The following is a 72089-nucleotide window of genomic DNA, read 5'->3' as shown; positions in this document are numbered from 1 at the left end:
CAACTCCTTACGGTTTGTTGCAAAACAGGCTGTGTTATTGCCCATTTTGACTTGATCAATACAATCTGCATAAAACACTTATAAGCCCATATGTTTCGGAATATTTTGCCTGAAATGCACATAAAATGTTATTAAAATACTGTTTAATTATAGTCATATTCATGCCCAACAATAGGCTTCTAAAGTATTTCTGGGGTGAAGCTGTCAACACAGCATGCTATATACTCAATAGGGCTTTAGTTAGACATATACTTAAGAAAACCCTCTATGAACTTTGGAAAGGATGAAAACCCAACATTGGATATTTTCGTGCCTTTGGTTGTAAATGTTTTATACTCAATACGAAAGACAACCTTGCCAAATTTGATTCTAAAGCTGATGAAGCGATCTTTCTAGGGTACTCAACTAACAGTAAAGCATATAGGGTGTTCAATAAACGAACTCAAGTCGTAGAAGAGTCTGTCCATATCGAGTTCGATGAAACTGACCCTACAGGTAAGTCAAGTCAGTCTGCCGAAGATGACCCATGCTCAGCTTCCGCTGACCAAAATAGAGCCGCTAAGTCATTACCACACGGGCTGACCAAAGGTAAAAACGAACCTGAGATTATCTTTGCTGGCCAATCTAAAACTGCAGAGATTGTTGAAACACATGTTCCTGAAAACTCAACATTACCCAAAGAGATCAAAATCCCAAGAGGACACTCGGAGAAGTCCATTCTTGATGCTGCTGAGAACAACCTGATGACAAGAAATCAACTCAGGAGATATCTTAGCAACGTTGCGTTCGTCTCAGTCCATGAACCAAAGAACTTCACCGAAGCTGAACACGACGAATTCTGGATCAACGCTATACAAGAAGACCTTGATCAATTCAAGAAAAATGAGGTATGGGATTTAGTACCGAAACCTGGGAATCAAAAGACCATAGGAACTAAGTGGGTCTTTCGAAATAAGCTAGATGAACAAGGCAATGTAGTCAGGAACAAAGTCAGACTCGTAGCTTAGGGCTACAGTCAGCAAGAAGGCATTGACTATAGTGAGACCTTTCCACCCGTAGCTAGGTTAGAGGCTATAAGAATATTGTGTGCATATGCTAGCTTCATGAACTTTAAACTATTCCAAATGGATGTCAAGAGTGCATTTCTTAATGGAGTTATAAACGAAGAGGTATACGTTAGTCAGCCTCCAGGGTTTGAAGATCCAAAATTTCCAAACCAAGTTTATAAACTCAAAAAGGCCCTGTACGGCCTGAAACAAGCACCACGTGCTTGGTACGAAAGGTTGACCAGTTTCCTACTGACCAGGAACTACGTTAGAGGTAAAGCTGACACAACCTTATTCATTAAGAAAAAGGGTAAAGATACCCTGTTGGCACAAATATACATAGATGATATTATCTTTGGTGCTACTAATGAATCTATGTGCAAGGAATTTAGTAAACAGATGCAAACTGAGTTCGAGATGTCTATGATGGGCGAACTCAACTTCTTCCTTGGACTTCAAATTAAGCAAGGGAAGAACGGCATCTTCATTAGTCAGTCTAAGTATGCCAAAGAAATACTGAAGAAATTCGATATGGAAGAATGTAAGCCCATATCTACCCCAATGGGTACTAATACTGTCCTTTGCGCTGACAAGAAAGGTAAGTCAGTAGACAGCAAGTTATATCGAGGTATGATTGGCTCTCTACTTTATCTAACTGCTAGTAGACCTGACATTCAATACTCAGTATGTTATTGCGCAAGATACCAAGCTGACCCCAGAGAATCTCACTATATTGCCGTGAAAAGATTTTTTAGATATTTGCAGAGCTCAGTTAATGCAGGTTTATTGTATCCAAACTCAAATGACTTCACACTCATTGGATACACTGACGCTGACTATGGATGAGATAAGCTAGAGCGTAAAAGTACTTCAGGAGGATGTCACTTCCTTAGAAGTTGTCTAGTATCTTGGTTCAGCAAGAAGCAATCGTCAGTGGCCCTGTCAATAACTGAAGCTGAGTACATTGCTGCTGGAAGCTGTGTGGCACAAGTCCTATGGATTAAGCAATAGCTGGAGGATTATGGTGTACAAACAGAAACAATCAAAGTCAAATGCGACAACAAGAGTGCCATTGACTTATCCAAAAATCTAATCCAACATAGCAGGATAAAGCATGTCAGCATAAGGCATCACTTCATCAGAGATCATGTACTCAAAGGTGAGATCAAGCTGACCTACGTTCCAACAGATGAACAGCTTGCAGATATCTTTACTAAGCCCTTGGCTCGTGAGCAATTTAACATACTAAGGGAAGCTATCGGTATGTCTAATCCTCTTCAATAAATGTCTGTGCTTAAATGAATGTTGAGTGATTATTGCATGCTGAGTGACTAGTGCTTAATGCGTAACTATTGCATGTTGAGCTACTATGAATAATATAAAATCACTTCATGTTGAGCAGACATATATGTTGAGTGATTACTATGAGCTGAGTTACTAAGCATGATAAAAAAATTCCTTCTACATAAAACTGAGCACTCAGAACCCCAAACGTTTAGTATTCTAAGAAACTGAGTAAACCCACTTGCACAATTAATGCTAGCACGCGCATTAAGTAGCCACCTAGGATGACGTAAGAGCAATAATTAGAAAACACATGCGCCGAATGTGTCATAAATGCCAGGGACAACGGTCGATTGATCAACTCGAGGTGAAACCGCCATTCCGACCTATCAAATTAATCCAAAATGACTATAAATAGTGGACGATTTCCCACTAAACTCTCTTTACACTTGAAATCTTTGCCATTTGATTTCTCTCTCTCTAATCCTAAATCCTCTAAACTCTCTCAAAGAATCATCAAGAACATCATGTCTGACGATTCCTAGAACAACTTCGGCCGCGATTACGATGATAATAACTCCGATCTAAACCCTCCGTCTCCTGCTGAGCAGGTCTATGAAGAGACTTCCACTGAGTCTCAAGGATAAGGTCAGCATGACCAGTCCAAGGTCAGCACTCCGAGCAAAAATCCCCAAGATGACCAAGCAACTTCGTCAAAGAAAAAGAGAAAGAAAAAGCAACCTAAGGAGAAGGTATTCATCCCTGTATACAAAAGCGTAAAGAACTGTGAAGTAGTCCATTGCCGATGGTTCTCCCCAGGTTTTGTAACGGCTGAGAAACCTTTTTGTGAATGGATCTCCAAAAATGGTGGACCGAGCTCTTCTCTCTCCCCGGTACCACATATCCACAGTTAGTGAGGGAATTCTATACGAACCTCAGAGTTGCCGAAGATGATGTTGACCACTTAGTGACCAAGGTCAAAGACAAGGACATCACGATCACTCCGTCCTATCTCGCAACTCTGTTAAAGCTGACGGCCAAAGGTTCAGAACTCAGGACCACGAACGACTACTCGTGAATTGATTATCCTGTTGAGTTCTGTAAACCAAAGAACCACAAAGGCGAAATTGCCAGTACTTGCATGGGTCAGCCTCAGAAAATGGCTCATTATATACTGACCAACTTTCTATTCCCTAAGATCAACGCCTCCTCCTCAGCTTCCAACTTTGAGCAGTGCTTCATTTGGCACATGCTGAACTATAAACCGCTCAACATGCTCGTCTTTCTCATCGGCGCGTTCCAATGGAGTACCGGGAAACTCAGGATGCGCTCCCTCATCACAAAAATTCTTCAGGACCACCAGGTGGGCCTAGTCAAAGAAATTGAGATTTGGGGCACGAAAATCACAGCGGCACTGCTATTCGGCTTAGCCTACAACCAACCCATCAAGCCCAAGAAGGGAAAAGGGGCTATTGAAGAAAATCCCGTTGAGGAAAATGAAGAAGGGGATAATATGGTTGAAGAAGCACAGGATGTGCCGACCAAGAAAGGGAAGAAGGTAATGGTTGAAATGGAACTCACTGACCGCACTAGACAGGATAAAAAGCGGAAAGCTGACCAATCCGCAAAAGATATCAACACAGCTCCGAGGAAGCTGAGAATAATCTCTAGTGCGCAGAAAGCTGTTGAACAAGCTCACGGGGAACCTAAGTCAGTGGAGAAACAGAAAAGGCAAGTTGAGCCTGAGGAAGAAAGTGAGGAAACCCCTGAAATGCCTCTGAAAAGGAAGAAAACCTCTGGGTTGACGTCGATCGAAGCTAACCCACTTGACTTCGTAATCACCCCTGAATCACACTTTGTGCGGAGTCAAGAGATTGACCTAGAGAAGATTCTTACTGATCATGAGGAAGAACAAGGGCATACTGAGGATCAGCCTCATGCTGACAAGATGAATCAAGCTGAGCAGAGTAAACCAGTTGATGCTGAGCAAGCTGAAAATCCCACTAAATCACCAGTGAAGGACAAGGTTGTGGAAGGCCTTGATGCTGAGCTCGACTCTTCCTCTGAGTCCATTGAAGTAATTACTGCTGACCCTTCTCCACCAAACAAAAACTCTAAGGACAGCACGGAAAAGCGATTCAAACGCAAAGCTTTGAAACCCAAGACTCTAGATCTATTGGATGATTCTCCGTTGAGGGACCCAATTACTGACCTCACCAAACTTCAGTTTCAGTTCTTCACCAACATTGTCGAACCAACTCCGGAACAACTGAAGGAAAAGCAAGCCTCTGTTTCTCGAGCTGAGGAACAAGCCAACCCAACAGTTCCTAAGGGTCCAATTTCTGCCGATACTTCTGCTCTACCTTCCACTGAGCAAGTGCTCGAAGTCCCTACTGCTCAACCCAACGAGCTAGCAAAGGAAAACCCTGCTCAAGACAGCTCTGAATTGCCTCAACCTTCCAAATCTACTCAACTTCAGACTGACACTGAGCAGGTCAATATCTCTGCCGATCCACCTTTTCCTACTCCATCAAAGCAGAATGACAACCAGTCAGCTCCTACTGCTGACCTGGATAAAAGTGCAGCTGCTGACCAAGCTGGCACCTCTACTTCTCAGCACCAAACACCTCCTCCATCCGGTGCTGACAAGACTCCGGCCTCTGAGCAACACGTTGATGAATCCTATGCTTACATACATGCTTCTGAGTCTGGTAGGAAAATTATTGACTCAGCTCAAGCTCTCCTTCAGGATATTCATCAAACTCAGGCCGATGCTATTGGGTCTGTTCCGGTTGAGCCAACACAAATCTCCTTTGTCACTCAGCTTCTGACCGAAATCAAGGGTCTCAAGGACTTGATGAGTGTCATGACATCTTTTGTATCTCAACAACCCAAGCAAGAGTCTATAGTGAAGCTGGCTGAACTCCAGCTGATGATGGTGAACCATATGAACTCCATCCAGGGTCAACTCAATACCTTATCAGCTGTGAACTCAACTTATGCAACCTCTGCTGAGCTCAACCAACACTTCTCCCAGCTGACCTCTGAACTGATCGGAGCTCGTGACCTTATCTCCTCCTCTTCTCAATGCTCAATTGAACAAATTGGGGAAGCTATTCGCCTACTCAACTTACACAAAGAAGAGATGGACACTGACCAGGTCAAGACTAATGAGATTCTGCAGTGCACTCAGTCCACACTTGCACAAGTCTGGCATACCAATACTCAGCGTCAGCTATATGACACTGCGCTGCTCAAAATGTATCATCAATTTTGTGCCAGGCTGACAGAATCGATCACTTGGATCAGAAAATCTCAAGAGTATTTACTCAGTACTCAGCGCTAATATCAAAATTCTCGCCTCAAGTATGGCCGCCGGCATGGAAGTTTTTAAAGGACTTCGAGACAGTACGAGTGAAATGCAACAGTATTCCTCGCGACTAACTCGTGCTGTTCTTCAAGGAACTTTCAATGCTCATTCTCCTCCCTCTCGTGATGCTGGCAAAACGGGGGAAAAAGAACAAAGGCAAGCTGCTGGAACTCAGCAGAAAATGGGTGAGCCATCTCAGCAGAAGCCTGGTTCAACTTCTGCTGACCCGAGTAATCCAAGTCAGCAACAAAGAACCGCCAAAGGGAAGGGAAAATCCAACAAAGTTCATGTCAACATAAAGAGATAGATTAGAAATAGTCTTAGACTTGTAACTTTATATGTGGCATGTTCTACTTTGTTATGCTGGCTATATATATAAGCATCTTTTATCCAAACTGACTTTACATATGCGATGCTTACCTATTGTGCTTATATGCTGATCTGTCATACTTAACTGCTCATTGAACAACAAATTAAATCTTGTGAACATAAGGAAAATACAAGTAAAAAATACTCAGCACACATAACTCTGATACACATATGATAACTCTGATACCTATATGCAACTCTGAGTAACAACTATATGTTCCAAGCATTGAACTCTTCTAAAAGCTGACCTAGGCTCATCTGAATTAGATCTTGGAAGGTCTAGAATTGAACTGAGTCAGTAAAGGCATGTCTTAACTTCACTCGATTAAATCTTAGAAGGTTTAGAGTTAATTTAAGTCAATAGATGCAACCCTTACGGGGGAGTAACTTCAGAAGAATGAAAGGTAAATCAATCATGGGGAACTTCAATGCTGAGTTCCATAATTAAATATTTTTGCCAACATCAAAATGGGGGAGTTTGTTGAAATACCTTTCCACATGATTTTGATTTGACAAAATTATTTAAGTTAATTCCATGATTAAGATAATTAAATTTAAGTGCTTTGATTTAATTGTACTAATGTGTTTGTTCAATGTTGAGTATATTTATAAATGAGAACAGAAATAAAAAGTTAGACAGAACGAAGTCAGCATGAGACACAGCACAAGCTGAGTATAAGTGTAACTCAGCATTATAGAAGAAAAGTCTTCCTCAGAACAAATGCTTAAAGACGAAGCTGACCGAAGACGCTGAGTAGAATGTTACTCAGTCTCCAATAAAGATAAAGAGCAAAGGCAACATCAATAAAGTCAAGCTGAGTGTTTGTCAGGTCAGCTCAAATGATCCGTTTACTAAAAGACAAGATCCGACAAAGACCTGCGCCAAATCAGAAGCCTTGGAATTATGCCCAGAGACCTTTTCGAGATGCATGGATCAACTGACATTTGGCTAAAAGACGAAACTGGCGCTAGAAGACGAACCTGGAGGAAGAAGACAAGCCTGACGCCTGCTATTTTCAGATGACAAGATTGGCCTGCAAATCTGTATGCTGACCAATGAATGATGCAAGAAGATCGTTTGAATTCAACGGATACATCCGGATTCAAATGATTGAAGCATCAGATTTCACTATAAAAGGACAAGTTCATCACTTGGATCTCTTGCCGAAGTACAAAAAGAAAAGCATACATACAAGCACATAAAAACAAGAAAAGCAAATACTTACACCCAAATCCTATCTCTGTGTAAAAGTCTAGATCGAATTTGTATTCATCTAAAGTGTTCTTCATCTAGTAACAACAAATTTGTATCAATTGTAAAGATTGAGAGAGTGGTGTTGAGTACTCGGTTTTAGTACTCAGTGGTAGAGAAAATCTGAGTGGTTGGTTATAGCGCTCAGTAGGGTTGAGTAGACGAATAGAGGACGGTTGTAGACACTGAGTCGGAGGACCTGTGACGAAAACCTGAAAACAAGACGGTTGAAGTGATTGATTCCGGAAGTTTTGAAAAACAAAAAAATATATAAAGAATAATAAGCGAAGGAAAATTAGCGGCACGGTGCGGGTGCTTAGCGGCATCCGGCACGCGGACGACAATGGTCGAACGCCCGCTCGGCGGCGCGGGACGTGCGCTCGGCGTCCGTCGGACGCACCGCAAGTGGCACGCTCTCGACGTCCGAGCAATGCCCGGGTCCGGTGGCACGGGGCGCGCTCTCGTGGGCCGCTGAGCGCACGTGCCCGGTAGCGCGAAGCGCGCGTTCGGCGGCCGCGACGTGTGAGCGTCCGGCGGCGCGAGACGCGCGTTCGGTGGCCGCGGGATGCGCACGCCCGATGGCTCGAGGCACGCCCCGAGGGTCGTCGGGCGGGCGCCCAACCTAGCGTTGGGCGCTCACCCAACGCCGTTGGGCGATCGCCCAACGATTGTTGGGCGGCCGCCCAACAAGGTTGGGCGGTAGCCCAACACTAGGTTGGGCGGCCGCCCAACCCCAATGGGCGACGCCCAATTTCTTTTGGGCGTCGCCCATTGGTCCGGGGACCCGTTTGCCTATAAAAGGCACGGATCCCCATAAATACGAGGAGAAAAAAAAAGGAAGGGGAGGAGGAATCCTTAGAGAGCTTCTCACACTAGATATTTTTCTAGAGAGAGGAAGTTGATTTTTTTAGGAAAAAAACATTTTTTTTCCTAAAAATTGAAAATCTCTAAATTTCCTAAGTTCAATTTTTACTAAATTTTTTATAAAAACGGGAGCTCGTGGTTCGTGGAATCAATCGGCTTCAACTGTCAGATACCGAATTCAAGATATTATCCGAGGACTAGACTCTTTATTTTATTTAATTTATTCTCTTCTTCTATTTTTATGCTATAGTTTTTATTCATTTAGTCATTTATTTATTTTGTCACATTTTATTTAATTAGCGTATTTATTTAATTTACGTTTCGTGTTAAATAAAATTCGGTTTTGTTTTAAAATAAAAAACCTCGTTTTGATGTCCCAATACGAACTGTGATCCGATAAAAGGTAGTTCGGGTATCGAAAACGTTGTAATTACAAGTTTTTTAATTTAAAAGGAATTTCTAAATAATGTTTTGAAATAAAAAACGTCGTTTAGGAATTTCCGTTTTCGACTATGATCCATCTTTGGTAGTTCGGAAACCCAAAACGATTGAATTAGATTTAATTTAAAGCTTTTGAATAAATCTGGAAACATTTAGGAGTGCTGCTGTAATTTATCTATTCAGTCACTAAATGCTGTTTACCGACGGATTTTCCGTCGGTAAATCTGCTAAAATGTAAAAAATGCCATTTCAGTCCATTTTTCTTAACTTTTAAACTTTTAATCCTTGGTATATATAATGTATAGTTATGTAATATATGTTTTTTTAAATTATTTTAGAACTTTAGCATATATAACTATTTTAGAGTATTTGTATACTATTTTTATTCTATTTTACAATATAAGTATAAGTATATATATGTATTCCCTTTTTGTTATTTTGGGTTGTGTTTTAAAGGTTAGTTATTTGGTATTTTGAAAAATAATTAATATATATTAGTATATGGTATTCTTGGCATTTAAAACTATATTAGTTATGTATATGTATAGTTTTGGAATATTTGGGTTATTTTAGTGATTATTGAATGAAATTATTTTTGGATAAGCATTATTTTCTTAGTTATAGGATTTACTTGCTATTTTCACATTTTCAAAGTATAGATATATTGTACCTATTATTTTTATATACATATAGTTCCTTTTGTATTAACTTTTTATCTTCATATCTTCCTTTTTGATTTAAATGTATATATATATGTCTAAATTATTTTCTTTGTTCTTTTGCCCCATTCATGGGTCCATGTCCCAAATGAGTATTGTTTGAGTGTAAATATTAGTTTGAAGGGGTTTATTATTGTAATTATAACAATTAGAGAGTCCATTAAATAAGTGGGGAAAATAAATCACAAAAAGAGAGTTTTCAATCGAATTATTTAAACTAATGAGTTTTTTTTTAGTTTCCTAAAGTGAATAAATCGAGTCATTTTTGTTAGCATTTTAAATCATTTCTCAAAATATCACGTTTTAAAACCTTAGTCCGTTCCAACGACGGATTAAGCGAACATTGTAATTAAAATCGTTTTCTTTGTGAATAATAGAACTTTTTGAATCATTTTCTTAAAGGATTTGTACAAAATAAAATTGACTTGTATGTTTAACCACGTTTTCTCATTAAAAGGTTTTTATCTCAAACGTTTTCAAATACTCGAGTCGTTCCAACGGCGATTCGGGTAAATTTCATCAAACGGGGTTTTAAAACGCACCTAAATCGGTCCAACGGCGATTAAGGTGCGAACCATGTAAATGAACTCGTTTTGGGGGAAATAAGTTAATGTAGAACGAACACACAACATCACATTTAATACGGGTGTAAATAAATCACTTCTTTCTTCCCCCTCTCTGTGTATGTATAAACATAAATGGGTGATTCTTTATTGATGTGGCTTTTCAATAATATATGCTCAAAACGGTTTCTAAAAAGAGAAAGAAAAGGGTTTCAAATGAATTTTAAACTTAAAGAAGTATACGATTAGTCCGTTATCGCCTAACATGCTGAGTAGGAGGCCGGTGGTTCATAACCGGGCGATGTCGGGGTGCTTAGTAGCCTTTCTCCGGAAAGGAGCTAGCCTTCTCGGCTCGTACCTAAGTTTCCCGAACCGACACCGGTCTCCCACAAGGAATCGGTGTTCATTTTCCCATTCGTGGGTGGCGACTCTTTCATATCTCCAAGCTCCGATCCTGCCGAGCAGCTTGATTCCACGATTGGTTGCTTTCGGCGCCAATCACCGCTTACGTCGCCATGAGGTTGTCCACCCCCCGGTCCGCCCGGGAGATTAGGCCGCGGCACCTCGTCTAACAAGTGGCGACTCTGCTGGGGAAGCGAGAAATTTGATTCCGGAAGGCGTGTATTAAGCCCTTAACGGGGACGGATCGTTTTACTTCTTTCCGTATGCATTCATGTGCATTATTGCAAACCCTTTGGGTAATTTCCGCGAAACCTCTAGCGAGAGTCCATTCGTCGCTCGAAAGAGGCTAGCGTAAGTTCCCCCTTACAGTAAGGCGCCAGAGGGTCCCCATCCATTCGTTAGGGGCGAATCTGTGCGGTCCTGTGAGGTCCCGCGGTCAGCCGTGTCAGCATATAGTAGCCTTAGAAGTTTCCATAGGATTACCCGTTACTATTTTTGATGTGATAAATGAATCAGTTCGTGTTTTCAAACCGCCATGATACGTATCTAATCCTAAAGTATGTAAAGAAATTGGGACGATGTGTTAATATATACTTATGAATCGACATACTAATTACCCTAAAAAACATCGAAACGATTGAACTAAAGACGACTTAGTCATCTCATATGAATGAACATGTGCGACCCGCCTTGTCCCTTTCGGTGTCCCGACAAAGGCACGTGTTCAGGAAATGCGTTGTGACGTAAGCACGTATTAGTATGAATCGGTTCGGTGTTAAGGATAGTTACATTTCGATACAAAAGACTATATTAACAGTAGCCGTTATTCACATTCTTTAAATAAATTGGGATAAAACGAGATCAAGGCGAAACGAAAACGAAGAACATTTCTGTCCTGAACGACCCTGTCATAACGCAAAAAGTTTCGCACAAGTAGCCCGTCCCTTCCGAATGAAAGACGAGCTTTTACGTTATGCCTCGTGTCGTTCTTAAGAGAAATGGATGTGTCCGTACAGATGACTAAGAAAATAAAGAAGAGAAAAATGGACTAAGCGACCAAAATCATTCCGAATCTACGATATATATCAATACCGAGAGTAGTTAAAGAAAATAAACCAATGCCGTTGAATACGTGCCTCGGACGAGTGTATACCCCGTTTAAAATCTCGAAGCCGAATTAAGCCAAACCATATAATTGCGCCATATGGACGAGACTGCAGGTCTTGACTAACGACTCGATCATTTCGACCGTTACCAAAACTGCAAGAAATATGGCCCGATATACGTGTTTGCTTAAATTCGCGCCTAAAGGAAAGAAAACGGTGATATCCTCGCTTTGAATAAGCATGTGATTCAACGAAACGTTGATTTTCTATAACCACACTAAGATGATATATCCCGTGGATTGGGAAGAACAACGAACTGTTGCTAGCCGAAAGGTTACCGTGCGCTCAAAATAAGACTCGTCGTCTTTTCACGTAGCTAAAATGAGCAAACAGATCCTCGACGCTAAGAACAAACATGTTACGCGATGAGTCCGTTCCCTAAAATAAAATCCCAAAAGTGATTCCATCACTAAATAAACACGTGGTTACGTCTCTCGATAGATCCAAAAGATCCCGTTGTAATCCAAAAATCGAGACACGAACCCGCGCGAATAAAAGGGAACGAATCATTGACAATAACGAACGATTGGACTAGAAGAATAACTCGTACCACGTCTAAAAACTGAGATGCGCTCAAAGGGAGTCAAAACCCGAATTAATGCGTCTCGCGAAAGGACAAAAGACGAGTTATTCTGAAAGGACAATCCGCCTTGGTCGATTTCTTAGTCACTGAACGTGGATGCGTCAAAATGAACTGTATTGTCTGATGGGTGATTTACTTTTCCGCAATAATCGACGGCATCACGCGTCCCCTGGACCGCAATGTGAGCCAAAAACCAAAATCCTAGGAAAGAGACCTGGACCAACGAGTGTGTGGAGGAATAAGGGTGGAAGAGAGATGTTGTGATACATGTAAATAGAACTAACGTTTGTTCTTCTTATCTTATAATCGTAAATAAATAAACGCACACACCACGAATCATGCATATAAAAATCATGCATACATACTAATGGATACCGTTCGCGCAGACGTCATCATTAAGTGATTGTGGTACCGAGATAGCAGTCGGCTAGTTAGGCAGTTTGATCAGTTACATATTGACAGTTCTGAATCGGCAGTTGTGGCTTCGGAATCATCTTCGTCCGAGTATACTCAGTCTTCAGCCGGTATGTCTGCGACCGACGAAAAATTAGCCGAATTGGAAAACTCTGTGAACAACATTAATGAGCAGTTAGCAGTGATAGCGGCCCAGTTAGCTAAGCTGGCCATGAGAGATGATAAAAATGGCAGTAAACACGATGAGAATGAGGTGAACGATGGCCCTCGCTTTGGGAATGAGGAGGATTATCAGGATTATATCCGAAAACAGCTGGAAAAGGAGAAAGAAAAGGAAGAGGAGTGGAAGCAACACATCACACAGGAAGTGCAGGACTTGCGTGGAGGAAGTTCCGGAAATCAGGACTTCTATAACTGTAAAAATTGTTTGTCGGCAACAGCTTTGCCTCTGAAATTTCGTCTCCCCGACATGAAAAAGTTCGATGGAACCGGAGATCCCACCGCTCACATGAGTCAGTATGTTGCGGTGATGAAGCACACGATCCTGACTGAGGATCAAGTCCTGGGGCTGTTTAACACCTACCTAGAGGGGGCTGCCCTCACATGGTTTCATGCGTTACCAATGGTGACAAAGAGGGATTGGAAGGAGTTAGCGAAGTCAGTCATCGCTCAGTATAGCTTTAACACCATGCTGGAGGTCACTTTGAAAGAGCTAGAGAGCACTAAGCAATAGGCTGGGGAATCCTTTTTCGATTTTGTGAAAAGATGGAGGGCTAAAGCCGCAGTGATGAAATAAAAGCCGCTCGAGCAGGATCAGATCCGAATGGTGGTTGGAAACACGTTGCCGTATATCAAGAATGAGTTGCGGTATATGCCGTTTATGGATTTCAATCAGATGTATAGTTGTGCCTTGACTGTCGAAGGTGATGGGGAAGCCGAAGAAAGCTTATACCAAGTGGACAAAGTCTGGATATAGTACCGGAGGGTCTAGCGCGAGTACGGAATCCGCAGCAGTGAAAGTGGTTGATCTTAATGCTATTGAAAAGAGGCGGTTCGCCAAGTTCGATCAGACCTATGCTAAAGTTTTCGAACGTCTGCAGAAAAAGGGATTGTTGAAAGCCCTTACCCCGTATAACAAAGCTCAACCTACTCCGCAGATTCAGGCTAGAGGGTACTGTGAGTTCCACAGCATTTATGGACATACGATTGAGAATTGCGAGAGGTTGAAACACGAAATCCAAGATTTGATTGAAGAGAAGAAGATAGCTGATCCTTCGTCAGCAAACCCTTCCGTTAGGCACAATCCATTGCCTAATCATAGGGTGAGCATGATCGGTGCTGGTTTGACAGAAACTGTAGTGATGGAATCCTTTGAGGAAGATGTAGAGGAGTTGTTGGACTCCGTCGAAAAAAGCAATGTGGGAAAAGGTCTGTATGTGTCCTTCTTGGGTGAGGAACGAGAGGATGAACCGATGGAAGAAGGGTCAGATAGTGGAGCACCGTATGATGAGGATAGTGCTGAAGAGACCGAAGAAGGGTCGTCTCGGACTATTGTGCCAGATTTGAGTTTGTTTAGTGGAGGAAGAGATCCCGAGGTGCACCTGCGTGAATACATGCACAACATGTTTATTGAATCCTTCGGAGTAGATGAGATTGCTCAGTGGTTTCATCATTCGCTGGTAGGCGAGCCTTTGGAATGGTTCCACTCATTACCCGACTCTTGCAAGCATGATTGGGATCAATTATCAGATTTATTCTTAGAAAAGTACCAAAGAGCCGAGGACAGGGCCGCAGAGCGCTTCGCAAAGCAGATTGGACCTATCAAGCGTCCGCTACCGAGGGTTAGCAAGTATAATGGCAATAAGGATCCTATGGAACACCTTCATTTTTACTTGTCGGCTATGGCACCCTTGGGTTTTAAAGAAGAAGAGATCACTAGCTTGTTTTGTAATTCGTTGATGGGTGAACCGTTAATGTGGTACATGTCGCTGCCGATGTATGTTAAGACCGATTGGGCAGCAATGATGAAAAGATTTATCAAGGAGTATACAGTATGGATGCTGGCAGAGCAAACCCCTGACTCCCGGTCTTACCAAACACCTGATGCAGTGTTAGCAATGCCTAGGTATGGTGGATACCAGGATCCTGTTGAGCATGCAAGGTTATTCCGCAATCATATGTATGACGCCAGATTTCCGCAGTGTGAGTTGCATGAACATTTTCCGGAAACCTTGATGGGTGAAGCCTTATTTGTTGGGGTTTAGTGTCCTATAGACAATTGTTGCAGGATACAAACTTATTGTAAATGAATTGTTCTTTATATCATTTGTTTTAATAAGATATATGTTTTATAACTATATAAAGGCAATCCCTTTTAAAGCACTAAATAAAGTCTAATAAAAGGAAATCCGTAAAGTTTGTTTAAAGTGATTATAAAGTGTTCATACAAGCATGAAGTGAGACAAAACTTTATAATAAACTAATAAACTTAAAACCACCCCAAGTCAAGTGATATGTTTAGGATTGATATATCACTGTTGAGACTTGTATGTAACAATGTCTTCTGTCCGAAAGAAAGCTGATCTCACAAGCTTCATATATATAGATATCTGGACAGTTACATAGATCCGATGAAACATCGTTCATCAGGATTGGGGATCCGATTTGAGATAACAGGATGGGTAGATTCATCCTTGTCACATGTTCATCTCATTGGTATTAATAGGTATAAATAATCCTCAGACTCAAAGGAATGTTAATTGGTCATCCTGAATTACTGAATGTGAGACTTTGATCGCGTGGTCCCACGATCCTTAACAGAGATGACTCTGGGGTGTGAACTGCAAAGGTTGGGTTTCACAGGAGGTAATGTCAGGGTAGTTATACATTGGATTGAGCATTTATCACTCCCGATGAATGGGAGATACGTCCAAGGATCGCTTGTGGAAGACTCGACTCTAAATCCTTGCAAGGTGATAGCTTAAGAGTAGAAATACAGATTTCACTTAACCTATCTATTTGAGTTGACTCGGCCTGTACAAGTAAAACGAACGTCTCGCTATATATGACTTGACATCATCCATAGTCATAAGATTCAGTTCAAGGATGTAGTTGATAAAGGATCGAATTATACTGTAACTAATACGGAAGGGTTAACGGCAGAATCAACCTGTCTTCTTAACGGACTCTGGGGGGAATGATTACGGACATGCCGATAACATGCTCTGTTCATCATTCCGTTATGCAAGGATTAAATATAATTCTTGGAGAAATTAATTTAATAGTTGCATACGGCCAGAAGTAGTAAGGACCTAATGGATCACAAATAAGACTTGGAAACAAAAGAGAGATGGATCTGATTAATAGATGGAAGCCCAGTTGAGCCTAGTAAGGCCCATGGATAAGAGGGGGTCGAAATTATATGTATTAAAGGAAGGGAATTAATTTATTCCACTCTTCCTAATTGGATTAGGATTGTGAAATTAAATTAATTAAGAGATAATCAAGTTAGGAGTTATTAATTGGATTAATGTCCTCCTATTATTATCTAACTAGGTTACTTATTATTATCCTAATTATATTAGATATATAGTAAGATAATAATTAGAAATCCTATTCCGAATTGGATTGCTATTAAGTAACCTAATCCTATCTAACTAGGGTTTAGAGACAAGATAATATATATACCCCTTACCTAGTGAATTTCGACACACACACTAGCCCCACCCCTTGTGATTTTCGAAATCTACTAGCTAGAGAGAGAAAGTGAATTCCATCCCCAAGTTCGTGGACAAGAATTCATACGGCTTCCGTCAATCGATTAATCTTTTCCATCTCTTTTCTCTTTGATCTTGTGTTGATTTGTTAGAGGCAATCTATTTTGGTTGCATCTCATAAGGGTTGATTCTAACTTAATCTCACCGTGTTCACAAAAGAAGAAAAACAATCAAAAGGGAGAAATTCGTTTTTCTTCGCCTACATCAGGTCAGTTCACTATTTCAAGGATTCCCGGAGATTGAACCGTTGGATCGTCGCGAGTTTTGGACAGTAGCTTCTAGACACATTCTTCCACGTTTCCACCGAAGGGATCGTCGTTCGGAGGTCTGGAAGGTCTATTTCGAATAGGGGCAGATTGGTAAACAGTTTACATATCCTTTGAAGTTGTGGGCACTTCGTTTGCAACGGTAGATTAATCATCGAAAGGTATATCTTCTTATCCCTCTTTATATGAAATAACGATTAATGGATCCTATGGTTAAAAGGAAGTAGGCTAAAATTTTTATATTTCCGCTGCTATACCTTAGTCCTATTTCCAACATTATTGTGGCATCAGGGTCTATCAGAGGAGGAGATGGGTCATTGGATACCGCTCCGAAGTGCCTTTGTGGCGAGATATGAAATGTACATTCCATGGACGGGATCCCTGGATGATCTGGATAGGATTAGGCAATTCCCCGAGGAACATTTTGTGGATTATGCTAGAAGGTGGAGGCACCGTTATGAGCAGTGTAATGAGACAATGAGCGATAAGGTGCAGCTTATGTGCATACAATGAGGTGCTATTCCGTTGGCCGCAAGGAGGATGAGCCGGGTGTCCCTCCGTGACTATGATGAGTTGATAGGTTGGGCTTTGTACGGATCGGCGGATCCCTTTTTCCTGAATCCGAGTGTTCCTCACGTCATGGATTTAATGGTCGTGGACATTTGGGAGAGTTCCTCGGACGAGGAGGATGCCAATCGAAGGGTTCCTATTAACATTTGGGACGAATCGGATGAGGAGCCGGAAATTGCGGTAATGACGAGATCAGGTCGTGTGGCCGAGGGAAAGGCACCAATAGTAGAGACTGAGATTGGAGAAGGGTCGGCTCCTAAGCCCGATGACCAAGTTCTTGAGCAGTTGAAGAAGACGCAAGCTAAGTCTACGGTCTGGGAAGTTTTATGACATTCTAAGTACCATCGTGAGAACCTGATGAAGGAGTTGCAGAATTTGGTTATTTCCACCGATACTGAGCCGGCAGCGCTAGTAGGGGAAATTATGGCTCGAAAGAAAACTGAGATCACATTTACCGACGAGGATCTCCCAGAAGAGGGGAAGGCTCATATAAGCCATTGTATATCCGAACGGAAATTAACGGGAAGAAGACTAGCTGTGTGATGGTCGATGATGGATCGGCCATTAATGTTTGTCCGTAGAAACTCTTGTCGAAGTTGGGAGTGGAAAGAGGAGACTTGACGGCCTCTGAAACAGTGATTAGAGCATATGACGACAGCCGTAGGCACATTGAAGGAGTCTTCAAGGCCAAGTTGAAAGTGGGGCCGCACGAGGAAGAAACTGAGTTCACGGTGTTGGATATCCTGGTAACTTTTGCTGTGCTGTTGGGACGCCCTTGGTTCCATAAGTTAGGAGGTGTGCCCTCCACGCTCCACCAAATGATTAAGTTCCCCTTCGGGGAGGAGATAGTAACAATTAGAGCTGAGAAATTGAGTTCGGTGGCAGCACTGGGAATTGAGCCTCAACTTTTCTCCGGATTCCAAGTCTCCGGGATTTACGAGTCGAGCATGACCACCGATGTGGTGAAAATGATGAAGGGAGGTTTCATTCCGGGAATGGGTTTAGGAGCATACCATCAGGGGCTGCCAGAGTTTCTGGACTTTAAGAGTCAGAAAACCCGGAGAGGTTTGGGATATGAGCAGGGGAGTCCGTCCAATGCGAGTGCTGAAGGAACAGTAGGCTTGAGGAAGTATTTTGTGAGCGAGGGGCATGGGAAGGCATATTCAGGAACCCCCAAGGCATGGACTAGCACGGAAGGGAAGATTCTGCCAGGGTTCGAAATCTTCAATGATGTTGCCGACTGGGGCAAAGGAAAGGCGAGCTGCTTTGTCGAGGAGATCATGATGCTGGATTTAAATACCGAGGAGCAGGTCATCACCATCGAAGCGACTGCGGGAGCGGTGGACGAGCCCAGTACCTCCAAAATTCATGAGGAGCCCGAGAACCCTGATGATGAAAATTATATTACTGCTTTGTTTGAATCAGATGATGTAATCACCCATGCTATCAATGCAATGAATTCTGATTTTGCTTACTTGCTTGATGTCGATCATGATCATTCCATGCATTCTCATTCATATAACATGCATGCGTTTGAAATCAATACAATAGAAATGTCAACTTTCAATCTTGGTACGGATGAAAATCCTAAACTTATACAAATTGCTCAAGCATTAACTATTGAAGAGAGAAAATAATTTGAGAGAATAATTAAAAAATACGAAATTGTATTCGCTTGGACATACGAAGACATGCCTGGAATTGATCAATCAATCGTAACCCACCGCATTCCAACTTACCCCGAAGCGAAGCCCGTAAAGCAGAAGCTCTGACGTATGAGACTAGAATGGGCAGATAAGATCAGAGAGGAGGTGAAGAAACAGTTAGAAGCAGGATTCATCGAAGTAATCGACTATCCCCCTTGGGTCGCAAATGTGGTGCCCATCGCAAAGAAGGACGGCAAAGTGAGAATGTGCGTTGATTACAGAGATCTTAACAAGGCATGCCCCAAGGATGAGTTCGCATTACCTCATATCGACGTATTGATCGACAGCGCAGCGTCAAGTGTATTGCACACGAATGTGGACGGTTTCATGGGCTATATGCAAGTTCAGATGGCCGAAAAGCACAAAGCGAAAACCTCGTTCACAACTGAGTGGGGGACATACTGTTACAGGGTAATGCCGTTTGGTTTGAAAAACGTCGGGGCAACTTACCAGAGAATGGCCACAGCACTGTTCCATGATATGATACACAAGGAGGTAGAAGTCTACGTGGATGATATGATGGTCAAATCAGAGACAAGAGAAGGGCATTTTGCCGCGCTCGAGAAGTTTTTGGCCCGAATCGCAGAATTCAAGCTAAGGCTAAACCCGAAGAAGTGCTTTTTCGGCGTTTCATCGGGGAAAATCTTAGGCTATGTAATCGGAAATAAGGGAATCGAGGTGGATCATGATAAAGTGAAGGCTATACAGGAGATGCCGGCGCCGAAGAATGAGAAGGAAGTGAGAGGGTTTCTGGGGCAGGTTCAGTATATCAGTCGGTTCATAGCGAGACTCACCGCAATCTGCGAGCCAATCTTTAAGTTATTAAGGAAAGACCAACCCACTATTTGGAATGATAAGTGTCAGCAAGCTTTGGAGAGCGTCCGGAACTATTTGTCTAATCCGCCAATGCTGAGACCGCCTAAACTGGGAAAGCCGCTTCTCCTCTATGTAGCAATTGAGGAGCGATCTATTGGGGCAATGTTGGCTCAAGAGGGAGACACCGGTGTGGAGCACGCGGTATATATTTTGAGTAAGAAGTTCCTGGAGTACGAGCTCAAGTACAACATGATCGAAAAGACATGTGTGGCAGTAGTATGGTTGACAAAGAAACTGCGGCACTATTTCCAATCGTATAAAGTGATCATTATTTCTCGGATGGACCCCGTGAAGTATCTATACCGAACTCCATCCTTGACGGGGAAGTTAGCCAGATGGTTGTTGCTTTTATCCGAGTTTGACATTGAATATGTGACGAAGAAGGTTATCAAAGGGAGGGCCGTGGCAGAATTTCTCGCCAACCAGCCCCTGAATGCAGAGGAAGAAGAGATAAGTTATGATTTCCCCGATGAGCACTTGAACGCAATCGAAGTTATACCGTGGAAAATGTTCTTCGACGGAGCAGTTAATTCGAATGGAGCCGGAGTAGGAGTACTACTTACCTCACCGGAAGGAGAAAGGATCCCGATGGCCAAGAAGTTGTCGTTCCCTCTTACCAATAATATGGCCGAATATGAAGCGTGCATTTATGGTTTAGAGTCTTTAGCAACACTGGGAGCATCATATGTCGAAATTTGGGGTGACTCCAAGTTGATCATCGAACAGGCACAAGGAAACTGGGAAGTGAGGGAAGAAAGGCTACGTCCATATCTAGATCAACTAGAAGGGTTGGCACAAAGATTCAAGGAATGTCGTTTCTATCACATTCCTCGAGCGCAGAACCAGGCGGCGGATGCCTTGGCCACTTTGGTGTCAGTTTGGGACAACCCCCGGAACCTTGCCTTGAAACCGTTGGTATTGAGGAGATCTCACAAACCATACTACGAGGACGTAATGCTGTTAGAGGCAGATGAAAAACCATGGTATTTCGATATCGTGAACTTCATGAAAGATGGGACATATCCGGCAGAGTCAGAACCTAGGGATCAAGCTGTGATTAGAAGGCTAGCTCGTCAGTTCGTCATCCACAATGACTTGCTTTACAAAAGGCACGTTGATGGATTACAACTCAGATGCTTGGATGCGGGAGAAGCCCGCGAGGCAATGGAATCAGTACATTCGGGAATCTGTGGAGCCCATATGGGAGGAGCAGTACTAGCTAAGAAAATTATCACACAAGGCTTCTATTGGCTCACCATGGAAAGAGATTGTAACGAGTATGCAAAGAAATGTCATGATTGTCAAATCCACGGCGATTGCAGTCATCTTCCGGCCATGGAACTACATGTGCTAGCACCTATTTGGCCATTCGCTGCCTGGGGCATTGACATCATCGGCGAAGTAAGGCCTAATGCTTCAAATGGACATAAGTTTATTGCAGTCGCCATCGATTATTTCACCAAATGGGTAGAAGCAGAGTCGTTTAGCAAACTGGGATCCAAGCAGATGAGAAAGTTCATTGAAAAACACTTGATCACCAGGTTCGGAGTGCCTCATCACATGATCACGGATAACGGAGTCCAATTTCAGGGGGAAGTAAGGAACCTTTTCCGAGAATATGGCATTGAACATCACAGGTCTTCTCCGTACCGTCCACAGGCTAATGGGGCAGTAGAAGCAGCTAATAAGAACCTTAAAAGGATTCTCGTAAGGACGGTGGAATCACATCGGAACTGGCGTGAGCACCTCCCACTCGCGTTGTGGGCTTATCGCACGACAATCAGAACCTCGACTGGGGCAACGCCATTCTCCTTGGTATACGAAACAGAAGCAGTCCTGCCGATTGAGATCGAAAAGCGATCGTTGAGAATCGCAGTGGAAGCAGAAATTCCCGAAACAGAATGGGTGAAGAGGCAATATGAGCAGTTGACCTTAGTTGATGAGAAAAGGATGGAAGCCCTTTACCATGTACAGTTATATCAAAGAAGGATGGCTCGGGCTTTCAATAAAAAAGTCAAGACCAACCCTATCAAAGAAGGAGATTTGGTGCTGAAACAGATCCGTGTGACGCACACCGACCCGAGGGGGAAGTTCAGGCCTAACTGGGAAGGACCATTCGTCGTAAAAAAGATACTAAGAAAAGGAGCGGTGAAGTTAACCACAATGGACGGCATGGAATTCTCCGAACCTACCAACCTGGATAGGCTTAAGAAATACTTTTCGTAAAAAAAAAAAAGAAGAAAAAAAAAGAAAAATTCCCGATAGGTTGAAAACCCGCAAAGGGCGACCTATGCAACAATAAGGGAAATCCCAATGGGTGAAAACCAGAAAGGGCACTCATTTAAAAATTCCGGGATAGTAAAAGGGGAGGAGAAAAATCGCCGGGATCCGAAAACCGAAAGGCGGGTCCTGGTAACAATAGTTATGACTTGAGCAATTACAAAAACAATGTATAAGAGACTAAGTATTTCTGTTGTTTGTAAATAAATAGAGGCATGAATATATTTGACGAGAATGATTGGAATCATTATAATCTACTGAATGCATGGTAATATGAATCACGAGTTATACATTTCCTATCCTACTTTTTCACAAAAAGCCTACCTACTATCCACCCCACTCCCTATACATCAGCTATACATCGGAGAAACCCTAATAAAAGCTACAAAGCAACAATGAAAGCTACAAAGCAATAATGAAAGCTACAAAGCAATACATAACGAGCCTAATACGGAGGAAAGTCCTAATAGTTCTCAAAATCTCTCAGGTGTGATGCCCGCTCCGCAGATAGTGCCTCCTCGACAGCACGCTCTCTCTCATCAGAAACTCGCGCTCTCTCATCAGAAACTCGTGCTCTCTCATCAGCAGCTCGTGCTCTCTCCTCTGCAGCAAGGCGTCTGATCGACTCATCACGCGCCCTCTCCTTGACGGCAAGGCGACCCTCAGTCTCCCGTCGCATCATCCCCGACCAGTGGTCGTTCCTCTCTTGATACACATGACCAACTCGGGCATCAGCTTCCCGCACTAGCTCGCTCTGTCTCCGCTCGTGGGCATGCAGATCACTCTACAGAAAAAAAAAAAAAGAACAGATAAAAGGCAGCATAGGCAAAAACATAAATCATACATACATGCATACATTTCACTACACTAAAGTACAGTAATGATACATACCAGGTGATCGGTGCAGCGCAAGCTGAGGCGGTCTCGGAGATAACCGGACAGCCCCACGTAATCCGTACAAGTCTCTCTCGTGGTCAGAGAAGCGTCCGAGGGATCAAACGAGACCCTCGAGGAGAAGATAGGAGGGGCCGCCTCAAATCCCGCGTAAGGTGCCCCGGACTCGTCATAGCAGATCGTAGCATAATCTCTCCCATAGTCTGGTATAGGCACGCCTAGGGAAGACCTCTCCGGTCGGGCAGCGCTGGAGGACTCGCCAACATAGTAGGGCTGCTCGCACACTGGCGTCTGAGCCCGAGTGCCGTCGAAGAAATCAGATAAGTGGGCACTCCTCCAGGATCCCTCCTGCAAACAAAACACACCATAAAACCTCTGAACATCTCATGAATAAAAGGGGTAAAATAAAAAGGGAATGGAATCACTTACCGGGACCTCCTCCTGACCAAAGACTGTCGCGACAGCCTCCCTCGAAAATACATCCGCCACCGGATCCACCTCCATCGCCGCCGCTGGGGCATCCCTCGCGCTCAGCAAAGTAGACAAGTAAGGCTCACGGCCCCCGGCGTGAATCCACACCGCTCTACCAACATACCGACGGGTCAGGTCCCGACGAATGACCGATAGTGGCAGGGTCTGCACCGCGAACATAGAGACGGGGATCTCGCCCGGCGTCCAGTGAGCGTCCCTAACTCCGGTGATGCCTCGATCCCCTAAATACCACGCCCGCACGCAGGGGCCGGTGAGCACACACTGCTGCTCCTGGATCATCGATACATATGTATAACCAGGGCCGAAGTCGAGGTCGTCCCATCGGAACTTAATCTAAAAAAATGCACAAAGAGAAAGTCAGAAAGACTCAAACAAAAAACCAAGCATGATTAGGCAAAATCTACCTGTGTGAGGGTCAGCGAGTCGATCCGATCCAGAAGCCGCGACACTGTCCGACTCCTCTCGGCGCTCAAGTCAAAATCCCTCCACTGAGTCATGAAAGGCGGCCTCAGTACTCTCGGTCGAGATCGAGATCGGCTGGGAAGGATGTGTCTCTCATACGCCCACACCTGCGGTAAAAACGAGGACTAGGAGTGTGAAAAATGCGAAGAAGATAAGACGGATAAGTCAAGAAGACGTCACGTACCAGCAGAGCAAAGGTATAACCACCGAAGTCCTTGCGCTTCCGGCAAGTCAGATCCAAAAACTTGTAAAGAAAGGCTAAGCCTGCCCCCGCCCAATCGTAGGAAGCCGCTGCATCCAAATCGCTGAGCGCCTGAATGAGGCCCGCATGTACCTTCCCGCCCTTCGTGCGGAAAATCGTCTCACTCAGAGCATATACCAAGAAGCTACGAACCGCCAAGTCGGTATCGTCCGTCTCGCAAAAATCTCGTCTACTCAAGAGGCTCGCGGTGGAAACAAACTTCGCCGGAGTAGACTTGGCGCATAGACGAACTCCCGGTCCAATCAAGTGAGAGAAAGAGGACTGCTCAAATGCGTCGTAGGGTCGTGAAAGGTATCCACTCTATCCAGGTTTACGTAAACCTCGTCCATGCCTCTAGTGCCATCTCATTCATCTAAATCCATCCCGAGAATAATCCAAATTGAAGTCTAGTGAGAGAAAGAGGAGAGAGAAGGTGTGGGGTTGAAATGAAACCCCACCACCTTATATAGGAAAAGGGAATGGCATTCCCGTAAATAGTAAAAAAAAGTACGATTTGACATAAAGGTAAAAAGTAAATAATTAATTACTAGGTGCACAGACCTCCGATTTGCAGTCCGTTTTAGCCTGCATTTCTCTCAGACAGCAACCAATACTGTCAAGATATGAACTCCAGACAACAGCCAATTTTTACAGAACAGTGACACCAGTCAAAGTACAGACGACAGTCAACAGAAAAACAATCGTTAGTCTATATCATTCCAGACCAAAACACGTTCCCATTAAACCTCCGAGACACTAGCTCCAGACAATGGTGTTTTAAAAGAATCCAGAATCGTTAGAAAGAACTTTTCTGCTCTTTAGCCATCTTACCTACGGTTCACGACCGAGGTAGCTTTTTAGCCATCTTACCTACGGTTCACGATCGAGGTAGCTTTTTAGCCATCTTACCTACGGTTCACGACCGAGGTAGCTTTTTAGCCATCTTACCTACGGTTCACGACCGAGGTAGCTTTTTAGCCATCTTACCTACGGTTCACGACCGAGGTAGCTTTTTAGCCATCTTACCTACGGTTCACGACCGATGTAGCTTTTTAGCCATCTTACCTACGGTTCACGACCGATGTAGCTTTTTAGCCATCTTACCTACGGTTCACGACCGAGGTAGCTTTTTAGCCATCTTACCTACGGTTCACGACCGAGGTAGCTTTTTAGCCATCTTACCTACGGTTCACGACCGAGGTAGCTTTTTAGCCATCTTACCTACGGTTCACGACCGAGGTAGCTTTTTAGCCATCTTACCTACGGTCCACGACCGAGGTTGCTTTCGAGTCATTCTTACCCATAGTCAACGTACGCTAGATTCCGAGAGAAAAACATCCACCGACGGCTGATTCAGAGGCGAGGATGGAAGGAATCAGAGAATGACACCAGAGCGCGCAGCGCGAAGGTCAGGTATGCTCCCTCCTACTCTTTACGTGTCTTTTACTTTTATATGTTTTACATTGCATGTGTTACGTTAGCAAAAAAAACGTTTTCGAAACACACACATCACTGTCAAAATAGAAAAGTAGGGGCAACTGTAGACACTGAGTCGGAGGACCTGTGACGAAAACCTGAAAACAAGACGGTTGAAGTGATTGATTTCGGAAGTTTTGAAAAACAAAAAAATATATAAAGAATAATAAGCGAAGGAAAATTAGCGGCACGACACAGGTGCTTAGCGGCATCCGGCACGCGGACGACAATGGTCGAACGCCCGCTCGGCGGCACGGGACGTGCGCTCGGCGTCCGTCGGACGCACCGCAAGTGGCACGCTCTCGACGTCCGAGCAATGCCCGGGTCCGGTGGCACGGGGCGCGCTCTCGTGGGTCGCTGAGCGCACGTGCCCGGTAGCGCGAAGCGCGCATTCGGCGGCCGCGACGTGTGAGCGTCCGGCGGCTCGGGACGCGCGTTCGGCGGCCGCGGGGTGCGCACGCCCGATGGCTCGAGGCACGCCCCGAGGGTCGTCGGGCGGGCGCCCAACCTAGCGTTGGGCACTCGCCCAACGCCGTTGGGCGATCACCCAACGATTGTTGGGCGATCGCCCAACAAATGTTGGGCGGCCGCCCAACCCCAATGGGCGACGCCCAATTTCTTTTGGGCGTCGCCCATTGGTCCGGGGACCCGTTTGCCTATAAAAGGCATGGATCCCCATAAATACGAGGAGAAAAAAAAGGAAGGGGAGGAGGAATCCTTAGAGAGCTTCTCACACTAGATATTTTTCTAGAGAGAGGAAGTTGATTTTTTTAGGAAAAAAACATTTTTTTTCCTAAAAATTGAAAATCTCTAAATTTCCTAAGTTCAATTTTTACTAAATTTTTTATAAAAAACGGGAGCTCGTGGTTCGTGGAATCAATCGGCTTCAACTGTCAGATACCGAATTCAAGGTATTATCCGAGGACTAGACTCTTTATTTTATTTAATTTATTCTCTTCTTCTATTTTTATGCTATAGTTTTTATTCATTTAGTCATTTATTTATTTTGTCACATTTTATTTAATTAGCGTATTTATTTAATTTACGTTTCGTGTTAAATAAAATTCGGTTTTGTTTTAAAATAAAAAACCTCATTTTGATGTCCCAATACGAACCGTGATCCGATAAAAGGTAGTTCGGGTATCGAAAACGTTGTAATTACAAGTTTTTTAATTTAAAAGGAATTTCTAAATAATGTTTTGAAATAAAAAACGTCGTTTAGGAATTTCCGTTTTCGACTATGATCCATCTTTGGTAGTTCGGAAACCCAAAACGATTGAATTAGATTTAATTTAAAGCTTTTGAATAAATCTGGAAACATTTAGGAGTGCTGCTGTAATTTACCTATTCAGTCACTAAATGCTGTTTACCGACGGATTTTCCGTCGGTAAATCTGCCAAAATGTAAAAAATGCCATTTCAGTCCCTTTTTCTTAACTTTTAAGCTTTTAATCCTTGGTATATATATGTATAGTTATGTAATATATGTTTTTTCAAATTATTTTAGAACTTTAGCATATATAACTATTTTAGAGTATTTGTATACTATTTTTATTCTATTTTACAATATAAGTATAAGTATATATGTATTCCCTTTTTGTTATTTTGGGTTGTGTTTTAAAGGTTAGTTATTTGGTATTTTGGGAAATAATTAATATATATTAGTATATGGTATTCTTGCCATTTAAAACTATATTAGTTATGTATATGTATAGTTTTGGAATATTTGGGTTATTTTAGTGATTATTGAATGAATTTATTTTTGGATAAGCATTATTTTCTTAGTTATAGGATTTACTTGCTATTTTCACATTTTCAAAGTATAGATATATTGTACCTATTATTTTTATATACATATAGTTCCTTTTGTATTAACTTTTTATCTTCATATCTTCCTTTTTGATTTAAATGTGTATATATATATGTCTAAATTATTTTCTTTGTTCTTTTGGCCCATTCATGGGTCCATGTCCCAAATGAGTATTGTTTGAGTGTAAATATTAGTTTGAAGGGGTTTATTATTGTAATTATAACAATTAGAGAGTCCATTAAATAAGTGGGGAAAATAAATCACAAAAAGAAAGTTTTCAATCGAATTATTTAAACTAATGAGTTTTTTTTTAGTTTCCTAAAGTGAATAAATCGAGTCATTTTTGTTAGCATTTTAAATCATTTCTCAAAATATCACGTTTTAAAACCTTAGTCCGTTCCAACGACGGATTAAGCGAACATTGTAATTAAAATCGTTTTCTTTGTGAATAATAGAACTTTTTGAATCATTTTCTTAAAGGATTTGTACAAAATAAAATTGACTTGTATGTTTAACCACGTTTTCTCATTAAAAGGTTTTTATCTCAAACGTTTTCAAATACTCGAGTCGTTCCAACGGCGATTCGGGTAAATTTCATCAAACGGGGTTTTAAAATGCACCTAAATCGTTCCAACGGCGATTAAGGTGCGAACCATGTAAATGAACTCGTTTTGGGGGAAATAAGTTAATGTAGAACGAACACACAACATCACATTTAATACGGGTGTAAATAAATCACTTCTTTCTTCCCCCTCTCTGTGTATGTATAAACATAATTGGGTGATTCTTTACTGATGTGGCTTTTCAATAATATATGCTCAAAACGGTTTCTAAAAAGAGAAAGAAAAGGGTTTCAAATGAATTTTAAACTTAAAGAAGTATACGATTAGTCCGTTATCGCCTAACATGCTGAGTAGGAGGCCGGTGGTTCATAACCGGGCGATGTCGGGGTGCCTAGTAGCCTTTCTCCGGAAAGGAGCTAGCCTTCTCGGCTCGTACCTAAGTTTCCCGAACACACACCGGTCTCCCGTAAGGAATCGGTGTTCATTTTCCCATTCGTGGGTGGCGACTCTTTCATATCTCCGAGCTCCGATCCTGCCGAGCAGCTTGATTCCACGATTGGTTGCTTTCGGCGCCAATCACCACTTACGTCGCCATGAGGTTGTCCACCCCCCGGTCCACCCGGGAGATTAGGCCGCGGCACCTCGTCTAACAACGGTACTCTTGCATACTCAATTGCTTGTAAATGGTTTGTGCTCTACCTTTAAAGAGCTTAGTAGTGGATTGAAAAATCCCAGAAGGATTCTGGGGACTGGACGTAAGCGGTAAGGCCGAACCAGGATAAGACTGCTGAGTAATTTCTAACCCTTTCTCTCAATATATATATGTATGTGTTGCTTGCCTAAATTACTCGGAATATAAATTGTATAAGCTGACACTGAGTAATCAGAGTGCTGAGTTGAAAGCTGGCCTTAAGTGTTAATTCTCAACTCACAAGTAAAACGGTTCTAGTCAGCCTCTGACTAAAGCTGTCTTACATCTTGCTCAGCCTTGCTGACCAAAACTGAGTAAAGTTATTTAAAGAATTAGATCAAGTCAGCATAATTAAGCAAAAAGTTACATTAGTTCCTAACCCCCTCCCCCCCCTTGGAACTAATTACACGGGACCAAAAATACCATGTCATGGAACCAATTGAACTAAAAGCTCAAGCTAATAGTTAAGGCCCAAACTTCCTTTTGTTAAATCATCGTTTGTTACTAGTCAACCTTTGGAATTGATTTGTTCTGATGTTTAGGAGCCTGCAAAAAAAAATCAATCACATGATGAGTTTTTTTTTATTATATGATATTTTTATCATTATACCAAATATTCATGGGTTTATTTCTTGAAACGCAAATATGATGTGTACGATACGTTTATTCGCTTCCATATTCCTATGGAAAAATCGTTTGGGGTACCTATTAAAACTTTTCAGTCTAATTAGGGGGTGAATTTAATTCTCTTACAAAATACTTATGAGAGAATGGTATAGTTCAGAGGTCCTCATGTCCTTACACTTCTGAGCAGAATGGTTGTGTTGAGAGAAAACATAGACAGATTATTAAGACTGAATTAGCTTTGTTAAATCATGTTGGTTTACCTCCTACTTTTTTGTCCTATGGTTTTGATACAAATGTTTATCTGATTAATCGTTTACCTTCATCTGCGAACAATTTTACTATTCCTTTTCATATTCTCTTTGGTAAAATGTCTGAGTACGCTCAATTGAAGGTATTTGGTTGTTTATGTTATCTATGGTTACGCCTATATTCACCTCATAAATTGTCTCCTCGGTCCATCAAATGCATATTTTTAGGTTATAGCAAACTTCATAAAGGTTATAAGTGTTTTGATCCGGTTCCTAGTAAAAGTTATATCTCATGCCATTTTTTGTTTGATGAACGTGAGTTTCCTTATTCGGGGTTAGTACGTACTAAAGAATATGTTGTCCATGACTCATTACCGGCTCTTCTGTCTACTCTAACTGTAACTTTTCCATTGATCTCACCAATTTCTAAAGTGTCTCATCAGCCGATTCATCAAAGAATGTCTGCCCCTGCTGCAACTACAAGTTCTGATGTGTCAGCATCCCTTGTTGAACAATCGAACATTCACTCACCCGGTTCTGCGTTCTCTAGCACTGAACAGAACCCGACGATTGAAACATCAATGTCTCCACGAACACCACTACTACCTATTTGAGCTGCTGCCTCTTGTCCCCTGGTCGCTAGTCCGTTACCATCAGTGAGTTTACAAGCTGATTTGGGTTCTTTACCGGCTTTAGATCAATCTATGCAATCTACCACTCCGTCTCCTAGTGTGTCGATTTTACCCGTTTTGGATGCTTTGCGGGATCCCAACCAGTGTTTGGTTACTCGCTCTCAGGTTCGACCATTCAAACCAAAGATATTGACTGCTGCGGTCCCCACCAAACCATCTACGTACCTGCAAGCATCTAAGATTCCTGAATGGAGACATGCAATGGTTGAAGAGTATAATGCTTTTATGAAGAATGGCACTTGGGAACTTGTTCCACTTCCACCAGGTGCTAATTTAGTTGATAATCGCTGGTTGTTCAAACTCAAAACAAAGGCTGATGGCACAATTGATCAATACAAATCACGTTTAGTTGCAAGAAGTTATCATCAACGACCAGGTATTGAATATACTGAAACATTTAGTCTGATTGTCAAACCAACGATTATTCGACTTATACTTTCTTTGGCAATTTCGTTTGGGTGGACTGTGTTGCAATTGGGTGTTTCATATGTTTTTTTGCATGGTGATTTGCATGAGGATGTGTATATCAGCAACCCCCAGGGTTTGTTGACCCTTCTCAACCGAATAGGGTTTGCAAACTTCAAAAGTCATTGTATGATTTAAAACAGTCCCCTCGTATGTGGACTAACTTCTAAGTTGCTCATGTTCGGATTCTGTGGTTCGTTCATTGTACTTCTATACCAAAGGTACTGTGCGAATATATTGCTTAATTTATGTGGATGATTTATTGATCACGAGTAATTCACCTTCTCTTGTGCGCAATTTTATTCGATTCCTCAAAGGAAATTTTTCTATTCGAGATCTTGGGACAGTTCATTATTTCTTGGGTATTGAAGTTACGAGTACCCTGACTGATCTTTTTCTTCATGAGTCAAAGTATTGTCAAGTCATTATTGCCAAAGCTCGGATGTCTACCTCAAAGCCTGTATCAAGTCCTACCAATCCGGCTGAAAAGTTGCAATTGGGAGATAGTTCGTGTTTTGATGATCCTATATTATTTTGGACTATTGTTGGCAGTTTTCAATATCTCACGTTTACTCGGCCTGATATAGCGTTTGCGATTAATAAAGTTTCACAGTTTATGCATTTGCCTACTGAATTATAATGGGGAGCAGTTAAACGCGTTGTGTGGTACTTGAATGAGATATATGGCCATGGTTTAGCATTGTGTAAAGGAAATATGGGGCGGTTGCATTGTTTCTCGAATGCAAATTGGGGAAGTGACAAGGATGATCGAAAATCTACAACTGGCTATGGCGTATTTTTGGGCTCCAATTTGTTGTCATGGACTTCCAAAAAGCAGGAAATGGTTTCCCGATCATCTACGGAGTCAAAATATAGATCGATTGCCACAACAACTTTTGAGCTTAGTTGGTTACATATGTTGATGAAAGAAATTGGTTATCCTATTAGTCAACCGCCGATTTTATGGTGTGATAATTTAAGTGCAGTTTATTTGTCAGCAAATCATGTGTTTCACAATTCTACCAAACATTTGGAAATCAATTTTTATTTTGCTCGAGATCGTGTCCGTTCTAAGTTACTGGTGGTTCGATATATTTCAACTACAGATCAAACTGCCGATATGTTTTCCAAACCATTGGCGAGGGGGCGTTTTCAGTTTCTTAAAGACAAGCTTACAATTTGTGCCTGACCTGTACAGTTTAGGGGGGTGGTAATAGAATGTAATTATATAGGAAGTAAACTGTTAAGAATTAGACTTGTATAGGGAGTCTTAAACTTGACTTAGACTTGTATAGAAAGTCTTAATCCTATTCCATGTAGGAGTCGGCTAGGGTTAAACCCCTCTTATATAAATATGTGTGTGATCTTCATTGTTCAATACATCGAGATAATATATTTTCCCCAATATTTACATTGTTTACAGTGGGGACCCTGCAGGAGTGTGAAAGTAAAAATTCCCAAACCACTTTCTGAGATTCCCCAAAACTATTAGGCACAGAATGAGAATGCATTCCCGACTTCGCCATGTCTCGTTGCCACCCCTAGATTAGGGATAACAACATGTAAGGTACCCACGTGTATTGTCAATCCCAAACTCTTACCTGTTTATTTTTTAATTACCCATACCCTTTCCATTATCCTAACGAGTATACTTTTTGCATTCATACCCGTCTCATTTAATCTGTGGGTACCCTTGCCTATTAAAAATCAATACATAAAACAAAAAGTATTATAAATTTATAAATTTAATAAATAATCCATCTAAAAATTGAACAGATTGAAACTTAATCAATAAGAATAAAGTAGTTCAATGGTATCACTCAATGGTTGGAAAAAAAAGTTGGAGTTTAAATCCCACGTCTAAAAAACAATAGTAATATTTTTTAATATATAAAAAATTTATAACGGGTAATGGATATTCTCGTGGTATTCCCATACCGGTCATGGATAATCGTTTTCATCATATATCCGTTCCATACCTTTTATACATAGTATAAATAGTCCTATTAAAATTAGATAGTACCGATACCTGCGGATACAGTACACATTACCATCAGTACTCTTGATATAAGCCCTAAAATGGGGGAATTAGAAACCCTGTATTGAATGTTTTTGGTATTTTCAGTGTTGATGTCTCCGTGTTAGCCGACCAACCTTGGCTCCATTGTTCATACACGTTAATAATTTGGTCATATGGTGAGTTTTTTAAAATTTGGTTGCAAGAGGCATACGTGTATATTAGTTGGCTTCACATATAAACAATTTTTTATTCTTTCATTAAATTGATTAGAACTGAGATTCTTCCTTTAAAAATAATAATAACTAGAAAGATGCACCGTTTCGGAACAAAATAACTTAGACAATTTTTATTAAATTGATTTATATTTTAACCACTTTGATCACGTGATTGGTGGTAGTTATTTTCCTAGTTAAAATATATATATAATAACTAAAAATACAACGATTTTCTCCACTAAGCGCCTACTAAACCAAATGAATATCCGGATTTAAAAATTTGATAATCCAAAAATTAAGAAATTTTCACCTTAAAATTTTAGTAAGTTTGGATCTAATAGCGAATATTCACAAATAAGATAAAGGCTTAGAATGTTTAACGGTATGACTACTGAACTTTACACTTTTTAATATCGGTAGTCACTCAATTTTAACCAACTCCTCAAAATGACCGTTAACAACCTCAAAATGAAAATATTCAAGAATTAAAGTCATTTAGAATGAAATTTACCATAAAATCACATTTTTTATCTTTCAAAATCACATTTTTTGGAGCTTTAAAAATTTACACTCTCTCCTAACCAAACAACACCTAAATGACCTCAAAACGAAAATTTTCAAGAGTTAAAAGTTCCTTAAAATATCATTAACTCTTCGAATTATTTATTTTGAGACTGTCAACGGTCGTTTTGAGGTGTTGAGTGGCCACCGGTATTAAAAAGTATAAAGTTCGGTGGCATACTATTAAGAATTGAAGTTCAGTGGCCACAATGTTAAAATGGTAAAGCACAGGATATCTTTTACCCCATGTCACAAGGAGGAAGGAGAAGAAGAAGGAAGAAGAAGAAGAGGAGAGAGAGGGAAAAAAATAAAAAAAATCGAATTTCCAACTTTACCCCTTGCCACGTCAGCACTTTTAACACCATTAAGTCATTTTCCGTTTTTTGGGTAACGGCGTAAACCACATGGGTTTTTTTTTTTTTGTAAAAATAAACCACAAGGGTTTTTTTGGAATTATATAAAACCATAGGGATTTTTTTTTGGAATTTACCATATAAAATAATGCACACGGTTGAGTAAATTATATTGATATTCACTAAAATTAGAAAACTATTCTAAAGAGATTAGTGTAATTCATTTTTCTTTAATTTTGAAAAAATGATCGGGTTGATGTAGAAATCAATTTTTACATAGAATAAAAAAATTATATTTTTTTATTTTCTTAACTCAATTACTTGAAAATGTCATGTGATATGATGTACTTGTATTTTATTATCTAATGAAATGGTTGAGTATTTTTATCAAAAAAAAAAAAACAAAGTAAGTTTTACTTTGTTTTTTAGATGAGTTTACTTTATCAAAGTTCACCATCATCTAATAGTGAAAAAAACAAAGTAAGCATAGCCTAACCCTTATATTATATATAAAATAAGTATTTTTTTTTTTTGGTAGAAATAAAATAAGTATTTTAAGAGGTTGTTATGATACTATTCCAATATTTTCGTTTCTTTTGGCAAATGATTTTATTTAAATAAATATAAAAACTCTCAAAGGAAATGAAATTCAACAGACTTTTTTAATGTGAAATATATATCCCAAACTTTAACAAAAATTGGTACAAATAACCCAAATCCATGTGTCTATATATATATATATGAAACCAATTACTGACCCCTTTTAGGATTTTTTTGAAAAAATTTAAGAGTAAAATAAAATAGAAAATTTGATTCCAAGCTATTCAGATGAAGGTCAACCCATATAACATGAGAGATTAGGACAAAATCTTGGAACAAATACTCAAATGAAGAAAGGTTTAGCTTTCTTTGACTCATTGACCGAAGAGTCATTAAACAATGGAAAAGCATAAAATAAATTAATTAAAGGCTTAATGTATCAGTTGGTCTCTGAATTTGTCCAAAAAATTTGATTAATTCCTGGTGTCTCATTAACCTCCTAAACTTATTTAAATTATCATGGTTAAGTCCCTAAATCTATAAAACGTCATAAAAATATACAAAATAGAAACTAAAGTTGTTTTAAAGGCTTAGCACGAATAAGGCTTTTCTTTTTTAGGTTTTGATTTTTTTTTTTTTTTTTTTTTTGCAAATTTACGCAAATTGCAACGTGTATTATTTTAAACAAGTTCAAGAGGCAAATGAATCATAGTAAGCAAGTTCAGGGGTCAATATACCACTTTAAACAAGTTCAAGAGGCAAATGAATCATAATAAATAAGTTCAGAGGGTCAATAGGCCACTTTAAACAAATTCAGGTGGCCAATAAGTTATTTTAATCAAGTTTAGGGAGCTAACGAGACAATATGTAAGTTTAGAAAGTCAATCAACTTTTTTGGACAAATTCAGGATGTTGTTGATGTATTAAGCCTTAATTTTTTATTTTTTATTTTTTTTCCTGAAAAGAGCCTTAATTAAACATGACACTCATTGATAACAAAGATGGTACTAATAGGCTCTATTAGGTAATTATGGGCTAAACAAATTTTGGTATTTAGCGGCAACACCACAAAATAAGAAAAAATGGTGGATGACTATTATTTTCAAAATGGTACGAAAGAATAAATTAAGGTTCTAAAAGCTTAGTAAAATGTCTTTTTTACAAAAGATGCAACATTTTCCTCATTTTCTTTGTATAATTTTATGTTGACTAATTTATGTAAGTTTACTACATGCATACGCTTGTGGTGGGACCCCTCCCCGGACCCTCGCTCAGCGGGGACGCGTAATGCGACCGGGCCGCCCTTTTTTTTTTTTTTTTTACTACATGCATACGCTAGAACTAGAGCTCTAGATTTGTATAAAGACTTGAAGCTATTAACCAATTAAGACACCTTAAAAGGTAGTATAAAACTAAATAGTCATTTATACTCTATCTTATGAAGAAATAAATTAATTACTTAACAAAATTCAGGCAATTGTATTTTATGTAAATGATAATATTAAAGTTTTCTTACTTGTACTGTAATTTAATGAAGCATTCCCTAGGCGCACGTCACAGACAGGAGGAACAATACTTCCTCCTCAATCCTCTCTCCCTCGTGCAACTCAATACCTGCATTATTATCGTTCATTAGTTCTGTTCCAGATCAATGCAGAAATGCACCATTCACTTAATTACTCTGAAATTTTCTGTCATGAGTTCAACAATTTAAGTTTTTTCTTCAAGAGATTCTATCAGAATGTTGTTGCAAATTTCAGTTCATCGGCAGTTTTTATCGAAATTTACTTGAAAACACAAAAACAAAGGCTGTTGGGGTGAATTTGTATCTTAATAGATGTACATATTTTCTCCAATTCCTAGCGATTCTACTTGCAGACATTTCAAGAAAATACATTCCACACTCTACATTCTACAGTACATATTAGTAGGCACACAGCTGGATGGCCAAGAAAACAAATAGGTAACAACTAATCAAACCAACTAACTCAGTTTTTTTAATTATCATAGGCAAACAGATTTCTCACTTGAACCGTCCGATATGTAGAAAAAAAAAATCAAAGGGATGAAATCATCTTATGGATGCTTGTTCGTTGCTCTGACCAGATTTTTGACATTCGACAATCAAGACAGGTAGGACCCTCTTGACTCTTGTACAACTCCAAAACCAGAGCTCAACAGAGCTGTCAGCTTTATGCACCCCATTAAGGAGACCCTTTTCTAGCTCATGCCATGCCTACCTATTAATGTTCCATTAAATTTCTCTTAAAGAACCAATTCAACTATGAGTCTTTCTGCATCTGATAGATCCTAATAAAAACAAAACTTTAGACATGTTTGGATAACAAACGTGAAGGGATGTGTCGAACTAGAACTATTCAATGTTAACCTTCTCATACACTCTTTTAACAGCTATGCGAAACTTCCTCTATCATTAATGACATATAGAAATCAATAAAATTTGGATATGAAGGGGATTTAAAAATTGTATTTCAATGCCTACATGCTTTGAATCCTTCAGTTTCCAAGCATTATCACACTATTATCTCTGTACTCCACATAAAAAAAAAAAAAAACAAAAAATTTCATAAATATGAAGTGCATTTTAACCACAAAAAGACAGTTTTCAGGTGGTCATATACATATAATTCTTGCTGTCTACAGGTTTTAGCAGTGAAGCTTCATTTAATATTGTTGTGAACACAGTGACCGAATTATAATAATCCAATTGCACATAATTGAGAATCGTGATGTTCACAGTACCCTACCTAGGCTGTAGTTGTTGCATGGAAGTTGAGTCCGTGGCTCAATGGGGGCAGGTAGGACGCTGCTCTATGCGTCAATGTCAATTAACCTGGTCAGTAGCATAGAAACCTATTAAGACACTGTTTCACGAAGATGAGAACAAAAATATAGTGACCTTTATTGGAACTTCACAGTATATGTTAGTGCGGATTTAGCGAAAGATAAATAAACGAAAAACGAAACAGATTTTACGTGGTTCACCAACATTATGTTGGCTAGTCCACGTTCAGCGAGACCCGTTGCTTCCTGTCGTAGTGTTTAATATAGATTCAAGGCATTACGACGGTATAGTTGACAACTACATTTTTAATGGTACAAGCTCATCACCGTAGCAAAGCAAGACCTAGTATGAGATATATTTCAACCAATATGATTTAAAATCGAGAAGAAGATGAAAACATTGAAGCATCATTGTGAAGGATTGTTGGATTTTTCATTTTTGATGACGTAAACAAGATTAGTTTCAGACAGAGTTAAGTTGGAGTTGGATAGATCCTATGAACCTCTAGTCTCTCAAACATGCCCTTGAAAAAGGTGCTTCAGGCTTACTCAATTTTGTTTTACATGACATCAGTAAACAAGATTGAAATAAAATAAGGGATCTAGAGAAGAGAGAAAGGAAACATTTAATACCCTTTTTATGGTAAGCCTAGAAACCCGTTGGCAAATAAAATAATGTAACAGTCTAGAAGAATATTTTTTTCTAACGATTCTATTCAACAATTAACTACTATTTTCTTTGCTGTAGTTCTATTCTGCCACCCTATATAAGATCTCCTGATGGTTGCTGAGATATATGCCAACACTTTCTTATTCTTCCCAGGTTTCCTACTCAAAGCCTTATCGTTTTTTATACTCTTAAACTGTCATATCTCCATTTTTTGTTAAAAATAATCCTTCATTTGATCCAAGATATTGTTGGCAGGAGCATTATATTTTATATATATTTGAGCAAGATGTGGGTTTTGTGTTTTGGAGCATTGATCATTATAAGTATCACACACTGGGTTTACAAGTGGAAAAATCCCAAATGTAATGGGAAACTCCCCCCTGGTTCAATGGGACTACCGCTTCTTGGTGAGACACTTCAGTTCTTTGCTCCAAACACTTCTAATGACATTCCTGCCTTTGTCAAAGAGAGGGTTAAAAGGTAATATTGTTAAAACTTGCCAGCTTATTCAACAAGTACTTCTTGTATCATGATGATCATATTCCTCTAAATCATGTTTCTAATCAAAGTTTCTCCTGTTATTCTCAGATATGGACCAATTTTCTGTACAAATTTGGTTGGCAGACCCGTTGTCATATCGACAGACCCAGATCTCAATTACTTCATCTTCCAACAAGAGGGCAAGCTGCTTCAGAGTTGGTATCCAGAAACATTCACAGAAATTTTTGGACGACAGAATGTGGGTTCACTACATGGGTTAATGTATAAATACCTCAAGAATATGGTGTTAAATCTCTTTGGTCCTGAAAGCCTTAAGAAAATGCTTCCTGAAGTTCAACTGGCAGCAACTAAAAGATTGCAAATATGGTCTCAACATAACACTGTTGAGTTAAAAGAAGCAACTGCTAGTGTAATTTCTGAGACTCAATTCATCCATCTCTTCTTCTCCCTGTTCTTCATATCAAAAGCCTTGATAGCAATTTATTGTGACAAATGTTGTAAAAGTAATTGGAACTTTACAGATGATATTTGACCTGACTGCAAAGAAGCTGATAAGTTACGATCAAATGAATTCATCCGAGAACCTAAGGGAGAATTTTGTTGCATTCATCCAAGGATTAATCTCCTTTCCTTTGGAAGTACCAGGAACAGCATATCACAAATGTTTACAGGTAAACCAAGCTTACCCAATTATATTTGTCAAAGTCATCTCTTGCATCTTCAAATCTTAACTTATGGGTGTTAGTGGAATCTCATCCAACCTGTTTGGACACCATGTCAAGCAAATATTGTTTCAAGTGAATGCTTGCCACTTCACTGATTCACTGGATCAGTTCATGAAATGAACCTACATATCCAAAAGACATGATCTAAAACCTGGGTTTTTACTCTTCTATCTTCTCACTTCTCAGGGTAGGAAAAAGGCAATGAAAATGTTGAAGAACTTGCTGCATGAAAGACGAGCAAATCCAAGACAGCATCACCAAAGTGATTTTTTTGACTATGTACTTGAGGAACTACGGAAGGAGGGAACGATCCTCACAGAGGCAATTGTTCTGGATTTAATGTTTGTGCTACTGTTTGCTAGCTTTGAAACAACTTCTTTGGCTCTAACTATGGCTATTAAATTTCTCTCAGACCACCCCTTGGTGCTAAAGCAATTAACGGTCTGCAAAGATATATAACAAGATACACTGCATTGTGTTTCTGCAACCAGCTTCTCTAAAATGACTCATTTTATATGTCTTCACTTTTCCCCAGGAAGAGCATGAAAAGATTTTGGAAAATCGTGAACACCCTGATTCTGATATTACATGGAAAGAGTATAAATCTATGACATTTACATTTCAGGTGAGTATTATGACACCTGTTAAGTACAAATTAGTTTTACTCATGACCTCGAACTGACAATGTCAATTTGCAGTGCATTAATGAAACTGTTAGACTGGCAAATATTGTTCCAGGAATCTTCAGAAAAGTTCTCAGAGAAATCCAGTTTAAGGGTATGTAGTAAACACTACAGAAACATTTGCGACCATACTAAATCAGTTTGACATGCAGAAAATGTCACATGAAATTCAAAACATAACATGATTGGTACTGGTGCAGGTTTTACCATTCCAGCTGGTTGGGCAGTTATGGTGTGTCCCCCCGCTGTACACTTAAACCGAGAAAGATATGAAGATCCACTTGCCTTTAATCCATGGAGATGGGAGGTGCCTACAAATATTAAAATGAGTTGATCTTGAATTATATCGATGCTTTTAACGTCTGCAATTCATCTCCTCATTGCACTAAATATAATTAGTCCATACAGGGGCAAGAAATAAATGGTGCATCAAAACATTTTATGGCATTTGGAGGTGGAATGAGATTTTGCGTAGGAACAGAATTTACCAAGGTGCAGATGGCTGTATTTCTTCATTGCTTAGTTACGAAATACAGGTAATAGAAAAGTGTAAAGAGATCTGAGTCACTGTCTGCTTCTATGATATACATATATATATATATATATATATATATATAGAGAGAGAGAGAGAGAGAGAGTAACCTTTCCGCAATTTGGATTTCAGATGGCGAGCAATCAAAGGAGGAAATATCTTGCGGACTCCTGGTTTACAATTTCCAAGTGGCTATCATATTCAGCTTATGGAGAAAGAAGCAGGATTTAGCTCTACACAGTCATGATAGAAAGCTACTGCTGAAAGTACTAAAAAGCTCCAGCTTCGTGTAACACCCTGAATTGCTATTACAGATGCTGCAAAAAGGGATAGTGGTACATGCACTTCATTCTTCAAGCAGAGAATGAGCTCCAGTTTTTATCATGATCTCTCACACAGTTTTGTGCTTTAATGTAAATGCATTGAATGAATATTAAAAAAAGTCTCATGCAATATACACACTTGTTATAGTTAAATTTTACTGGTAACAGTCAGCATAAATGCTTCAGTTCACCAGTATTATGTAGCTCCTATTTAGTAAATTGTCAAACTCTTCTCTACCAGGCTCAGTTAACCAACTTCAACTCCCACATACAGACATCTCGCCTGGGAAACTCTAGATGTCTTCATAAGCAATCTATGTAATAGGTAATAACGCCCATTCACATCCCACTATAAAGCCAACAGCTTAAGCTGCGAATACAAAATGGGCCATCCTTGTGCTGTGCAAATCTTGATTGATTCACAAACATTAGTCTTCTAAATGATCCTTGTATACTTTCTTTTCTTTTCCATGTTTGTGGTGTCCAATTTTGTCATTCTCTGTTCCATCCAAGTAGACTTGCTGATTGCTTCTGGATTTCTTAGTAATCCTGTGCTTATTTTTATCCTTGTGAACATGGTGAAGATAATAGTAATAATCAGTTTCCCTTCCTGAATGATTATGCTTATGTCCTTGATGAGTACTTCTTCTTTTATGATGAGCATCATGCTTGTGGTGCCTTGCTCCAAGCTCGTGATGTCTATTAACATGAATGTGGTGATGATGGATATTAATTTTATGTCTTGTTCTATGTCCACTTCTATGGTTATCATCCCAAACATGATCTTCCCACCAGTCATACAGAGGATCAAAGAATCCTTTCTGGTGTAAAAGCCACAACAACACAAGCACTGCAATTTAAGTGTATTATTATGTTTCGCAAAAACTATTGAATTTTGAAAGCAAGCTTTGAATTAAAAGGAAATGTTTACCTATTGGGAAAATAGCCAAAAGCAAACCAAACATCACCATCCAACTCATGCATATATATTGTATGTGGCAACTGAAATCAAAGAAACTGGCGCACTTCCTTCTGCTTGCAAAAAGAACCACAAAGTAAAACTGGTTTTCTGAACATAACCCCAATAAATACATCATAATTCATTAAAGAACTCTGACAAGCATGAACTAGATTTATATATGGAGCATGAAGTGAAGAAATAGATTATGACAGTTGGAAATTCAGTGATATGTATAAATCCAATTAGAATTGTCTGCGATGAGTTTGAAACAGTATCACAAAGCATAGAGTTCTGCAACTTGAACATAATGCACAAAAAACATGATGATCATCTAACAGGACCTTATACTTGAAAGTTATTCAGTACGGGTATGCTCAAAGATTTCATAAAATATTTATTTTGATATCTGACGTTTATTCTCTATATCTCAATATGATTGTCAACCTGTACCACATCATGTGCTCCTCACTGATGTCCCTCTAACTCCATGTTTTTCCTGTTTCTCTGTTCTATATTCCATCAATTTATAATACTTTGGTTATAATAAAGAAAGCTAATATTAATAATTCAGATTGCAATTAAAAATTTCTAACAGTAATAAAAAGGACAGGGAACTGATCAATACAAACATACATCCCGCAATAACAGTAAATCTACCAACCAGCTCATGTAGCAATTCACCCTAACATTATTCAACATTTTTCTCTTTGAAATTGTATCTGGAAGGCCTTAGGTTTTGAACCTATGACAACTATCTGGTCGGTTGAGAAGTGGTAGCAATAGACCCGAGCTCAATAGGTAACTCATTAAACATTTTCTATTACTAAAAGGGCATTAATTCCAAGGAAGTCTAACAAGATACACAAAGCTGTATTTCCGACGAATCTGATTGTTCTGATGTCGCCTCTTCTTCTCTCTCCAGTCAGTTTTCTGGTGAATCTCCTTTTTGTTGACATTTTTAGCAGCCTCTTGCACGATGTTTATATTGGCATCTGCTTCTTCATTTCCGAAAAGGATTGTTGTTCCGTTGTCGTCATGTCATCTACCTTCTGCCTGTCCGATTTGTTCTTCTGGGTAGATTATGTTTAATATCCTCAAGTATCTTGAGTTTTTTACGTACTAGTGTTGGGAAGACTGAAGAGTTTCCTATTACGATTGGAGTGCATCAAGGTTCCGCACTAAGCCCATTTCTTTTTGCTATCGTTATGGATGAACTAACAAGTTCACTTCAAGATGGTATACCATGGTGCATGCTGTTTGCAGATGATATTGTGCTGGTTGATGAAACGAAAGAAGGAGTGGAGAGGAAGTTGGAACTATGGAGACAAACTCTAGAATCTAGAGGCTTTAAGTTGAGTCGAAGTAAGACAGAATATTTGGAGTGTAAGTTTAGCGGCCGTAGGAGTAGGGAGGCAGGGACAATCACCCTAGATGAGAGAGTTGTTCAGGCCTCGGATTGCTTCCGGTATTTAGGATCTATTATCCAAACGGATGGAGAAGTAGATGGAGATGTTGCTCATAGGATTAAAGCTGGTTGGTCGAAGTGGAAGAGTGCTACGGGTTTCCTTTGTGATCCCGGCATGCCTAATAGATTGAAGGGAAAATTCTACCGGACGGCTATTAGACCAGCATTGTTATATGGTACGGAGTGTTGGGCAGTGAAACACTGCCACATCCATAAGATGTCGGTGGCGGAGATGCGTATGTTGAGATGGATGTGTGGTCATACGAGAAAGGACCGGGTGCGTAATGAAATAATTAGGACAAAAGTAGGGGTCACATCTATTGAGAATAAAATGAGAGAAAACCGACTAAGGTGGTTTGGCCATGTGAGACGTAGAGCGCTTGATGCGCCGGTTAGGAGAACCGAAGAGTGGCAAAGGGATGTAGTGGTGAGGGGTAGGGGAAGACCTAAGCAAACTTGGAGGAGGGTGATCGAGAGGGATATGAGTTTACTGGGAATTGAGGAAAATATGATAGTGGATAGGACGGAGTGGAGGGAGCGAATCTGTGTCGCTGACACGACTTGATTTTCACGGTTTTATATGATGGTTCATGTTAGCCGACCCCGAATCATTTCGGGACTAAGGCTTTGTTGTTGTTGTATTTTGTTTTTAGTGGTATTGTATTAAGACTATGTAGCAAGCTGAGCATGATTAAAATTCATGTTTAAGCTTGAGAGGAAGTGTTACAGAATAAGTCAATGCAATAAAAGTAAGCATGCCTAAGGAGTATTCATCTTAAGTTTAATATATTATGTAGTCTCTCATGTATGTCTTTCTATTATCTTCCAATTTTTACATGGTATCAGAGCTTGCCCCTAGTGAGCAGTTGGCTTTTGTTCGTTAGTTTATGGGTTGAGTTTCCAGAATCTATTTTATGTGTGAAGTCTTTGTTTGGTCTGCCCTAGGGAGCAGAATGGTTTTGGGTATTTTCTGGTCACTGCAGTAGTCTCACTACCCCTCCCAGAAACTTTCCCTGCCGTCACCATTCTAGAAAGTCTGGCCACCGTATGAGAAGCATGCAGCAGCTCCATTTCCGGTGAATCTGATTGTTCCGATGTCGCCTCTTCTTCCCTCTCCAGTCATTTTATCGGTGAATCTCCTTTTTGTTGACATTTTCAGCAGCCTCTTGCACATTGTTATATTGGCATCTGCTTCTCCACTGCCGACAAGGATTGTTGTTCCGTTGTCGTCATGTCATCTACCTTTTGCCTGTCCGGATTTGTTCTTCTGGGTTGTGTCTCCCATATTATGTTTTATATCTTAAAGTATCTTGAGTTTCTTATGTTCTATTTTGTTTTGAGTGGTATTGTATTAAGACTATGTTAAATCCATGCTTCAGCTTGAGGGGAGTGTTACTGAATAAGTCAATGTAATAAATGTAAGCATGCCTAAGGTTGCCGAGACACCTAGATGGCTGTTAGTGGGGCTGCTATGTTTGCTTAATTGTAGGAATAGCTTAGAGAGAACCTTGTATAAATATGTGTATTCATCTTAAGTTTAATATATTATGTAGTCTCTCAGATTACATGGTACCCCATGTATGCCTTTCTATTTTCTCCCTATTTTTACAAGTATAATGATTTAACATATCCCAACTCTTTGAATATCTGTATCCCTTAAATACAAGATTTTAATCATTAGTATCTAAAATGAGTGTATTTAATAATGAAAATTGAAATCCAAAATTTCTGAAGGACTGCAGGGTCAAGAGTCCAGCATAAAAACATCCTCTAGTCATTTTTTTTATATAAGCATATACAAGGAAACAATATGAAACATATAAAAAAAAAAAAAAAATATAAATATGCATATGAGTTGAAAATAATGTAAGACACGGACTCTCATTCCAACACATTTCATGCACATATGTAATTTCCCCAATGGGACATGTACCTGCAAGTTTTTCCTATGATGAATTCTACCAAACCTTCCCAAAATTTGGACCAAATGCTTTCAGTAGATTCTAAGAAACCATTAACACCATCTTGCGAGGGTTGAAGTGGAGTTGTCTACAAAACATTCAATATTTAAACGTCTATAGACTAACTGAAAAGCATTAGCATATAATATAAGAATTATAGGCAACTCTATTTAACGAAGTAACGTGAGCATGAAGTCATCTAGAAAGAACAAAAGCGTATATTAAACTAGATTAGTGTCCAATTATTTCCGCAATGCAACATTCATCAATGTCTTTATAGTATTAACATGAACATAAAACTACCACTAAAACCATGCAATAAAAACAATGACAACAACAACAAAGCCTTAGTCCCGAAATGATTCGGGGAAAACCATGCAATAAAAAGAGAGAGAAAAATGCATAGTCACTCTTTTTCCATCCATTTTTAGAATGGGATTGTCATGTAACAACTGAACTAAAAGTTTAAGCTGATAGTTAAAGCTCAAGAATAGCTTTTATATTAAGCTCTGACACATCCCTTCACACGAATGCCCTCTGGGCTTGAAGGGTCCACAATACGGGCCCATCCATGTGTTGAAATTTAATCAACAAATGAGGTTGCCATGATTTGAACCCTCGACCACTTGGTCTACGAGGCTCTAATACCATGTCATGGAACCAATTGAACTAAAAGTTTAAGCTGATAGTTAAGGCTCAAGAATAGCTTTTATATTAAACTTCGCCGTACAAGATGAGTTTGGATCCACAATGACTAAATACATTTGATAACATTAATACAAATATTAGTGAAATAGATAAGGAATATAACCATACAGGATGCATCCTGCCCATCAGAAGCCTTCTATTGCATAAAACAAATATCGAAATTCAGTCAGTCATAGTTTATGTCCATATCTGGAATGGTTATCATGTTTGGATTCCTTTCAAGTTTTTTCCATTATTCTTTCATTTCTTTTTCTTGGTAGAAAGGTAGTGATGTCATCCATCAACAATGAATTGAGAGCAAGGCGATTGAAATGGTTATGCAATCTAGCTCAAATAGTAGATGCACCCGTAGATAAAGATTTAGAATAGGCGTGAAGAATGATATAAGAGCATTAATCCACTCTATAAATGTTTCCCCAGCTACATAGGGATCAAAAGATTGATAGGGCCAAACTAAGTACATTTCTAATTAAACCTTTGTTATCATATTTTGATATCCTTTTATTTCCCTTTACACTAAAAGGAAAAAGAAACAAGGTCGTAAATTTTGAGAAACTACCAAACCTGTGATCCATTGTCAAGGATGGTAGCTGTAGTAGAAAATTGGCACTCAGCTCTATCTACTTCATTAAAATTAGAATCCTTTAGTATAGCTGCATTAAAGCACAAAGATCAAGATTTCAGTCTCTTCAACCACCATTGAGAAGATAAAAAAATGTTGAAGTAAAACCCAGCATTGACTCTACCTTCACAGACATACTTTGCAGCTTGATCAGTTGTTGGGTAGAGTTTGAACCACTGAGTTGCAATTCCATTTGGCTTCATGATGAAAAATTGTTCCTGTCAAAATTGACAATTTAAATAGTATCATTTATAAACATGCAAGTAAAAGAGCGTATGGAAAAGACTAAAAAATAATAGGTGTTCTAGTGAACAAGGCTCCTGTACTGACTATTGTAGGGTTGAGACACGATAATGAAAATGCTTATACAAATACAAAGAAGTTACCTCCATAAGGGAAACACCTCTTGAGCAGTCAAACTACAATTGCAGAAATAACCAACATTTCATTATAAGTTGAAGAGGTAAAAAAAATCAACATTACAATTAAAAGTAATTATATAATCATGATGTGTCCTATCTTAGGTTGCAGTTCAGGTCCTTGCCTTCGAATCTTTGGACCTCAGTACAGTCATATTTCAAGAACTTAAACACCATAACAAGACATGACAAGCATAAAATACCGTTAAGCTGTATGATGCTTCCACTTCTCCAGTATTCTTTGCTGTGATTGTAGCAACTCCAAATTGAGTAAGGGCTTCAAATGTTGGGATAGTGACATTTAATATTTTCCCAGGGCTCCTAAAATTTACGAAAACTACCAGAAGTTATAAATAAATAAGGAAACTTTACAAATGGAAGACATCATCTTCGTGCAAGGTGTGAGATCAACTGTGCAAAAGTTCCCTCTCCAATTTTTCTAGCTGTTCAGTGAATGCTCAAAGATACCGTAAACAAGTTCTTTTTTGTCTTTCGTTTATCATGCTAAGGAAAATTTTGGAAGCTGAATTTAAGACCCTCTTGACCAATAGCTTCATTTAAAAGGACATCCTTATGTGGAATGCGCTTCTTTCAAATGTTTTCAGCGACTCATTTGGTTCTTAGGTAAGGCACCTTCTTGTGGTTGTAAGGTCCCAGGTTTCAGTTTTGAAGACAAACTCTCTAAAAAAGCAAAGGGGAAGTTGAAAAAGAGAGCCTCAAGCACTAAAGGAGCCCTTACTAGAAACACCATCCAACGTGGAAGTATTTTCCTCATTCCAATATTTTTTTATTAGAAAATCATGACAGAGTTCTAAGTTCAGAAAATCACCACATGAACATCTGTTGCTGTTCCTAGAAAAGGTAACAACCAATTAACATATGATACAAATTTATACCTGTGTGAATATGTAAGTGCTTCAACAAAAATAATTAACTGCCTATAGTGGTACGTATCAGATTACTCAAACACAAAGATTTGCATGCTTTGAGAAACTTATTGTCAATTGTTAAAAGTCACGCCTTCAAGAAATATTGTGACAAGCTTCCATATCAGCCATTTATGATAGCAATATAGTATGAATGTTTACCTTTGGAAGACAAATTCTATGTCGTCGGCTCTAAGCTCCATCAGAAGATTTGTATTAAGAACTTCAGTAATTCCTATAGAGAATGAACGAGTTCCTGCATTCTGCATTAAAATCAAAATAGCTCATGGAACTCAAGTAATGAGCATGTTATCAATATCAAATGTAAATAATTGGTGAAACGTAACTGGGTGTTGGTTTATCCTTTCAAACCTTCCTTCCAGACCATACAAGGGTAATTGTTTCCTCTCTATTCGGTTTTGATCAGCCTGAATATACAGTCTCTTATTAGTTCAACTACATGAATTATAGGAACCAAAAAGTGGAAACAGAAGGTGAAATATGACGAGCACATACTGCCATGGAACCAACTGAACTAAAAGGTGAAACTGATAGTTAAAGGTCTAATAATTTAAATTAATATCAGCCCCGAACGTGAATGCCCACTGGGCTTGAAGCGTGCACAACACAGGCTCATATTACCATGCACTGCAATTTAATCAATAAATGGGATTGCTAGGAATCAAACCCTAGATCACTTGGTCAATGAGGCTCTGATATCATATAATGGAACCAAATTAAACTAAAAGTTTAAACTAATAGTTAAGTTCCAAGAATAGTTTTTATTATTGTGCTTACACATACAAACACTACTAAGTATGGTATACTGACTTCTTTGAAGTTCCACAACTGATTATGCAAACAACTCCTAAATGCTGAAGAACAGAAGCCTGGCTGCCCTTTAAAAGCCTCATAGCTGACACCAATTTTGTTGCAGTCCACACCATCTAAGGTAAATCTGACTCTCTCAAGCAGCATCCACATTGAAAAGTTCCTCCCGAGATCTTGTGGTTTGCCAGGTGCACCCTTCCGCAACATAGAAAGGAAACTCTCAGCAATACCACATCAACGAAGATGCAATCCATATCAATAAGCAACAAATGACAAGACAATGGTCACAAGCCTACTGCCTTTTTGTTTAACTGGTGGATATGACTATAGGTTTTGAACCTAAATCCATCATTTTCCTATCAATACCATTACAATTTCACTGTAACAAACTCAGTATCAAGCCCTACATTTTCAAAAAGATACATTTAATGATAAAGAAAGGTAGTGCATGGTTAACTGGAAAGAACTGCACGTCCTTCCTCTCAAGATAATGGAAATTGATAGTAATCATATCCGTAAAGGAAGCACACCTGCCTAGGAATAACTAGGTAGAAGTCTTCGAAAGAAGGAAGGCTTGTATACCCAACAAAATCTCCAATAAGATTAACCCTTAGAAAATTATCCTTGGAGATTGCAGTTCTATTTTCAGGGCCCACTATCACTTCCTGCCAAAAAAACAAAGACGAGGAAGTTATTCCATTTATGAATATATCATTATTTTCAATCCACCAGTACAATACAATACAACAACAACAAAGCCTTAGTCCCGAAATGATTCGGGGTCGGCTAACATGAACCATCATGTTATGTGCCCGCGAATAGGATCTCGTCACAGGTCTGTTCACCGGAAAATTCCTTCGAATTCCCTTGTTGCTCCTGTTCTTCGTAGAACCTATTTTGAAAACTCAATAGCGATTTGTGAGAGATCGCTAAAACTCCCTGTATCAATTTCTGATTTAAAATTCTCGATATGTTTATTCGATGAAAATCCCCCTTTTATAGAGGTACAATGATTCCTGATCAATAAGGTATCCTATCCCAACTAGGATTCTACCCAAAGTAGGATTCTAACCGATAAATACTAAAGACATTCCTAAATAATAAAACTCCTAAATAACAAAAGACTTTTAAATAATAATAAAAACAAGTAAATCTGCCTAATTAATAAAAGACTCCTAAATAATAAAGACTCTTAAGTAATAAAAATCACTAACTAATAGAAAATAAAACCAACGATCACAACATTTCTTCCCTCTTCGAATAGAGCTTGTCCGCAAGCTCGAATTTAGGAAGGAATTCATATTTGTCATCCTCCTTCGTCCTCTGGTTCGTCCATCAAAAGGCAGAAGAGTTTCTTACACTTATGTCTTGGTGAGTAAAGTTCATCGCAATTAAAACACAGCCCTCGAGCCCTACGGTCTGCCATTTCAGTTTGGGACAGCCTTTTGATTGGAGGCAGAGTGTTGTTACTCATGTTTGATGTTGTTGAGGTGTTACTCGCACAAGTCTTTTGATCATTGACGTTGGTTTGAATCGAGGGTGACTTGAGCCCCTTTGGGACTACCCATGAAGAATTGGCTTGCCCCATGCTTAATCCTTGGCTGATTAACAACTTCCTCTCAAAAGCCCTGGCGAAATTCATGGCAGTAACTAGATTTGGAGGATTTTGCATCTCCACATCCATCCTTAAGGTTTCAGATAACCCAGCAGTAAAGAAGTCAACTTGTTGTTCAGCCCTCACAGACACAGCCCTCGCCAGAAGCGTTTGAAATTGTTCCTGGTACTCTTCCACCGTTCCGGTTTGTCGAAGGTTAGTTAATTCACCCAATGGATTACTGCTCAATGGTGGCCCAAAACGCAGCAAACAATAGGACTTGAACTGGGCCCAAGTGAGTCCGGACTCCTCTTGTTCGAGTCGGTAGTACCATAATTGTGCTTCTCCTGTCATGTGAAAAGCAGCTAACCCTACCTTCTCTCTTTCGTCTGTACTTTGATTGCTGAAAAATTGCTCACAGCGGTACAACCAGCCTAAAGGATCCTCCTTTCCGTTGTAAGAGGGAAACTGAAGTCGGGTATATTTTGGAACTGTGTTTGAATTTCGGTGACCTGTTGTCTCTGATTCCTTGCTTCCAGTTGCAGCTCCACCCTCAGGTTCCTTTCCTTTTCCCAAAAGGTGTAACTCCAGCATACGTTGGATTCCTTTCATGCCTTCTTTTAACTCCCGCAACTCGTGGCTAAATTTTTTATCAGATTCGGTTAGCCGGCGATCCAGATCCTGAACCTTGGCTGTCCATTGCTCAAAATCACCCATGACGATAGGCTCTGATACCAATTTGTTATGTGCCCGCGAATAGGATCTCGTCACAGGTCTGTTCACCGGAAAATTCCTTTGAATTCCCTTGTTGCTTCTATTCTTCGTAGAACCTATTTTGAAAACTCAATAGCGATTTGTGAGAGATCGCTAAAACTCCCTGTATCAATTTCTGATTTAAAATTCTCGATATGTTTATTCGATGAAAATCCCCCTTTTATAGAGGTACAATGATTCCTGATCAATAAGGTATCCTATCCCAACTAGGATTCTACCCAAAGTAGAATTCTAACCGATAAATACTAAAGACATTCCTAAATAATAAAACTCCTAAATAACAAAAGACTTTTAAATAATAATAAAAACAAGTAAATCTGCCTAATTAATAAAAGACTCCTAAATAATAAAGACTCTTAAGTAATAAAAATCACTAACTAATAGAAAATAAAACCAACGATCACAACACATCATATAAAACCGTGAAATCAAGTCGTGTCAGCGACACAAATTCGCTCCTCCACTCCGTCCTATCCACTACCATATTTTCCTCAATTCCCAGTAAACTCATATCACTCTCGATCACCCTCCTCCAAGTTTGCTTAGGTCTTCCCCTACCCCTCACCACTACATCCCTTTGCCACTCTTCGGTTCTCCTAACCGGCGCATCAAGCGCTCTACGTCTCACATGGCCAAACCACCTTAGTCGGTTTTCTCTCATTTTATTCTCAATCCACCAGTACAATAAACCAAAATAAATAAATAAATAAATAAAGAGGTATCAAAACAAAATGCAAATGTCAAATTCTACTTAAATAGCAAAGGTATAATATTCATATCTAATGGCCATGTAACTCATTATCAGAAAATAAAGTTAAAAGGTGGGTTTTAATTAAATAAGGAATACTATGCCATGACAGGGGCTGGGTTAGGCAAGAGGAAGAGAAAATAGATGAAGTTTTGGGATAAAACAATTAGAAATAAGAAGAATTGGTCTTTACTGCAATGTTTGATTGCATAATAAACCCAGCCAAAAGAAGCATTTATTTGAGTACGAATCGCAATCCAACAATTACATTATATATAAATCAGATGGGAAAATGCACATATCCAGTTTTAGGCATGTGATAGGAGGAACTAAAAAAAAAAGCTTCAATAAGCAACTTCAGAGCAAAAATCGGGTGCTTCAGTAAGTAGGAAAATAAAGCATAAGCATATACATATCGGCATTTCATTATCTGGAGAAACAACATACCGAAACTTTATATTTTGTTTTCACCTCAATTCGAACACTAAATCCAATTGATTGCTGCCCAATTCCGAAAACATGGAACCTAAGTAAATGTTAACTATTAGTTCTGGGGCATAATAATCCAAGACGGGCACAAATTTAGAATACAAAATTTTGATGAGGCAGTTAAGCAGTGTTACAAAATAAGTCAATGTAATTGATGAATAGCATGCCTAAGGCTGTTGAAGAGTCGTTGGGGCATGCTTAGGCTGTTCGCAGGGTAGGATCAATATGTCTCCTTGATTGTAGGAGTTGCCAAGTAAAATATTCATGTAGGCTCTCAATCTACATGGTATCCTATGGATTTCTCTCTATTTAACATGGTATTAGAGCCTTGTATTTGGCTTCTGTTTGGGTTTCTGGGAGCAGAATTTATGGGTTTCTGCCTTCTGAGCAGACTGTCTGGACCTAGAGTTCCAAGTCTAAGTTCTTCCGCCGCGCTGTTTACGACCTGCCTCTCCGGTTAGTTTTCTGGTGAATATCCATTTGTGTTGATGTTGCTGGAAGCCTCTTGCAGTGATGTTTCAAATGGGTTCTGCTTTTCCGTTTCCGACGAGGATTGTTGTTCCGTTGCTGTCTCATTGTCTACCTTCTGCCTGAGTAGCACCTCCCTGACTAAATTTTATATTCTACAGCATGTTTTTCTTTTGTTTTCGGTTCTATTATCTTCAAGACTATGTTATCTGTATCTAAAGCAAGCTGTGCTTGAGAGGGAATGTTACAAAATAAGTCAATGTAATTAATTAACAGCATGCCTGAGGCTGTTGAAGGGCTGTTGGGGCATGCTTAGACTGCTTGTAAGGTCAATATGTCTCCTTGATTGTAGGAGTAATATCACTAGTTACTTGTATATATGTGTGTATTGCTACCAACTAAAATATTCATGTAAACTCTCAATCTACATAGTCTTCCATGGATTTCTCTCTATTTTCATGGTCTATAACAAGCAGAATACATAAAGCCGTAAACCACTATTTGAAACTCTGATCCATTAATTCAAGGCAATATATGATTATTCCAGTACTAGAAACTCCACTGATCCTAAAGCTAAACTTTCAAATACTCTACAACACATATACAAAGTCTTGCCCAATAAATGCATATGTTAATCAAAACAGAAAATCGTTTGAAGTGCAAATACAGCATTACATGCTGACATATTACTTTCACTATTTCAACAGGATTTTGTAGAAAGGAAGTATCAAAGTAAAACCAGTAGCAAGAAAGACATACCAATCACCTGGAAATCTGACACAATGTGCAGTATTACGCTTTCCACCACTGACTAAATTTTTCACTGATCAAAGCAAAATCAATTATGATGAAATGCAATCTTTATACAAAGTATTAAATTTAAGAATGCTAAATATTACAGGATCACTTACACCAGTTATCACAGCTTGAAGGTATTCGCCGTTGAGGCCCACAAGGACAACAAGTTGGCTAATCACAAGAAATGAAGATGAAAGAAAAAAAAAGAAAGACATACGAAGCTTATATTATATGATCAATTTAGTTAAGACTAATATAGACTATTTTCCAAGAAAGCATCAACCATTAACTTTTAAGTATATGCTAAGACAAACTGTCACACGAGTAAAATGGATGTATTAGTACCCCACATAAGAAAGCTAATACACATATATGGAAATAGCAATTTATAAGACCTTCAAAAGTGAAAAATTCCACCTCAGTATACTCAATAATGTGACCGTTTTCATCCCGCAACCTAGAATATAGTAACAAGAATAGGTGAGTTCAGAAATTTAGATATGCAAAAGAATGAATTAAATAATCTCTTTATTTCTAGATGATCCTTCACACAAAAGGTTTAGTTACTATTCCACCTCAGTATACTCAATAATGCACCCAACAATATTACTTGAAATATAAGTCTTGCTTACAAGGAAGATTAATTCGAGAGCTCAAGCCAAATGGGTGGGGGAAGAGAAAGGGAAAAGAATGCTGGGAAGAAAACTAGATGACTCAATGACAGCTATGTCATGTTTTGAGCACTGATTCGTATAGAAAAAGAAGGGTTGGATGATGGCTTCAAAGAATCACAAAGAGACAGAAAATAATAAATATGAGTAGCCTTTCAAAGAGATTAATATTCTCCCTTCAACCCAATTCTAACACATCTTTTATTTCTTTTGTGATTGCTTGGAGAAAACTGAACACATCATGCTAACAAGATCTAGACCAATTCCAACTGCCACAGAGCAATCACTAATGCAATATGAAATGAATTATTTTGCACAAGCGTTAAAAAGTAAAAGTTCACAGAGAAAATATGACTCTCAAAAACAATATAACTATAAGACTACTTGCCTCTCGCATATCTTCACAACACCTTTGCCAGCATTTGGCTCACATTTGCGTGTTTCCGCATAGTATTCTTCAGGTTTATAAGCAACATCCTGAATATCAATCCAGAAATAATATGGAATCATAATCAAAGTAAACTTGATTACTTAATGGAATAGATAAGGAATGTAGGCAACTGAATCATATACCAATCTCCGATATAACAATTATCAACATGATAAGCTTGCATAAAAAAAAAAAAGGGCGGCCGCGTCCCCGCTGAGCGAGGGTCCGGGGAGGGGTCCCACCACAAGGGTGTATTGGGGGCAAGCCTTCCTTGCCAATTTAATTGGCAAGAGGGTCACACGGCAATAACGTTTTACCGTTGCGCCAAGGCTCGCCCTCTTTTAAAAGTTTGGGGGTGCAACACGAGGACTTCCCAAGAGGTCACCCATCTTAGTACTACTCTCGCCCAAGCACGTTTAACTTCGGAGTTCTGATGGGATCCGGTGCATTAGTGCTGGTATGATCGCACCCTGATAAGCTTGCATACTTGTAATATTTAAGAAATCCAAATAGAAACGTACGCGTATATACGATAGCTCATACTGCGCATAAGCAGACGATTTATTGATAGTTATCAACGGTGGTATTCGCAATGTTTTCATGTTGCTGGTCGAATCCTCCACCTCCACTATCTCCGCCACAATTGACGCCTCTCCCCCACTCTAAACAAGAAAAAAAAATCAATTGCAAAAATATAGAAGAAAAGAAAAAGAAGGGGATACAACTATTTCCTGATTAACTATGAACTTCCTTTGAAAAAAGCACTTATCTGCATTTCTAATTAGGCTTTTTTTGAAAGAAAAAAAAATATAGTAAAATGTAACTTACTGAACCGCTAGGAACGGCCAAGTTTAAGACGATTTTGGAAGTGCAATTAAGCGCACTAGAATCAGAGCCCTTCTCGCATTTTTCAAGCTTCGATTTCGATAGAATCTCTACTCCATCAACAGTTCCCACACTTAAATAACTCGCCAAGCAACAGAAAATCAACATTATCGCTTGCGCCTCCATTATTTGTCTTCTTAAACCAATTTCCTTCTTATTTTTTGAACTGAAAGCGTCTGCAATAAAGTGGAGCGAATTTGGCGGGATTCATTTCGGTTTTCAAAAACCAATAGAGAAAGAAAGAAAGAAAGAAAAAAGAATCTGCTGTTAACGGTTACATGTACTTGCATATCTCCCTCTACTATGCCAGTGAAGTGTCTACAAGGAAATTGAATTTTGGAAAGCGGAAACGACAGCGCTTCCTGTCTCTGTAATCCGCAGCCTAAGTAAACCTGATAATTGGATCATAAGGCGTAAGTCCTAACTCTCTTATCCTGGGCCCATGAAGTAAGTGGAAGGATTCCAACATTAATATCATAATTAATTATAAAATTACAATTTAGACCCACGGATTTTTTATTTGATTGCGTAACTATTGTTTGAATAAATATAATACATTATATTATTATTTTTTATATATTATAAATTTAAATCATAATTTAAAAATTTTAAATTTCAGTTTTTTGTTTACAAAATTTTAAATTTCAGTTAATAAAATATAAATTAAAAAATATATTCTAAACTTCTAATTTTTAAAATATATTAAAATATTAATTTTACTAGTTTGATATAATTTAAAATTATTATTTAATATAATTGTAGATAATTTCTTAAAGCCAAAAGGCACCATTAGGCCCTTGATATATTCAAAATTTATATATTTAGTCTCTGATCTATTATTTGGTTATATTTCGTTCCTCATATATCCCCATTAGTTAAATCACACTCAAAATGGATGGAAAGTTAACTGAGGCTGATTCTGTTAATCTAGGGTGGTATTAGTAAAAATTCCAAAAGATCATTGAATCTAAAAGGATATTTTATGTAATTATGTAATTAAATTATAGTATACTGCCACAAGACTTTAGGCTGCTTGTAGGGTAGATATGGATTGCTTGTAGGATAGAGTTCACATTGACTTTAGAGGTAGATCCAATAATATATATATATATATATATATATATATATATATATATATATATATATATATATATATGCGCGCGCGCGCGCTCATGTAAGATAAAGTGTTGTGAAATACCAAATACATGAAATTACATGGTATCAGAGCCTTAGGTGCTCTAATTTTGTTTTTGGGTTTCTGGGTAGTATTTTCCAGGGAAGAAGAGTTGAGTTTGGTTTCTGGGTAGTATTTCCCAAGGAAGAACTTGGGTCTCTTGAGCATTTTTTTTAGGTTTCAGTTTATCTCACCACATGTCTCAGTCACCTTCTTCGCCTCCGACCGGCCACGTTCCGAAATTCGACCACCGTCTGACCTGCGCGTGAGACTCACGCGCCACCGCACCTTCCTGCTCCGCCACCACGCGTCGGCGCGTGACAGCGCGTGTGACCTCCTCTGTCGCGCCGTTTTGCATTCCCGGCGTCGGAATTCCATTTCCGGCCACCCTGTTCTCTCACAGTTTCCAGGAAAGTCCTTCTTTGAACCCTCTGTTCTCCTTCTCTCTCGGTTTAGCGTGTATTAACTTGTGGCTTGTTAGTGCTGTTTATTTCTTTTTTTTAATTTAAGTGTACTGCTGAAAAAAAAAACAGAAAAAAATGGAAAATCCAAAAAAAAGAAAAGGAAAACACAAAAAAAAAAAAGAGAAAACAAAAATACAGTTTTTTAAATGGCAGAAGTAGGTGAAAGAAAATTGTCACCGAATTCACATTAGGTTCTTTCAAAATTACGGATAGGAAATTACTTGGGAGTCAAAACTATACTCAGTGGCAACACACTATACGTATGTTTGTCAATAATGTAGATTTAGAAGACCATTTAACTGGTAATCCCCCACCTAAAACAAATGTTGATGCTCGTAAGAAATGGTTAATGGAGGATTACAAACTGTTTAATCAAATCCAAAACACTCTCGATCCCACTGTTGATGATGTTGTAACTCACTGTGAAACTGTCAAGGAGTTACGGGAATATCTGGAGTTTCTTTATGCTAACAAAAAGGATATGTCTCATCTTCATATGTTACTGTTAAAAATTTATCGTGCAGAACAAAAAAAAATCGCTTTCTTCTGTAATATTACACTGAGGTGAAACAGGCATACGAGGAAGAGAACAGTATGTTCCCAATTATATCTGATGTGAAACAAATGCAAGCACAGAAGGAGCGTGTTGTTGTTCAGTGCTTTTTGGTGGGTTTAGGTCCTGAATATGATGTGGCCCGTACACAACTGTTGACGAGTGGCACACTTCCATCCTTCGCGGAAGTCTATTCCCGGTTACTCAACGTCTGTAAGGATGGTGTAATGGGTTCTAGTTCGTTGTCTTCTGACACAGTAGCATTGGTAAGCAATGCCAATCAAGGTCGTATAGGTGGAGACAATACTCTTCCCAGTGGTAACCGTAGCTCCCGCCCGTACTTGTTATCATTGTGGGGGAGAAGGGCATGTTAAGAAACATTGTTGGAAATTACATGGTAGACCGCCTCAATACTCGGGACCGAATGCTCCTAGGAGATCAGCCAATATTGCAACTCATGATGTATCGTCCCCACCCCATCCTTTGTCACCATTTCTGCGGATGAGTATGCTCGGTTTCAGCAGCTTTCTACGACTTATGATGCAGCATAACCATCAACCTCCACCTCTGTTTCAACTGATCCAGGTAATCCTGCTGCATGTCTATCCACCTCCTCTCGTAGTTGGGTTATTGACTCTGGTGCTACAGACCATATGACCGGCAACACAGGTATCCTTTCTTCTTTTCAACATCTGACCAATTTATCATCTGTTATGTTAGCCAATGGCTCAAGTGCTTCTGTAATTGGACAAGGGACAGCTCACCCAACATCTACTATTTCTTTATCAATTGTTTTATGTTTACCCCATTTTCCTCTAAACTTATTATCTGTCAGCCAACTTACCAAGACTCTTAACTGTTGTGTTGTTTTCTATCCTACCCATTGTTTTTTTCAGGATCTTGGGACGAGGTAGATTATTGGTAGAGGGAACCTGGTGAATGGATTGTATGTACTTGATTCAACTTTTCGACAGGTGCCAAGATCCATTGCCTGCACAAGCGCCTCTCTTTTACAACTTCACTGTCACTTTGGTCATCCATCTTTTCCAGTTTTGCGAAAATTATGTCAGAGTCTTCCGTGTGATTGTACTCTAGAATGTGAGGCTTATCAGTTTGCTAAGCATCATAGAGTTTCATATCCTCCGCGAATCAATAAACGTGTCGATTCTCCCTTTTATTTGGTGCACACTGATGTATGGGGTCCATGTCCTGTTGTGTCCAAACTTGGTTTCCGTTATTTTGTAACCTTTGTTGATGATTATTCTCGTGTTACTTGGCTTTATCCTATGAAATCTCGTTCAAAATTATTTACTGTCTTTTGTGCCTTTCATGCTGAGATTCGCACACACTTTAACAAATCCGTTTGTATTTTTGCGAAGTGACAATGCTAAAGAGTATGTATCTAACACATTTTAATCATATCTTTCTCATCATGGTATTATTCATCAGACGTCTTGCATCGTTACCCCTCAGCAAAATGGTGTTGTTGAACGTAAGAACCATCACTTATTAGAAGTTGCTCGTGCACTATTGTTTCATATGCAGGTTCCTAAAGTTTTTTGGACAGATGCGGTGTCCACTGCCTGTTTTCTCATCAACCGTATGCCCTCTTCAGTCCTCGATGGTCAGATTCCATACTCCCTTCTATTTCCCTCGTCTTCTTTATTTCCTCTCGCACCACGTGTTTTTGGGTGTACTTGTTTTGTTCAAGACATGCGACCACAAGTCTCCAAACTTGATCCCAAATCAATCAAATGTATCTTTGTAGGTTATTCTCGGATTAAAAAAGGGTATCGTTGCTACTCTCCTTCATTGGGTCGTTATTTGGTGTCTGCTGATGTTACGTTTTTTTAAAACACTTCTTTCTTTAGTCGTGAATCCACTCCTTCTGTTAATGTGTCAAGTCCTGTTGATGATGATTATCTTGTTTACACTGTGAGTGAGCAGGTGGTTTCTGCTCCTTCCCGCCCGATTATCCGTCACATTTATTCTCGGCGCACGCATCCCTCAAGTGCTACAGCTCCACCTGATCTAGTTGTCAGTGTTCCCCCTCCTGCTCCGTCTCTAGATCCTTCCCCGTCTTCAGATCCTAGTCTTGAACTTCCTATCGCTCTCCACAAAGGTACTCGCCAATGCACTTACCCAATTTCTTCATTTGTATGTTATGATGCGTTATCTGAAGGAAAATAGGCTAACGTATAGCAGCGGAAATGTAAAAATTTAACCAATTTCCATTAACCCCAAGATCCGTTAATCATTATTTCATATAAAGAGGGATAAAAGAAATACCTTTCAGAAGTTCTATCTACCGTTGCAAACGAAGTGCCCACAACTCTTACTTCGAGTTCCCGAGCACAAAACAAAAATAATTGAAGATCAAGTTAGAATCAACCGTTTATAACAACCAAAGTAGATTGTCTCTAATTAATCAACACAAGATCAAGGATAAAGAGAAAGAGATGAAAATCAATTGAACGGAAGGAAGCGATAGATAATCTCGTCCTCGAACAGGGGGGTCGAAATTCTCTCTCTTGATTTGCCTTAGGGTATTTCGAAAATAGCATGTAGGGGAGTATTTATAATCTCTTGTATCTAATCCCTAGTTAGATAGAATTAGGTTACTGAATAAGAATTTAATTCGGAATAGAATTCTTAATTATTATCTATTAATATATCTAAATATAAAAGATAATAATAATAACCTTATTGGATAATAATGGGAGTAATATAATCTAATTAAAACTCCTAACTTATTTATCCTTTAATTAATTTAATTCATAATCCCAATCTAATTAGAATTGATAAAATCAAATTAATTATTTATGTATCTAATATACATAAAAATCGCCCCCCCCCTTAATAATTGGGCCTTATTGGGCTCAGTTGGGCTTCCGTCAATTAATTAACATTTGTCTCTCTTTTGGGTTCCAAGTCTTATGTGTGACCCATTAGGTTCTTATTGCTTCTAGCCGTATGCAACTATTAAATTTAATTTTCAAAGAATTATATATTTAATCTTTGCATAACGGAATGATGTACAAAGAATGTGATTAGCAAGTCCGTAATCATTCCCCCAGAGCTATAAGAAGACAGGTTGATTCTGTCGTTGACCTTTCCGTATTAGTTACAGTATAATTCGATCCTTTATCAACTACATCCTTGAACTGAATCTTATGACTATGGATAATGTCAAGTCACATATAGCGAGACGTTCGTTTTACTTGTACAGGCCGAGTCAACTCCAATTAGATAGGTTAAGAGAAATCTGCATTTCTATCTTAAGTTATCACCTTGCAAGGATTTAGAGTCAAGTCTTCCACAAGCGATCCATGGACATATCTCCCATTTATCGGGAGTGATAAATGCTCAATCCAATGTATAACTATCCTGCAATTACTTCCTGTGATACCCAACGTCTGCTGTTCACACCACAGAGTCATCTCTGTTAAGGATCGTGTTACAACAGGATCAAAGCGTCACATTCCGTAATCCAGAATTACTAATTAACATTCCTTTGAGTCTGAGGATTACTTATACATATTAATACCAATGAGATGAACAGGTGACAAGGATGAATCTACCCATCCTGTTATCTCAAGTCGTGTCCCCAATCCTAATGAACTTCTTTTCATTGGATCCATGTAACAGTCCAGATATCTGTATATATGAAGCTTGTGAGAGCAGCTTTCTGTCGGGACAGAAGACATTATTACATGCAAGTCTCAACAGTGATATGTCAATCCTGAACATATTACTTGACTTGGGGTGGTTTTAAGTTTATTAGTTTATTATAAAGTTTGGTCTCACTTCATGCTTGTATGAACACTTTATAATCACTTTAAACAAACTTACGGATTTTCTTTTATTTAGACTTTATTTAGTTCTTAAAATGGATTGCCTTTATATAGTTATGAAAACATATCTCATTAAAACAAACGATATAAAGAACACTTCATTTACATTAAGTTCGTATCCTAGAACAATTGTCTATAGGACACTAAACCCCAACATACTCCCACTTGGACTAAAGACAATTGTTTATATAACTTATCCCAGTAGAAGTTAGATGACGATCATGTACTTTCTGGGTTAAGGGCTTTGTCAACGGATCTGCAACGTTGTCCTCAGTAGGTACTCTTTCTATTCTCACATCTCCTCTTGCCATAATTTCTCTTATAATGTGGTATCGCTTCAGGTAATGCTTGGATGCATTATGAGACCGTGGTTCCTTTGCTTGCGCAATGGCTCCATTGTTATCACAGTATAGTGTAATGGGATTTACAATGTCAGGCACCACACCAAGTTCTGTAATGAACTTTCTAATCTAAACCGCTTCCTTTGCTGCTTCCGCAGCAGCGATATACTCTGACTCGGTCGTAGAGAAAGCTACGCTTCCCTACTTGGAACTCTTCCAACTGACCGCGCCCCCATTCAAGATAAATAGGTATCCTGATTGGGATTTAAAATCATTCTCATTTGTGAAATGACTTGCATCTGAAAATCCTTATATTTTCAGATCCCCTTCTCCGTACACTAGGAACATGTCTTTAGTTCTTCTCAAGTACTTAGGAATGTTTTTTACGGCAATCCAGTGCTCGTCTCCCGAATTTCCTTAGTAACGACTCGTTATACTTAACGCGAACGCTACGTCAGGTCTAGTGCATAGCATAACATACATAATCGAACCGATTGCGCTGGCGTACGGGACTACAGCCATGCGCTTCTTATCATCATCGGTTTTAGGACATTGATGATTGTTTAACTTTACTCCATGTATCATGGGTAAGTTACCTCATTTCGATTCAAGCATGCTAAACCGCTTTAGCACCTTTTCGATGTATGTAGCCTATGAAAGACCAAGCAGTCTTCTTGATCTATCTCTGTAGATCTTTATACCAAGTATATAAGCTGCTTCACCAAAGTCTTTCATTGAGAAGTTACCAGATAACCATACTTTTACCGACTGTAGTAGAGCTACGTCATTTCCCATTAATATTATATCGTCCACATATAATATCAGAAATGCAACTGAGCTCCCACTTGCTTTCTTGTAAATGCAAGCTTCTTCGCAATTTAGTTCGAAACCAAATTGTTTTATGGTTTCATCAAAACGCTTGTTCCAGCTTCTTGATGCTTGCTTGAGTCCATAAATGGATCTCTAAAGTTTGCAAACCTTGTTTGTATCCTTCGATATGAAACCTTCAGGTTGCATCATATATACATCCTCAAGCAGGTTTCCGTTTAGGAAAGCTGTTTTCACATCCATTTGCCAAATCTCGTAATCGTAGTGAGCGACAATAGCAAGCATTATTCTGATTGATTTGGACATAGCCACAGGAGAAAAAGTTTCGTCATAATCAATTCCTTGTTTCTGACGATATCCTATCGCTACTAACCTAGCTTTGTAGGTGCTAACCTTTCCATCCATGTCAGTCTTCTTTTTGAAGATCCACCTGCACCCAATGGGTTTTATCCCTTCGGGTGGATCAACCAAAGTCCACACTTGGTTGGTGTATATGGAATCCATTTCAGAATCCATGGCTTCAAGCCATGCTTTAGAATCTGGACTGTTAAGAGCCTTTTCGTAGTTTTCGGGTTCGTCGTCTAACACGGGAACCTCATCATCATCTCCCACTATAAAACCATATCTAATAGGGAGTTCACGAACACTTTGTGATCTACGAAGGACTGGCACTTGAGTCTCATCTAATGTGACTGTATCGGGTTCCTCAACCGCTTCTGTTGTTTCAGTCGGTGTTTCTTGTTCTTGAACTTCATCAAGTTCAATCATGCTTCCCTTTTCTGTTTCTTCGAGAAACTCTTTCTCTAAGAAGGTTGCGTGCTTGGATACTATTACTTTATGATCATCTGGATGATAGAAGTAATACCCCACAGTTTCCTTAGGGTATCCAATGAAGAAACACTTATCAGATTTAGAATCTAGTTTGTCTGACGCTATGCGTTTGACAAATGCTGAACAACCCCATACTCTCATAAATGAGAACACGGGTTTCCTACCAACGAACAATTCATATGGTGTGGAACTAGCGGATTTAGTTGGTACTCGATTTAGGGTGAAGAGGACGGTTTCTAAGGCATAGCCCCAAAATGTCTTTGGAAGTAATGCTATGCTCATCATGGATCGTACCATATCTAGTAGGGTACGGTTCCTCCTCTAGGATACACCATTGTGGTGTGGTGTATAGGGAGGCGTCCATTGTGAGCATATCCCACATTCAGTTAGATAATTCAGAAAGTCATCTGAAAGATATTCGCCTCCTCGATCGGATCGAAGCGTCTTTATTTTCTTCCCTAATTGATTTTCTACTTCATTCTTGAAGCATTTGAATTTCTCAAACGCTTCAGACTTGTGCTTCATCAAGTAGATATAACCATATCGGGTATGGTTGTCTATGAAGCTTATGAAGTATCTGAATCCTCCTCTTGCTTGGACTGACATAGGACCGCATACATCTGAATGAATAAGTCCTAGAGTGTCTGATACACGCTCACCTTTATTGCTAAAATGTGTCTTTGTCATTTTACCTTTTAAACATGTTTCACATGTTTTCAATGATTCAGGATCAATTGAATTTATAAGTCCATCTTGATGTAGCTTAAGCATGCGTCTTTTTTTTATATGGCCTAAACGACAATGCCATGAGTAAGTTGAATTATCTAGCTTATGTCTTTTGGTATCAATTGCGAAAACAGAAATTTTATCATCTAACACATAAATCCCATTTTGTGATATTCCTAAAAAATAGAAAATCCCATCTCTATAGAAATCGCAATGTTTGTCTTTTATTGAAATATGAAAACCGTCGTCAACAAGACGGCTAATAGAAATAATGTTACGAGACATTTCTGGAACATACAAACAGTTCCCTAATTTTATTACAAGCCCAGAGGGCAAATTTAAAGCATAATCTCCAATGGCGAGGGCGGAAACTCTTGCTCCATTTCCTACTCGCAAGTTTATGCTTCCTTTCTTCAATTCCCTAGTCCGATTTAGTTCCTGCATATTTGTACAAATATGAGATCCGCATCCGGTATCAAGTACCCAAGATTCAGACTGTGAAATTATATTTATTTCAATATAAAACATACCAGATGTTGAAGCACTGCCTTTTCCCTTCTTGAGGGAGGCTAGGTACTCCTTGCAGTTCCTTCTCCAATGCCCGTCTTTACCACAGAAGTGGCACTCTCCTTTGGGCTTCTTCACTTCCTTTCCCTTAGCTCTAGCGGGCATGGCTCCCTTGCCTTTCTTGGGATATTTAAGATTGGGAAAATTCCCCTTCCTCTTCTTTGATCCCTCTATGACAAGAGCCGGTATTGCTTTGCCTTTCTTCATATTGGGCTCAACTGACTTGAGCATATTTGCTAGCTCTTCAATAGAGGTTTACAAGTCATTCATCTCGTAGTTCATGATGAACTGTGAATAACTCCCTGGGAGGGATTGAAGAATTAAGTCTATGCTTAGTTCGTTATCCATCGCGAATCCAATACTAGAAAGTTTGGTAATAAAGCCAATCATCTTGACACAATGTGTCATCACAGATGTGCCCTCTTGCATCCTGCAACGATATAGCAACTTGGATATCTCGTAGCGTTCGCACCTAGTCTGTTTCCCAAACAGCTCCTTAAGGTGCATGATGATGGAATAGGCATCCATTTCCTCATGTTGCCTTTGCAATTCTGGTGTCATCGATGCAAGTATGATGCATCCCGCATGATCGTCATCAGCTTTGTGCTTCTGGTAAGCATCAATTTCTTCGATGGGAGCATCATCAGCAGGGATAGGGGGTATCGATGTATCAAGTACATACCCTATCTTATCGAACTTCAAAACAATTTTGAGGTTACGAAACCAGTCGGTGAAGTTTGAACCGTTCAACTTGTTATCGGTAAGAATGTTTTGCAGATTGGTTTTAGTCATGATTTTAAGAGTGTTTAATTAAACCTGAGAGTGAGAAAGAGTAAACGTATGTTATTCATTTGCTTTAAAGTATATCAATCTAAAATTATAGGCCTTTTAGTTTATTTTAGATTGCTCCCACTATTTTTCCAAATTAATAGCCCTCCATATTAATTCGAAGAATTTCACAAATCCTTTAGTGAGCTAGGATCCTAACTCCTGAGATTTCGCCTTGAGTTTGCTCAACAAGCTAGTCTCATTTGTTAGGTAGATTCATGTAATCAATCACATCTTTAATGTGATTCCTAGGTTATTGGGTTACTAACCACATTAGTAACTAATATGCTATTCATATTAATCCCAACCATATTGCCCATTAGTTTATGACAACATGAGTTTGCTCATCCAATTATCATAATCTAATTTAAGTATTACCCCATATTCATGAAAAATGATTTTCGATAATTCAGGTGTTACCATAAGACCCCGAGCTTGAGTTTGCTCAACAACCCAGAGGCCCCCAGTACTTCCGGCTGAATTATAATATTAGGGATGGGCAACCGATTTAATAACTTGCTTATTTACTTAACTTTTAATTAGTGAGGGATTTTTATTTTAAGTCTCATAATCTAACTTAGTCTTGATTTGCTTTAGCATACATCAGACACATACATTGGCGTTATGGACATATCATCTAATTTATTCCGTCGAGCCAGAGACGGAATAAAAGGCCAAGCCTAGGGAAATACTAACTATTACATATTTCTCTTTAGGTCATCCGTCTTCTCCATGGCGCCTTGAAATTACATATTAATTTCTATACTACTAAAGAAAACTTCAATTAAATTGAAGGGAATTAGATGAGAGGAGAAATTACAATAGATAGTAGAAAGGCAGGACTCGCATGCCCTATTTCAAAAATGTCAAAAGACTAAAAGAGGGTCCAAATATGTCCATAACTCCAAACATGCATAGACTCAATTAAATAAATTTAATTGGTTGATTACATAAGTATTTTATGTAATATTTAGGTTAATCACATTAACTCATCAAATTTACTTTCATCCAATTTTACTTCTAACAGTTTCGTATCTTCTATATTAACCTTTTATGAAATATAAATTTTTTAACCTATTTCCATTAACCCCAAGATCCGTTAATCGTTATTTCATATAAAAGGGATAAAAGAAATACCTTTCAGAAGTTCTATCTACCGTTGCAAACGAAGTGCCCACAACTCTTACTTCGAGTTCCCGAGCACAAAACAAAAATAATTGAAGATCAAGTTAGAATCAACCGTTTATAACAACCAAAGTAGATTGTCTCTAATTAATCAACACAAGATCAAGGATAAAGTGAAAGAGATGAAAATCAATTGAATGGAAGGAAGCGGTAGATAATCTCGTCCTCGAACAGGGGGGTCGAAATTCTCTCTCTTGATTTGCCTTAGGGTATTTCGAAAATAGCATGTAGGGGAGTATTTATAATCTCTTGTATCTAATCCCTAGTTAGATAGAATTAGGTTACTGAATAAGAATTTAATTCGGAATAGAATTCTTAATTAATATATCTAAATATAAAAGATAATAATAATAACCTTATTGGATAATAATGGGAGTAATATAATCTAATTAAAACTCCTAACTTATTTATCCTTTAATTAATTTAATTCATAATCCCAATCTAATTAGAATTGATAAAATCAAATTAATTATTTATGTATCTAATATACATAAAAATCGCCCCCCCCCCCCTTAATAATTGGGCCTTATTTGGCTCAGTTGGGCTTCCGTCAATTAATTAACATCTGTCTCTCTTTTGGGTTCCAAGTCTTATGTGTGACCCATTAGGTTCTTATTGCTTTTAGCCGTATGCAACTATTAAATTTAATTTTCAAAGAATTATATATTTAATCTTTGCATAACGGAATGATGTACAAAGAATGTGATTAGCAAGTCCGTAATCATTCCCCCAGAGCTATAAGAAGACAGGTTGATTCTGTCGTTGACCTTTTCGTATTAGTTACAGTATAATTCGATCCTTTATCAACTACATCCTTGAACTGAATCTTATGACTATGGATAATGTCAAGTCACATATAGCGAGACGTTCGTTTTACTTGTACAGGCCGAGTCAACTCCAATTAGATAGGTTAAGAGAAATCTGCATTTCTATCTTAAGCTATCACCTTGCAAGGATTTAGAGTCAAGTCTTCCACAAGCGATCCATGGACATATCTCCCATTTATCGGGAGTGATAAATGCTCAATCCAATGTATAACTATCCTGCAATTACTTCCTGTGATACCCAACGTCTGTTGTTCATACCACAGAGTCATCTCTGTTAAGGATCGTGTTACAACAGGATCAAAGCGTCACATTCCGTAATCCAGAATTACTAATTAACATTCCTTTGAGTCTGAGGATTACTTATACCTATTAATACCAATGAGATGAACATGTGACAAGGATGAATCTACCCATCCTGTTATCTCAAGTCGGGTCCCCAATCCTAATGAACTTCTTTTCATTGGATCCATATAACTGTCCAGATATCTGTATATATGAAGCTTGTGAGATCAGCTTTCCGTCGGGACAGAAGATAATCTGGGAATGTGAATACAGTGATCCTAGCCTTCGGTGATGAGGTCTGGCTCTCTGGTTGTTCGTCCCTGTGCCGGGAAAGGTCCCCGCTCGGACTCCCTAGATGAGCTGTGTATTTATAGAGGGCGCTTGGGCTTTGGGCCTTCCTGGGTCTTGGGCCCTCCTGGGCCTTGAGGCCCTGATTCATATCCCGAATCATGTAGTCCCCCCCTCCGAAGAGTTAAGTCGAGTATTTAATGCGAGAAGATTCGGGATTGCAACTGTTTCTCGCCCAGATAAATGGTGGACAACTGTAACAAGAGTTCTTCGGACTAATCTTGAAGAGACCTTTGGGATTACTGCATGCGTTTTTTGTTTGTAGTGCCGCATTAATTGCGTCTGTAATTAAATCCCCCGCATGCGCCGTAAAAATTTATTGAAAAAATGAGTTGTGCCGGCGCCTTTTACCCCCTTAGCTATAAATATCAGAAGAGGTAAGTAGAAATCTTCTTATTTCTTCCTCAAATTTTCCCTGAGAGAAAATTTTGTTCGTTTGCTTTTGCTTCCTGTGGGTTCTGTCTTTCTTCTGCAATCATGTCGGCCCGCCCTCATTTGCCCGTGCACTGAATATTTGGTGGTCGTCTGAATATTTTTGCTCTTCGGGAGATTCCTCGCGTCAGAGTTTGTCGTAACTTTTGCTAAGGTTAGTCATATAATTTCTTGGCATTGGCTTTGCGTTTTTCTTTGTTTTATTTCGTCTTTTCTGGGGAGGGGTATTATGTCAGAGGGTTCTTCACGGGGAGCCCTAAGCAGACAGCCGCCGGTTGCCCCTGGTGACTTCACGCTTCGAGACACTTCGCGGACGCGAACGGTATCACGAAAAAGGCGAGCGGAAAAGGAGAGTGAAACTAGCGTAGTGGCCGATACGGTGAAGAAAAGAAAGAAGTCCGTTGTTCGTCCGCCGCCTACTGTCGATCGTCCTGCCGGAGGCGTTGCTGCCGGCATTCTAGAGGTGGTAATGGTTGTGCCGGAGGGTCTGATTACTGCGGAGCGGCCCCTTGTCGTGATTTACGACGAAATGCGCGAGAGGGTGTGGACTCGATCTCTTGGGACTTCTATGTTGAAACACCTTTTCACATAATTTTGATTTGACAAAATTGTTTAAGTATAATTGAAATACATATTCTAAACACACTAAGTTTAAATGCTTTGATTTATTCTACTAATGTATTTGTTCAATGTTGAGTTAAACCTGTTTATAAGACACAAGAATTAAAAGGCCCAAGCCCAATACGGAAGTCAAGGCCCAAGTCAAACAACTCAGTACAACTCGGCCCGCGTTTGTCAAGACGTTGCCGTTTTGAACAAAACGCAACTCAGCAAAAGAAGGATCTAGAAGACCTTCGGGAACAACTTCAAGATGAAGCTGCTGAGTAGATTCGACAAATGTACAAGACAGCAGCTGGCTAATGAAAACTTCCAGACAAAGTATTTCTACTTTGGGTAAAGTTCAGACGACACAGTATGCTGTCCAGTTGACTTTACCATAAAAGGAGAGACAGTCTGCTGAGCTGACCGAGGATAGAAGATACACAATTTTGATTGGCCGAGAGCTCTAAGCGAGTCAGGATGACAATGATAGGTAGCCGTTTCCCTCCAACGGTTATTTCGAAATTCGAAATGACCGATGCCCAGACGTCTCTATAAATAGTGCCATCAGAAGCTTCACTCAACACAGAACTTGATCAAGCCATTACGCTGACCAAATTTCTACACAAGTTCTGCAAGCTAAGAAGCAAAGCAAATCTTACACTACAATTCTTATATCTGTGTAAAAGTCTAGAGTGATTATTTCAATCGTCTAAAGTGTCTTAGCAAATCTTTATATAGGACAAAACACTTATCATTTCTAGAGATTAGAAAGGAGAGGCTGAGTACTCGGTTATAGTACTCAGCGAGAGATTAGGACTGAGTAGAGGTATAGAGGAAGGTACTCTTGTTATACTCAGTTGCTAAGATTGTAAAAGGTTTGAGGCTCTACCTTTAAAGAGCTCAGTAGAGGATTCGAAATCTCGGAACGTGTTCCGGGGACAGGACGTAGGCTTAGAAGAAGCCGAACCTAGATAAATCTGCTGAGTAAAGTATTTCTTACCTTTAACTCCTTATTTATATTGCTTGCTTAAAATAACCAAAAACTGACCAAGTAAAGAGGTCAACTTTGAGTTGTGCGCATTAACGTCTGAGCTCAGGAATAGACTCTAAGTGCTATCTCCTGACTCAAGCTAAGAAACTGACCTAGTCACCAGTTGACTAAGCCAGTATCTTGTTGTTTACTCAGCGCCGCTGTTAAAACCTTTTTCCTTAGAAAAAGAAGTCTGCCCTAATTGCAAAAAAAGTTTAAATAGTTCCTAACCCCCCCTTAGAACTATACTTGCAACCTTACAAGGGACCAACAAGTGGTATCAGAGCTTAAAAGCTCACTGTAAAAGGTCTAACAACCTTGAGCTGATCCCTACCATGGGCGAAAACAGCACTCGGTTTCTCCCTAGAAACCAAACAACTCAGATACTGCCTGAGGGGCTGTCCATTACTAGGCCTCCCCTATTCTTCGGGTCAAACTATACCTTCTGGAAGAATAGGATGAAAATTTTCATTCAGGCTACAAACATGAGTGCCTGGCTATCTATAGTCCAAGGCCCATTTGTACCTGTCGAAGTTGTGGCTGGCCAAACAGTTGTAAAAGTTGAGGCCAAATGGACAGAGGATGATCTTAAGAAGCTCCAAAACCATGCTTCGGCTATCAATATGCTTCACTGTGCGCTCGATGCTGCAGAATATAACAAAATCTCAGGTTGTGAGTCGGCACAAGAGATCTGGAGAAAGCTGGAAGTCACCTACGAGGGAACAAATAAAGTAAAGGAGTCCAAGGTGAATCAGCAGATTAGACTGTACGAGCTGTTCGAGATGAACAATGATGAGGGCATTTCAGACATGAATACAAGGTTCACCAACATCATTAATGAGCTCAAGAGACTTGGAAAAATCTTCACTGAGGAAGAACAAGTCAAAAAGATACTCAGGAGTCTTCCTAAAGATTGGCAAGCAAAGAAGACAGCAGTTGAAGAAGCTCAGGATTTAACCACCTATAAATATGACGAACTCATCGGTTCATTGCTGACCCATGAGATATCCATGAAGAACTTCGAGGTGAAGGAAAAATCTGAAGACAAGAAGCAGAAATCCCTTGTCATGAAAGCTGACTCCACTGACGGGAGCTCAACTGATGATGAGGAGATGGCTATGTTCACAAGGAAGATGAAAAGGCTATTCAGGAAAAATGACAAATACTCTAAAAAGCCTTATAGAAAGTTTGATAAGTATAAAGCTGACTCAAGCGACAGCAAATACAAAAGGACAGCTCAAAGCCCATTACATGCTTTGAGTGCCATCAAACTGGCCATATTAAGTCAAGCTTCCCCACACTGAGGAAAGACAAGAAGAGCGGGAAGAAGGCAATGGTGGCTACTTGGAGTGACAGTGATGAGTCTTCATCCACAGAAACTGAGGCCACCGAGTCAGCGAAGATATGCTTCATGGCTGACGAACTTGCTGAGCCATGCATCTCTAAGCATGCTGACCTATCTATCGCATCAGATGACGAGGAGCAATCAAATGAGGTAATTACTCTTCCCCAGCTCAGAAACGATATGGTTAATGCCCTGAGTGATCTCTACACACTTGTCAAGAAGTGTAATAAGAAAGTTAGAGCACTCAGCAGGCGCTGTGACGAAGTGGAAGAGGTCAAACCGAGTGACCTCAGATTCCTTCTTCAGGACAATACAACTCTCCATGATAACATGAAGATCATACATGAGTCTGTCTCTAAAGTCCAGTCAGTTTCAAAGAAACTGAGAAAGGACGTCACAACTATCCAGAACCAACTAAAGGTTCCAAATAAAAGAAACAGTCCTCTGAGAACTCAGTACCAAGGTACTCAGCAGAGATGGAATCCCCAGCGAAAAGTCTAGTGTGACTTTTGTGGGAAGTTAGGACACACCACTAAGGTGTGCTGGCACGCTCAGCACTGGGGTGCTGACAAGTCAGTGAAACATC

At 39.4% G+C, this 72089-nt stretch overlaps 3 protein-coding genes, 1 long non-coding RNA gene and 1 other non-coding gene across 6 annotated transcripts; 2 read left to right on the top strand and 3 right to left on the bottom strand.

Moving 5' to 3' along the window:
• Positions 1-35806: 35806 nt before the first annotated feature.
• On the bottom strand, positions 35807-40066 carry LOC136210730 (uncharacterized). The gene is made up of 3 exons (XR_010678180.1): positions 39888-40066; positions 37065-37150; positions 35807-35910 (listed from the first exon to the last, which is right to left on the bottom strand). It is a non-coding gene; the product is annotated as an uncharacterized lncRNA (long non-coding RNA).
• On the top strand, positions 38053-40459 carry LOC136210729 (cytochrome P450 87A3). Its single transcript, XM_066002110.1, has 9 exons — positions 38053-38251; positions 38360-38681; positions 38794-38943; positions 39184-39438; positions 39533-39622; positions 39696-39774; positions 39881-39987; positions 40089-40216; positions 40345-40459. Exons 1-9 carry the CDS (start codon positions 38058-38060, stop codon positions 40457-40459), a joined length of 1440 nt encoding a protein of 479 aa, XP_065858182.1. The 5' UTR covers positions 38053-38057.
• Positions 40460-40479: 20 nt separating this feature from the next.
• LOC136210727 (protein HAPLESS 2-like) lies at positions 40480-55597 on the bottom strand. Of its 2 annotated transcripts, XM_066002108.1 has the most exons (18): positions 55229-55597; positions 54922-55062; positions 54359-54447; positions 53717-53756; positions 53413-53470; positions 53261-53324; positions 51992-52070; positions 48959-49093; positions 48429-48623; positions 47945-48025; positions 47760-47860; positions 46875-46992; positions 46639-46671; positions 46377-46470; positions 46195-46283; positions 44895-45010; positions 41467-41567; positions 40480-41385 (listed from the first exon to the last, which is right to left on the bottom strand). In XM_066002108.1, exons 1-18 carry the CDS (start codon positions 55409-55411, stop codon positions 40964-40966), a joined length of 2139 nt encoding a protein of 712 aa, XP_065858180.1. In that variant the 5' UTR covers positions 55412-55597; the 3' UTR covers positions 40480-40963. The 2 variants fall into 2 exon arrangements, with proteins under 2 accessions (XP_065858180.1, XP_065858181.1); XM_066002109.1 differs by lacking the exon at positions 48429-48623.
• Positions 41635-43932, top strand: LOC136213896 (uncharacterized). Its single transcript, XM_066002849.1, has one exon. It carries the CDS (start codon positions 42702-42704, stop codon positions 43524-43526), a length of 825 nt encoding a protein of 274 aa, XP_065858921.1. The 5' UTR covers positions 41635-42701; the 3' UTR covers positions 43527-43932.
• On the bottom strand, positions 54753-54871 carry LOC136214774 (5S ribosomal RNA). Its single transcript, XR_010681846.1, has one exon. It is a non-coding gene; the product is annotated as a 5S ribosomal RNA (ribosomal RNA).
• Positions 55598-72089: the final 16492 nt, after the last annotated feature.

Source organism: Euphorbia lathyris, chromosome 1 (genome assembly GCF_963576675.1).
Source record: "Euphorbia lathyris chromosome 1, ddEupLath1.1, whole genome shotgun sequence".
In the NCBI taxonomy this organism is placed as follows: Eukaryota; Viridiplantae; Streptophyta; class Magnoliopsida; order Malpighiales; family Euphorbiaceae; genus Euphorbia; species Euphorbia lathyris.
Note: the sequence above shows the minus strand (reverse complement) of the source record. Positions and strands in the feature narration are given on the sequence as shown.

Bases quoted from the DNA above. Each gene is read 5' to 3' on its own strand.
- LOC136210729 (XM_066002110.1), top strand. From the start codon at position 38,058: ATGTGGGTTTTGTGTTTTGGAGCATTGATCATTATAAGTATCACACAC. The intron at 39,439-39,532 runs GTCTGCAAAGAT...ACTTTTCCCCAG, and splicing joins TGGTGCTAAAGCAATTAACG to GAAGAGCATGAAAAGATTTT. The intron at 39,775-39,880 runs GTATGTAGTAAA...GTACTGGTGCAG, and splicing joins CAGAGAAATCCAGTTTAAGG to GTTTTACCATTCCAGCTGGT.
- LOC136213896 (XM_066002849.1), top strand. From the start codon at position 42,702: ATGGATGAACTAACAAGTTCACTTCAAGATGGTATACCATGGTGCATG.
- LOC136210727 (XM_066002108.1), bottom strand. From the start codon at position 55,411: ATGGAGGCGCAAGCGATAATGTTGATTTTCTGTTGCTTGGCGAGTTAT. The intron at 49,094-51,991 runs GTATGTTGTTTC...TTTTTTTGGCAG, and splicing joins AAACAAAATATAAAGTTTCG to GAAGTGATAGTGGGCCCTGA. The intron at 46,672-46,874 runs GTATTTTATGCT...CTGCAATTGTAG, and splicing joins AAGCATCATACAGCTTAACG to TTTGACTGCTCAAGAGGTGT.